This window comes from Notamacropus eugenii, chromosome 3, assembly GCF_028372415.1.
Source record: "Notamacropus eugenii isolate mMacEug1 chromosome 3, mMacEug1.pri_v2, whole genome shotgun sequence".
NCBI classification, from domain to species: Eukaryota; Metazoa; Chordata; class Mammalia; order Diprotodontia; family Macropodidae; genus Notamacropus; species Notamacropus eugenii.
The window spans coordinates 363,262,319-363,334,407 of NC_092874.1; the positions used below are offsets into that span (position 1 = coordinate 363,262,319).

The 72,089-nt window shown below is 36.8% G+C and overlaps 1 long non-coding RNA gene across 1 annotated transcript; it reads left to right on the top strand.

Moving 5' to 3' along the window:
- The first annotated feature begins 29,111 nt into the window (after nucleotides 1-29,111).
- LOC140531671 (uncharacterized) lies at nucleotides 29,112-31,165 on the top strand. The gene is made up of 3 exons (XR_011976395.1): nucleotides 29,112-29,523; nucleotides 29,784-29,931; nucleotides 30,932-31,165. It is a non-coding gene; the product is annotated as an uncharacterized lncRNA (long non-coding RNA).
- The last annotated feature ends 40,924 nt before the right edge of the window (nucleotides 31,166-72,089 follow it).

Consider the following 72,089-nt stretch of genomic DNA (forward strand, 5'->3'; position numbering starts at 1 on the left):
GTACATCTCACAGCACTGTTAGGACTACCCATGGGTGTACCACTTTATCTTTTCCCCTCACATGTGGCAGCTTCTCCTCCAGCTGTGACCTTAATGCAACCAGACTGTTTCAGTTAAAACACACACACACACACACACACCTTCCCTTTTATAACCTAGTACTGATTGCATTACTGCTATCTTGAGATCTCTTTCATCTCTCTTTTCAGCAGGTGTGACACACCTTCCAGATATTTCTATGCCATTGTTTCACTCTCTCTTAGCTCTAGGTTTCAGTTCTCTTATTTAACAAATGAGAACTTTGGAATAAATGAGTCCTAAGATCCCTTCTTGCAAGAACATTCTGGGATTTCATGAATCGTCCAACAAAACTATGGTCTTTTTTGAGAAGCTTATAATATGGACTTCAATGGTAAAGTCATCTTTGGAATGCTGTCAAAATAGCCCACATGAAACTCTGTTCTCTACTTGGTAGATTGCTTTTGCCATTAGTATGAAATTTTTCCATGATTTGTTTGAAAATTTCCAACGTATACCCTGCTAAACGAATCTATGGGAATATCAACTACTCACGCTTGAAAAATGGACTGCTTACTGAAGAGTAACTGGATGATTTATTACCAGTTGCTATTTGTAAGTGTTCTATTACACCATCTACGTTCTTCCTTCAGTTTATATGTAGCCAAATTTACCTCATATCCATATTTATACAACTATTTTATCTGTTACTCACTCCACCCAACACCATCATTCCACCCTTTAAGGTACAACTCAAAATATTACCTGAAGATCAGTCTTCTACAAAGAAAACATTTGAGTTTTTCCTCTTGGAGGAGAAAGGAAGGGATGATTGCATTGCAACTCTAACAACCATTTTTCATAGAGTATATATATCATTCATGACCAAATGCATAACACACTAAAATTCCTTTCCAGTGACTCTCCATCAGAAAAGTGTATCTCATCTCATTGTCTTGTTTTCTTCATTTCATATCTTGCAGACTTTTAGGAAGGTGTAGTGTTGAGAGAACTGCATGTATCAAAAACATAGATTGGTCAGGTCAGTGGCTTTACAAACCTAGTCCAGTCTCAGGTCCCAGGGATTCACATTTATTTGGATAATGAATGTTTTAATTTGGGAAATTCAGCTGAAAGGGGGTAAGTCCAAGTTGTGGTAAGCTTATTTGTGAAAATCCTTGGCAAATCTCCTAGCCTTTTCTCCCTCATTTTCCACATCTTTAAAATGGGAAAAAATCATGCAGATCCATTTCACAGATGGCACTGAGTAATAATTACAAAATACTAGAAAGCATAAAACTATTACCTAATGATGAGCATATGGAGCTTGAGAGCTAATGGAACTGCAAATGCCATTTAACAGAAAGACTACACAATGTAATGTTTTATTTGGACATATTCCAACAAAAAATTAGTGGTGGAGAATCCACATGAATATATTTAAATTTTTTTTCCAGAGTATTTCAAAAAGTCTTGCATGAAGCTTAAAAGTTGTAATATGTTCTCAAACTTGGCTTTTTCCCTACTTTGCCCTATGCTATGTTATGTTTTTCACTATTTGGATTCCAGTTTAAACTTTTCTAGAGTTTAGTGGAAATCAATTTGGGAATGTCTAGAAAAATAGTACATATTCTCTCAGTATATTTCCATGGGAAATACGCCTCATTTCTCTATTTGTCATCAAGAACTTTCTGAATGTGTTATTTTATGGAGTCTAGCCATTGATCTGTTGCTTCAGGATACTATGTGGTCTTCCAAACATTCTACTTTGCTTTTTTTCCCCCGAATTGATTTTGACTCTGTATCTCTTATTAGTAGAGTACCTGTTGGCATGTGGTTGGGAAAAGGAAAGAATGATAAAGGATGAAAATGTGAAACAGAGTTCGTATCAAGGTTATCATGAAGGCATTATTTGTAGCATCTTAAGATTGCCCCTCTGTGACTTCTCTGTGGACCTCACTTTTCTCATTTGAAAATGAAGATTTGAATTTAACTTTCTTTAAGATCCCTCCTAGCTCTTAATTTTATTATTAGAGTCACCCAGGAGAGTAGAAAGAACCCTGACTCTAGAGTTGGAGGACCTAGGTTCAAGCCTTAGTCCTGTTCTTTTGACTTTTAGTACCCAAATAACCTCAGGTGAGCTATGAAAACTCCCTAGGTCTCAATTCCTTCATCTGAAATATAAAAGGACCTTTATGTTCCCTTCCCACTCTAGATGTAAACTACAGCAAGAAAACAAACAAAAGAAATGCTTTGGTAGCAACTAATAGCTATTCTTCAGTCCATTTAAAACAATCCAATAGTTTAAAGCATCATGTGGAAATGTTACCAATTTCTTTTTCTACAAAGCACATATATATATGTATATTTATATATAATATATACGTATACATATAAATATACATATATATATATACACACACATTATATGTGTATATGTAGGCAGACAGACCAATAAGCTCTGTACTCTTATGGGGTTCCCTTGACTATACTTTCTGTACTTATCCTGCTAAGTTTGGGATCTTGGCAGCTTGATTTTGCAGAGGTGCCAAAAATCTAGTAAAACTGACTCAGGCTGCCCAGATCCATATGTCCAACCCTAGCCTTTCTCCTGAGCATCAGTTCTAAATCACTAACTTTGCCTTTGGGACATTTCAAAATGGACGTTCAATAGCATCTCCAATTCTACATGGTCAAATCACAGATCAATATCTCTCTCCTAATTGGCTCTGGAAACATACTGATAAATTTTATTCTCCTATAGCCTGTGCTGTTCATATGCTGACTTTTTATGTTTGTTATTAAAACTCTGACCATCCCATCTTTACTTCTTGATTTCAACATATTTCAATTTCCAAATTAATTTGTTTTACATTGATAACATTTTAGGTTATCTGATTCCTGATGCTATGTAGAGAGGTACATTAATTTTATTGGTAACATCTTCAAGTTACACTGCAAATTATTTCTGGGAAGTCTTTTGATAGTTAATCACTTTTATGGACTTTGCCTGGAAAGTTCCCTTTCTGAATTTGCCTCATGTCTTTTTCTAATTTCCAATTCTCAAGCTAGAGTCCATTTTATTCTGAGCCCCTCCAACCCTCGGAATACTAACATTTGCTTAGAGTTCCTAATGTTAGATTGCTATAGAAAAGAAGTGGAGGCTTGATATTAGCAAATGGGATAGTTAGATATTAGAAATCCCTTTTGGTGAAAATGCAACGGCAAACTTTGCCCTTGCAATTATAGGACCTAACTCCAATTTCTGATTTGACTACTTTCTAACTATGCTCATCTTGGGTAAATCATTTAACCTTTGAGGATCTCACTTACCTCATATATTAATTGAGAGGGGTGGAGTATTCAACTAGTTGATCTCTTTGGTTCCTTTCTGCTCTGAATCTATCTAAGCATAACAATGAAGAAATTTGAACTCATTTTCAGCAAAGGAACACACAGGTTGTTAATAGGGTAACTGACACAGTGGAAAAGAACAAGGATTAAGAGCCTCAGGACTTGGTTCAAATACCACCTTTACCACTTAGTAGCTATGTGACCTTAGGAACACCATGTAACCCTCAGTTTCCTCATCTGTAAAAAGAAGAGGCTTCTGAGTTGTGCAGCTGACCTTGCACCCATCATTAATGAGGAGCAAATGTGGGAAAGATAGTGAAAGTAGGTCCCTTTCAACTACTTTCATAAAAAATGGTTAAGAACAAATGGGATGTTTTCAAAGCTGAAGGACAATTGTGCACAAGCAGTCATCTTCACATAAACAAATGAAAGTGATTCAAATTTGAGACCTTAATTACTAGCCCACGGCTTTAAAATCTGATATATTCCACTGGTTTTCCTGAATCTTATGACCTTCAGATTGGGCTACATTTATATTTCACAGAGTTAGAGTGAATAGGTGATATAGGCAGCTGAGAACAATAAAAGCAGGACCCAAATTGTTCAGTATGCCCCTATGTGATAACAAATACTTCAGATTCTAATTACAGTGAAGGGGATATGAAATCTGCATGACTTTCTTGGCCTAAGAAATATATACTAATAAAAGTACTAAATTAACAAATTCTATTTTGCTTATTTTTAACTACAGGTAGATATTTGTTTTCTGGATCACTCTTTAATACTTAAAACAACAACAACCTGTGATTCCATTCTTATTGGCACTTTACCTATTGACCTAGACCACAATCCTTTTGTGATTTCATAGGTAGATACATGAGTTGTGGCCAAAAATATGAATTTCCTAATGGCCAGTCTTCTATTAAATCAGAATCATTTACAGAAATTTTGAATCCTGAACAAAATAACAATGATCTCTTAGGAATAAATATGTCCATCAGACTGGAACAATTTGAAGGTCATGGGCTCACATATGTGTATTCACAGTGGTCCTCACTATGACAATTCCATGGATAAAGAAGGCTTGTGAAGATCATCTGGTGGCAACTTGGAATTAAGCTGAATTTGTGACCTCTGATTGCGAGAAATTATTTTTTCTAGTCAAATTTAATATATCCTAAAGTAACCTAAATATCGTAACTTTTTGATTGGTCTCTCAGAAGAAGGCTTATGACTAATTTTAAGGTACTGGGGATATTTGGAGGTAGGAGTGACACACAAATAAGTACATACATGTTTTTTCCAGAATCTGAGATTGAGTAAGGGCAAGTATTTTCCAGATTCTTGAGAAAGATATGTAGGAAACCTCAGTATTGGGAGGCATATATTGTCCATAAAAACCATAGGTACTTAATGAACCCTGACTCTATTTCTTTTGTTTGAGTTGAAATCTACATTTTCAATTGCAGAACAACTAGATAAAAAGTTTCCATTAGGGATCTGGAATTATGACCCATGGATACAAGTAAAAACTCTTTCATTTAGCAGTTGTACTGCATCGGGCAAATCACAGTCTTTTTTATTTCAATTAGTTCATAAGGTTGTATTAGGTAATCAAGAACATCACTTTTAGCTCTTACCTTCTATGAGTCTGTTAAAATGATAAAAATGGCCATACTCAACTAACCAATATTCTATCCTGAACAGTATTCAGTATCTTACAGTGGTACCCATCACATACCAGTCTCATCATACCAAATGTTTTAACGATACTTTAGTTTTTTTCATCACAAGCATTTCCAGATGTATTGCCTTTATCCCCCTGCCCTCCCTTCTCCCCCAGAGTTCCTCATTGTAGCTAAGAACAATAGTTAAGGAAAACCCACAGCACAGTTACTAAGTCTGACAGTGTGTTCAGCATTCTATTCCCACAGTCACTTACCTCGGCTGAAAGAAGATCCATATGTTTCATTATTTGTTCAGTGAGACCATGACTGGTGTATTAACCATTAATTTTACTCAGAATCTGGCTTCTTTTTAGTGTTCTTTGATAATCATTTTTTGGTCATTTTACTTAATGGGTCTTCCAGTTTTGCTTACTTCATTCTATATCAATTCTTACAAGTTTTCCCTCTTATTTCTGTAGCTTCCTTGCATTCATAATTTCTTATTTCATAATAATATTCTAGTATATTCATATTCCAAAATTTATTCTGTTTTTCACTAGTCTTTGAGCTCCAGCTTTGTTTCTACTCCTTTGTTATGCCAAGTAAATGAACATTTTGTGGAAAGGCATAGTTGTCCTCCATATTTTCTTTTCTGTTCTTTTTCTAAATCTTAAAGCAATCACGTTACCAGGATACCAGGACAAGCCTGAGTCAACTATTTTCACTTCCCTCCTCCTAAACAAATGTCTTGTTTAGACCTTAAATTCCTTTTTCTTAGATACCAAGATAGGCAGGTCTTCAGCAAGTGCTTTCTGACTTTCTGAGGTGGGAGCCCCTCAGTATTATTGGACTATTAAAATGCATTTTCCTAAAGAAAAAATAAATTGAAAGCAGAGATTGACTCATTCCCCCAACATTCAGCACAAAAGATTTGTTGGAACCTTAGGTAATACATTTTTGCTATGTTCTGTTGGGAGTAAATTCAATAAAGGTAAACTGAAGTACATACTTTGAACAAAATCAGTTTATTAACAATGACATATATAACTGTTAATAAAGTAGGTCAGATTGGCCACCTCAATAAGACCAATGACCCCAATGAGAAGGGGAGGATTCTCTTTATTGAAATATAAGGAAAGAAAGGGTCTGGGTAGTTGGGAAACATTATAATTGACCATACTAAGAAAAATGAATTATCATTCAGGTGTGACTAATTATGCTTCTCTCTGGTAATTAAGGAATGTTAAGTTTTTGGGGGGACTCATCTGCCTCTTTAAATCATTCCCAGGAGATCAGTGCAACTAACTTCACTGTCCCCTTTGAGGAGATCAAATCTCCTCTAATTGCACAAGGACAGGCAAGAATAGATGACATCTTTTGGGGGATGACACCAGGTTAACCTGGTTAGGGTTCACAGACAACAAGAAAATATCCCAGGAACTAATGGTATGAGTGATAACAATAACACCTTTAAAATAACTGGGAGGGAAAACAGCATTCCTGAGTTTAACTCAGGGATGAAGAAACATAGCTTGAGCAATTATACCAAATGGGTCAGTAATACAGAATAGGGTCAATTGTAGAGTAGAAGCAGTTATTAAATGATACAGAATAATTTTCAGTTTGACACAAATGATCTTATGACATTCTTCTTATGGCTATTATCTGGCTTTTGTTTCTATTACTATTATTATATTCCATTATTATCATCTATTATATGATGGGAGAAAAAAAAGTCCATTAATAGCTTTTAGTATTGATAAAGATCAGGAACTTGGCCTATTTATCTGGATTAGTACACTACTGACTAGCTTACTCTAATGGGGGATTGACCAATTGGGGCCTATCCTTAGAATATGTGATTCTATCTCATTTCAGTCCAACACGTAGAACTTTGGAGAGTCATCTTCTGGCCATGAGTTACAGGGACTGGTTCCATGTGATGATTTTGATTGGCTTTAGAATCCCAAGGACCAAGGGAGGAAGAACAGATTTTGCATACAAAAGGGATTCAAATATTCTGTCTGAAGCCCCTTTTTTATTATTTTTCTGTGGGAAGGAGTAGTCATCACCATCTAGGAACACACTCACTCATTTCCAGGAGGAGTTAGAAGAATGAGCCAGGAGGTGGTACTACAGTAAAAAAGGAGACAAAGTATATGTGTCTGTGTATGTGTGTGTATATATGTGTGTATACATGTGCATATATGTATATACACACAAATATACACATGTGTGCATATATGCATTTACACATACACATATACATATATATATATGATTACATTTTGACTAGTCTGAAAGATGATGGAGAGAGAAAAAACACATTATTTGAAAGGAGGGAAAATTTTTATTGAACTATCTACTAGGGTGAATTGAGTAATGGAATACAGCACTTCAGTAGGTGAGATTATGAAAAAATAACCACACCCCTAGGGCACAAGGCACAGGTGCACAGATGCATGTGCCCTAGAATCCTAATCATCTCATAATAAAAATATAATTATGCCCTATTGTTGACTGATCTTTTGAAGTTTATACAGTACCTAAATATGATAGATAGTAAGGGATGGTGTGTTAGGGTACAAAGATCATTGGTTGATGTTTGAGTACACTGAAAAGTAATATTTTGATTGACTTTTTAGAAGTGTGATGGGAAAAGGCTCAAAAAATGGTGGGTGCTATTTTTAATGGCTAAATTGGTTCATTTAATCTTAGGATTTTTCATGAGAACAACATAAGACTAGTGAAAAAAACAAGAACTTAGCAAATAATTAATAAAAATATATTCCCACATTATAGTAGTTCTACTTTGATTCACATAAATTAATCTTATCCTAAAAGTTCAATTTTCCTTATTGATTATAAACTGTGTTTGGTACTTAACAGTGAAAACAAGAAGTGTTTAGCCATCTGTTGTCACAGCCTGGCTCATGCTCCATATTACCACTTCTCATTTGCTGTAGAAACCACGATGTGTCCTCTCCATTGCCAGCACCTTCTTCCTGGTGGTAATGATAAGAGACTTGCTAATAAGCACAGGAAACTTCATCCTTCAAATAGTCCCCCTCAACTTTCTAGTAATAATATTGAAGACACTTTGGGTCAAATCAAGTCCTTTATGAAGCTATTGCCCTCATGGCCTCTGTGGGAGTCTCATCTCAGCATCACATAATGCATCTTGACCTATAGTAACCCCATTTCTCTCCTCTGAAGTGTATTTTTTTCTTCTTGTTTTCAAAATAAATTTTAATTAAGAACTTTTGGTTTTTGTGCTATCCAGATTTCCCAATTAACTCATTCCCCTTCATCCACAGCCATAGTGGGGGAAATTGTCCAATGAGAGCCCACTTATGGGATCATGTGTAGTAGAATACAGAGGTGCTCCCCCATGTAGAGGCTTAAGTACATATTCCACCCCACTTAAATTTCCAGGGACAAACATGATTTACCCTGTCTATATCTTTTATCTGCGCTCAATTCCATCTGCATCCAGCTTAAAGCCTTTTCTTAACCACATACTAAGGACAGGAAACAGTTCTGCACTGCACATACATGTTTTAAATTTGGACAGGGACCTTCTATTCTGTATCACCAAAACTTCCAGAAGCAGGTTTACCCAGGAGATACATGCATCAGGCAGAACTGTTTGTACATGCTCTCAGTATTGGGACCACATTGGCCAGTCCTCCCATTATATTGCTAATACAGAATTTATTAAAATATAAAAGAGAAAAAGTTTAGCAAAATTAGCCAAAACATGAATTGGGGAAGGGAGATAAAGGAAGAAAGAGACAGAATGAAAGGAGTAAGAAAGGAATGAAGGAAGGAAAAAAGGGACAGGAGAAAGGGAAAAAAGGAAGGAAAGACAAATAGAAGGAAGGAAGGAAAGAGGGAAAGAAAAGAGCGAGAAGAGAAAGAAAAGAGCCTGACTATATAAACAGCGTTCTATAACCATAGTCTTCTACCTGTATAAAGAAAGCAGAGATCTTGGAATATACCTTCTGGCCAAACCTGAACATAAAATTCTACATCCTTCAGTTTTGATTATTTTATTGTTTGTTGGACTTTCCATTTATATTGTTTCAGTTGTTTTCCTGGTTCTTTGTACTTCATTTTTCATCAGTTCAGTCAAATCTTCCCAGAGACTGCATTTATCATTTCTTAGATTGAAATAAACATAATGCAAATTCACATACCACAGTTTATTTGCCTATTTCCCAGTCAATGAACATCTATTTGGTTTTTACCTCTGTATTAACATAAAAGTGCTGCTATAAATATTTTGGTGTTTATATGGTCTATATTTTATTGATCTTGATCTTGTTGTGGAGTATATGACTAGAAGTGTAATCTCTGGGTAAAAAGTGCTGCTATTTAAGTCAGTAGCACAGTTTCAAATTGTTTTCCATAATAGATGGATTGATTTGCAGCTCCACCTTTATTGTTTTAAAATGCCTGTTCTCCAATAGCCTCTCCAACAATCGTCATTTTCCATTTGCCATATATATTGATTTGCTAGGTACTGGGTAAAACCTCAGAACTGCTTAAATTTTCCTTTCTCTTATTCTTAGTGACTTTGATAAATTTTTCATGTTAATAATTTGTATTTCATCTTTTGATACCTGTTTCTTCTTCTGTCTTGATTATACATCTATTGGAGAATGGCTTATATCTAATATGGTTCTGTTAGCTATTTTTTTCTCAAAAGCTTTTCCCACAACTGTAGATATAATAGTGTATTTTGGTATTTAAAAATGATTATTTTTATTGTCCTCAGGTCACTGTTATAAATCCTTCTTGAACCTAGAGAATATATATACACATACACACATACACACATATTTTGGATATTGTTATACCCTTTTATAACAAGGATGTTTTTTTTAAATTTCAATCATTATTAATGATTTTAGACTTATAATTGGGTTTATAATTTCATTTTTATGCTCTATCCATACCTACTTTGAGCATTAGGACAATATTTGTATCATATAGGGTGTTTTGTTAAGACATTTTCTTTCTTAGTATTTCAATTTTTTCATTATAGGTATCAATTTTAAAAGTTTGAGTTAATTCCATCTGGGTTTTGTTTTCCCCCACCCTGTGGCACAGTAGAAGAACCCCAGAACCACAGTTATGCCAGGAATGCTGGCAGGCCAGTGTATTCCTTGCTTCTCAATGCCTGCACACCCCTATTCCATAGACTGAGAGGGAACTTTTCAGGTAAGGTCACTCCATCCCAATTTGAGCTAATATTTCATGTTGTTCTGGTGTCACAGCTCTCTCTACCTTATGTATTCTATTGCTTAATGTAATCTGTATAGCTTCCCTAATTACTATTTTGTTTTCTTGCTCTCATAAATATGTTTACTAGTTATCAACAATTATATTTTATGTATAAATCTTAAGGCAGAGAAGGAAAATTAGCTGCCTGAGATTAAACTAATTATTACCTTCCAAGTCTGGGGCCAAATAACATTTTTCTGCTCTCCTTCCCCAAACTAGTACATCTGGAAAAGAAGCTTTCGTCTTGAATTCTCCTATATCCTTTAGAGTACAAATATCTGATGTGGAATTGATAAATTTTCCAAGCTAGGAGATTGAAGAAGTGATTTATAAAGTCCATCCATGACTGTCTTACTCCTCCAAAATGTAAAGTTTCCGTAAGATGTGCAATAATACATTCGTGACCAGAATACTGAACATATTCATTACAAAAGTACGACAAAATTTGCATTTAATACATGGAATGCAAACAAAAGATATAAATCTAGATGGAGATTTATTAATGACATCTGGCACGATGAATAGGATAAAAAAAATCATAGAAACAGGAACAGCTCTGTGAATTGGCTTACCACTCTGGGAAAGAATTTGGAATTACAATAAAAATAAATAGTAACTAAATGTCTCTACCCATTGACCCAATGGTTCTATAATGTTCATATAGCCCACAGAATCGAAGATAGAAAGAAATCTCCTCTATACATCATAACGTACACAGCAATAGTTTTTGTTGCTTTTGTTTTAGTAGTAACAAAGAATTATAAAGAAAATAGGGGTTTCTTAATTGAGCAATGGTTAAATAAATGGAGGCACAGAAATATAATGGAACATGATTCCACCACAAGAAACAAAGAATAAGAAGAAGTAACAGAAACATGGGGAAATTTAAATGTACTGATTCATAATGAAAAAATCAGAATCAGAACAATAAGATAAAGTATGACTACAACAATATTAGCAGAAGAAATAATGCTATTATTTCCATGCCCCTATGCCCCAAATGGAACAGAGCATTTTAAAATTATAATGACAAATGTTGACTCAGCAGAAAAGATGACAAAATGGACCTTTGTCTCTTCAAAGCAGAGGTGAGAGGACTGCGATTGTTGTTTGATTTTGCTGAATTTATTTCCCTCCTCTTTCTGTTTAAATTTTGTTGCAAAGGAAATCTCATTTCAATGAGAGAGGTGGAAGAGATATATATTACAGATTGAATGATGTAAATGTTATTAAAAATAGCATCAGATTTAAACATTTAATAGAGAATTGGTCAGAAAACCAGTGTTTTGTGCTAGATGTTGCAATGTAACTTTGAAAATAAGCACTTGTTAGCTCAACTAAGGTGAATCAGAAATTTATGAGAATAGTAGTGGCATCTTTCCTGAAGAAAAACGGGGTGAGTGGTGAGGAGACTGATACAAATGTGAGAATGGGCAACATTTGACAATGGTATTTATGTCTGCCAAAATGATCAAACATATCCAGTATTTGAATAAAGACGCCCATTGGAAACCTCCATTTTAAAAGCAATCTCAAAGTAAAGACAGGAAGCTATCCCTTTATATATTTCCAGTTTCATCACCTGCCCATTACATGCTTGCCAGTGTTAATGTGAATGGAAAGGAGAAACTTGCAGGTCAGACAACACTCAAATATGCACTATTATGTTTTGATATATGTGTACGATAACAAAAATTCTGACACCTCATTGACTTGTTTAATTGGGTATTTTATAGAGCATGTACTAAAGTGTAGGTATTCAAAATCCGTCAACATTATCATCATTGTCTTTGTCATAATGTAAAATAAATGGGATGTCTCTTTGTCTTAGATTGAACCACATTTGTGGCTCAATCGCTTTCTGCCTCCATGGTTTAATTGTTGAGGTACAATAAAAATACTATTTGGTATCTCTGTGGTAATTTCCTACCAGCTCCCTGGAGAGTCAGCTATTCCCCCCCAATCCCCACCCTGAAATTACAAATGAAATTGAAATGCTCAGTGAAGTACTTGCATGAGATCAAAGCACATGGCTCAGTCATGCTTTCTTTTCCAAATACTTCTGTAAATCTAGAAATGAAATGTTTTCTCCTTATTAGATCCTGGTTGAGATCTTTATTTTTTTAAAAATTCTGAGGACTAAAGTGAGCTTCATTCGCACAAATTTATGATGTGCTTGCAATAAAAAGGCAACCTGACTGTAAATTGGGATGGGGAGGGAGGAGAGGTAATGTGGAGTAGCAAGTGTTGCATCTGAAATAGTGCATGTTAGTAGTCCCAGGTTTTCCTTTGAGCTATGTCTCTGTTGGTTGCTGGCCCAAGTTACCTATTCAAGTTTAAGGAGAACGGAAAATAACAGTCTAATCTGCAGCTGAAATTATATACTAACAGATCATGTGGTAGCTAGGGGTCACCCCCCTCACATGGGTTCTCAGAAAGCTACTCCGAGGTCAGAGCATTTTGTGAGTTGACATTCACTCAAAACCATAGTTCGTAAGTGCCACTTGGGACTGTAATAGGGAACCAATTAGAGGAGAATTAAAGGATTACTTTGTAACAGTGAGAATCCAGCTGTGATTAGATAACAGCAATGTGTAGTAAACACAATTGATAAGGTTTTGTCATTTTTTCCAGCAGCTTAGGAATGGGAGAGAAGGCATATAATGAAAGTAACTGAGAGGAGAGATCTGACAGAAAATAAATGAAAACAGGACAATGGTGGGAAGGGGGATGACCCAACACTGAATGACATTTTAAGATCAAACTGGTTAACTACTTGGTCAGAATTCTTAAAGGAAGAAAGTGAATGCAGAGGAGGGTAATGGCCTAGAAAGTGAGAACTGGGTAGAATGATTGACAGTCCCGATGAGGATGAAGAATAGGTTTATTATTAATTCTTTTTGCCCACTCTCCCTTACATCCTGTTCCCAAATGAGAATGAAAAAAAAAAAAGACAAAACCCCTATTCCAAACATGTATAGTCAAGCAATACAAATTTACACGTTGACCAAGTCTGAAATACAGGCGGCTAGGTGGCATGGTGGATAAAATGCTGGGCTAGGAGTCAGGAAGACCAGAATTCAAATCCAGCTTCAGACACTTGCAAGTTGTGTGATTCTGGACAATCCTGTTTGTCTCAGTTTCCTCATCTGCAAAATGAGTTGTAAAAGGAAATGGCAAATCACTCCAAGTCTTTGCCAAGTACACCCCAAATGAGGTCACTATGAGTTGGACACGACTGAAACAACTGAACAATAACAAAAGTGTATATAATAAAATATGTATCTATCTATTATATCTCTATAGATCATCCAATTATTATCTTCTTACGTATCATTATCTGCCTGCCTATCTATTTTTCTGTCTGATTCTGCATTCCTAGTCTCCCACTTTTTTATCAGCAAGTAGAAAATGTTTCCTCATTTATCCTCTGGAATCAAGGTCATGAAACTTTCATAGTTTTTCGAAGATGATTGTTTCTACAATATTTTTTTCAATATGCAAATCGTTCTCCTAATTCTCTTCACTCCACATTAATCCATATGTCTTCCTAGCTATTTCAGAAATCTACCCCTTTATCATTTCTAATACACAGTAGCTTTTCATTGCATCCCTATACTAACACCCATTCAGACATTTTCTAATTGATTGCATTCTTTGCCCCCTCCAAAAATGCTAAAAATGTATAGATTCTTTTATATCCTTAAAGATTATTTTACTTAGGAGTGTTCCCTCTTCTAATCTAATTCTCTAATTCTCCCTCCTCTCTTATTTCCTGCTGAATGAAATGCATTTCAATACTCAGCTCTGTGAGTGTGTATGTAAGGGGTGTGTGTGTGTGTGTGTGTGTGTGTGTGTGTGTGTGTGTGTGTGTGTGTGTGTGTGTGTGTGTGTGTGTATGTGTGAATGTGTTCTTCCCTCTTTCAACCAGTTCGGATGACAGTAGGGTTGAAGTATCAGTTGCTCCCTTCTCCCCTTCCTCCTTGTTTGTATAGGCTTTCTTTCCTTGAGCACAGAAATTTTGTGAGTTCATTTTTCCGAACCTTCCTTAACTTTCCCCTTTCCCCCTTTCCATTCTTCTTTTAAGATTATTAAGGCAAAGCAGAATTACTTTCAGGTCTTCTGCCTACTTAGAGTTACCTGATGGTGGTAGAGTTAGGAGGGAATACAAATATCATTTCTCACTTAAATATAACCAGTTTATCCTTAATTAGTCATTTATTTAGTTCATGTTTGCCTTTTTACTCCTGCTGTGGAACTTAAAAGTTTCTAAGCTTCAGTCTTTTCATCAGAAGTACATGGAGGTCTTTTATTTATTAAAGGTTATTTTCCCCCTGTAACAATAGCCTTGATTTTGCTGGGTAAGTTATTTTTTATTGTAAGCTTATATCCTTTGCCATTTGAATTAGCGTATTCCAAACTCTTTGCTACTTTGTAGTGGTGGCTACTAAATTATGTGCAATTCTGACTGACGTGTTGGTATGTAAATTCTTTCTGGCTGCTTGCAACATTCCTTCTTTAACCTAGAAACTAGATTTTTGATTATAGTGTTCTTAAGAGTTTTCATTTCCTTCAGGAAGTAACTAGTGGATTCTATTTCTACCCTGCCTTCTGGTTTTAAAAAATCTGGACAATTTTCTTTCATTATTTTTTGAAATACAATGTCTGGGTTGTTTTGTTAGTCATGGCTTCAGGGAGTCCAGTGATTTTTAATTTTCCCCCCTTGGATCTGATTTTCAGGTCATTGTTTTGCTGATATAATAAGATACATTTTTTTTGGGTCTTCTGACATCAGAAAAAATTTCTAGTTGTTTCATGGAGCTATTGACTTTTATTTGACCCATTTTAATTTTTAGGGAGTTTACTGCTTGGGCACATTTTTTTATAACTCTTGTTCATTCCAATTCTAATTCTTCCTTCCATAGCTGTCTTTACTTTTACTATTTTTTCCCCTCAATCATTCTCATTTTTTTAATAAAAAAATTTTTAAAAATCTTGCTTCATTTCCTCAAGGAATTCTACCTGAATTTATACCCAAGGTTTATTTTTCTTTGAGACTTTGCCTACAGATATTTTTGTAAACAGTCTCTTCTTCTGTACATCCCTTTCATTATAATAGCCTTTTATTGTGGGATTTTGTGTGTATGTGTGTGTGTGTGTGTGTGTGTGTGTATGTATGTGTGCTCATTTCTTTCAGCCTATTTTCTGACTTTGGATTTTGGACTGATGTTAGTGCTGTGCTCTGAATTCTCCTGAAGGAAATTCCTGGAGTGGCCCTGTTGCTGCTTTCTTGGGATACTGAGTGTTGTGTTATCCCAGGATCTCAGAAGCAAATCAAGCAAGGTATCTGCAAGCTTTCAGTACTCATGAAGTTTTCTGATCCAGGTTGAACTCTGGTTACTGCCTTGTCTTATCACAGTAAGTTCTTGATCTGATTTTGTGTCTGAGCCACAGCAGTAAACTGCTGATGGACTATCACTATCAGCCAGCCTGGGAGCTTCTGAGGGACAGAAAAGCAAATTTCCCTTTCCTTTGGAATTCCTGCTATAAGGATTCCTCTGTAAGCTTCAGGCTGTTCTGGAAGCTAGAATTGAGGCTCTGCTCTCCTCCTGGGATCCAAGCTAGGTGCTTTTTGCTTCTGCAATTGCCCTTCTGTCATGACACAGCCCAGGACCCAGGACTGCTCCTTCTTCTAGGATTACAGCCCTGCATCTAGTTCCCTTCCTCAGTCTGCCTAGGATTTGTGATCTGGGACAGAGGAGTGGGTGACAAACTTGCCAGCTGGCACTTGTTCCTTCAGCCTTCATGAGGTACCCAGCATGGATCTAGGTCCTCCTCTTATCCCAGTACCCAGTTTCTCCATGTGTTAGAGTATTTGGCAGGTCATAGTTCTAGTGTGACCCCATTCTAAGTATCCACAGACTTCTTAGTCTGTCTTCCTATGTTGACCAGGGATAGAGAAACGACTCATTGTGATTTTATTTCTCAGATTTTCACATCACACTTTGGTCTGGTGTGTTTTCCAGATGTGTTAGGAAGATTTTTGCGTGAGGTGAGGGGAGTTTGCTGCACTTATTCCTACTATGTTGCCATCTTGGTTTCATTCAAGCGTAGAGCAAGAACTGTTCCTGTTGAAATGAACAGGCAGTTTTCAAAAGATGAAATATAAGTTATCAAAAGTGATATAAATGTTCTAAATCATCAATAGTGAGGCAAATTAAAATCAAAACAACTCTTAAATATACTCATCAAAGTCTTTAAACTGCACATATCCTTTGATATATCAAGACCACTGCTAAATATATACACCAAAGAGGTTAAAGAGAAAAGGAAAGTATCATTTTATACAAAAATATTTATAGCGTCATTTTTGTTTGACCAAAGCTATAGAAACAAACTGAGCAGCCATTAAGAAATAGTTGAACAATTTATGGTATCTGAATAAAAAGGGGTATTATTATGACTTATTAAATTATGAAAGGGATAAATTCAGAGAATCATGAGAAGACATGAATTCATGAAGAGTAATGTAGGCAGAACTAAGAGAATACATTATATAATTCCTACAATCATGTAAAGGAAAATACCTGAAATACTTAAGAATTCTTGTCAATGCAATGAGCAACCTTGATTTTAAGAAGATTGATAATACAAATGTATATTCCTCCTAATGCCTTTGTGTCCTGATAGCATGCATGCATTGAGACACTCCCTCACAGTTAAATGTTGTTGTTACCACCATGTTTGTATTCTGAAAGAGATTTCAATCAATCAATGAAAATGAATAGCTAGTTATGACATAAAATATTTTCTCTTCTATTGGCTAAGAAGAAGCATTATATTGACTGATAAAGGTACTTAAACTTCAATTGCATATATGGCTTCATTTTAAGCATATATAAACTAGCCTCTGTAAAGAAAAGATCTTTCAACTAGACTTTATTTTCTTTTATCACTGGCAGATCAGCTATAGAGACTACTGAATGACAGATCAACATTGCCAGCCACTTCATTTGAAAGTCCACCAAAGGGAATAATAATAATATAAAAGGATAAACTCAAATTGGAAAACAGCTTTAATACTTCAATAAAAGGCAATAGAAGGCTTCTTTCTATAGAATAGTTATGATGATTTGTAATACACCCAGCAATTATGGTATGCAAATGGCCTGACCTTTGTGTAGCAAGAAAATATATGTTTTTCTCTGGGACAACAAACACGTGCATGCTTGGAACATCATAGATTGGTTTCAGAAGCAATTTATAACTGTAATGATCATACGCACAATGATTTTGGTGCTCATGCAGTGATTATATTGAATCCTGATTACTTTGAAGAGCAACGTATTCTTGCAGTTTCTCAACTTGTCATCAAATTGTTTCTAAACCACCACAGGCTTCAACATTTGAGTGAAAACTGATTCCCAATGCATGGTCAGACGCACATGCATGCCCTTAATAGTGGTCTGTATACTGCACTAATGCAGTTCCTGCATTCTTCCCTGTTACTTAGTAATTAAACTTTATCAGCTATGTAATCACAGACCAAATGTTTACTTTCTTGTAACATAGGAGAACACAAGGAAATGGGGTGGGGGTGGGGCATGGAGGGAAGGGCAAGATATTGACTTCAGAAGACTACTGTAGAATTCTGTGCCCTGGGAGCAGGAAATGGCAGCCTAAAACTCTGAATAACTGGGACTTGAAGAAATGAAGGAGTTATAAGGGAGGTGATTTCCACCCCCTCTTCCTGGAAGGCAACAGCATCTCCATCAAAGGACTGAGATATTGTCATTCCCCTTCTCCTCCTTTACTTTCCCTAAGGGCTGATGCTGTGATATTGAGCTAGGTGGGCCTAGGTGGCTATGTAAAATTTAAGAAGTGTTTGCTGTAAATATTTTATACTATTTGAGAAGGGAGGAAAGGGGAAACATTTAGAAAAGGTGTAAATTTAAAAAAATTAAATCTTGGTATTTAAAGGGGTAAATTATATTGGTATGGAGGGTACTTCATTATTTTGTGCTAGATGAATGAAATATCATTTTATATAGATTAAAAGAGGTTGCTTTGTCTTTTCTTTTATCTTCAGAGAGTTTTAAATTATCTTAGATAAGAATTTGCCTGTTATTAAAGGTTAAAAAGGAAGGGGATTACAGCCTGGTCTAATAAAACAATTCATGTTGGGAGGGTGTAGCTTACAGAACTAGTCTTTCCCTTTCTCTCCTGGGTTTCCATGTTCTATATGGCCCCAACTGCCTCTGGCCTTTCTGGACTCTTGAGCTGGACTCATGATTTCCACTACTGACTCATAAGGGGAAATCTCTCTTTTGCTCTTCATTCATTAAACAAGACTGAACTTTTTCACAAGAATCTTTTATTTAAAAAGAATAAATGGATAGACAGACAGACTGATAGACACAAAGACAGGCAGATAGATGATAGAATAGATGAAATAAAATTGAATCCTTAGAGAAAACACAAAGCAATCTTCATGCATGAAAGGATAAATTTAAATTATACAGAGTAGTATCAAAATATGTTTTTAAACTTTTGAAGATTATCATTATAGCTCAGCCACTTATATCCATGTTACCAATGTATAGCACTTACAGCAGAAGCCAAAAAAAAATACACAAAAAACCTTTATTCAATCTACTTTCTGTTGTGTTCCATAGAAAACTCCCTATAGCTTCCAGTCACGTCTGAATCTCCCTAACTGAAAAACCTCTATACCACCAGGGTCTTTCTGTTGTCAGCTACCACATGTAGCTATAACTCCTTTTTCTTCCAGATGTTGGCTAATCAATGGAGAAAGAAAGCCAAGCTGACTGAAGCAGGGAGAGAGGATTAAAAAGCAATATGAGACTAAGGGAGTTTTGCCTATGATTAAAAATATACAAACTGATTTTCTTGTGTGGTTTAAAAATTAACTCTCAAGGCAATTCCAAAAGAAGGCATTGAGAAATTATTGGAGAAGTGATAGCATCTCTAAAAGTGGATTCTTCCAAAGAGGATTACTTTGAATGACAGGGTAGAATTAATTATGTAGGTTATGTTGTGTTTTATTCATTTTATTTCTAAACAAATGCCAAAAAAGAAAAAAAGGGCACATTGCCATGCCTTTATACACAGTAGAATGACAACAAAAAAGGATTCTGTATACTCTATTTCATATTTTTTGTTTAAAATTTTTTTGAAAAGTATATGATTCTGACTTCTTCTGGGGTCACTCAATCTCTCTGTGTGTTCTAGTGCTAGCTACCCCAAAGGACCTGGGGTATTAGTTTTTAAAAACTATTAGCTTAAGAATGAATTGAATGTCTCCCAGTGTTAGGTGCCAGTGAATAATGCCCTCAGTTCCACTTAACCATTTACTATCAATTCATTTTTACTTTAAAGATCTAAGAACCTAATACAAATATGTTCACCCAATATTTGAGGGCCAGGCAGTTCCCTATATCATCCTAGTTTTGGGGTATAGTGGATTCACTCTTAGCATAACCTCTATAACATTGAGCTCACTCAACATTGAGTCTCATCTCTCAAGTCTAGATGAGACATGATTGCCAGGTTAGTACTCCTATCAACTATCACTGAATTTACTCCCAAAGGCAACTCTAAAGGGTTATTTCTTGCTTCTTTGAGTGGAATTCGAAACCTAGACTGGGACATGATGGGATACCGATAACATTTTCCTGACATTTTAAAACTCACAAAGTTGGAATCTCCAGTTCTTTCACCTAAAGTAAAAAAGAGCAAATGCAAAAGCCAAGGACCAAGACTGTTTTATAGGACATGTGGGCATAAGAAGGGAAAAGGACCTAGTCCTATTCTCTTTTTATAGTATTGTCTCTCACCATTAATGGAGTCAAAATAAGAAAGACCAGTTAAAGAGCAAAAGCAAAAGTTCTGGTTCCCAATGCCTTTTAAAGGTCTCCTTAATTCTGACTATGTAGGCAAAATGGTTTTTCATAATAAATAGACTGTAATCAGTTACAGAATGTCTATATATTCTCACATTTCTCTAGGGCAATTTCATTACATATCATCATGATTCTTCCAGAAACAGGCTCCTGAGAATGCCCCATATGGGGAGATGGTGTCATAGGTACTCTACATGTGCTAGCCCCTAAATAAGTAATTATTCAACATATTACTTTCACAGCTGTCCTGCTTGCCTCTGTTTCCTTGTATTATTTACTGTGCATTAAAAAAAAAAACTGTATCAGATCCTCCTTTTTTGATAACCACTATTCTTTGTTCTCACCTTGAGTCCTCTAGGTTCTTGGGCTGCTCTCCATCTCCCAAAATTAAGTACCATTGGAACTTGAAAGTTCAGAGCACTAGATCTTTACAGTTCTCTTTGACATCTCAGGACAGAGGTTTAAGGGTTTAAGAGCCCCTGGGCCTAGATTGTCCTAATTGGGGTTCCATCACACCATGTTGGTTGTCCTATAATCTTGGGATTTGTGACCTGCTTTGACCTATTTCAGTGGAGTCCTCTGCTTTAAATCCTCCATAACAAAACATTGTAGACAACACATTTTTTTTTTAATTTCTTATTGTGGTAACCCTCACTTTGCTTGAGAGTCTCCTTTTCCTCTTTCTGTGGATTTCAGTATGACTTTTTGCAAAGTTCTGGGGTAGAAGATATGATTTAATATAGCTTTTCAAAGGATTTCTAGATGTAGATCTATGTTATTTGGTCAATCATTAACTTTAGAGTTTTGTTGGAGTAGGTACAGGGGATTTGGGCTATCTATCTAGTTATATAATTAGATTGCAATAATGAAGTTCATTTGGAAGAAAACAAAAGGCCTAGATTCTTAAATGAAAATAGTGCAATAAAGCATGAATCATTTGAAAATCTTAATAGTTTTCAAAATATATTGCAAAACAGTAATCTTGAAAACAATTTGTTATTGACCAAAAAAGGAAATACAGATCAATGGAACACCTAGACAAGTTAGATTCAAAATGGTCAAAATAGTAGACAACTTTTCAGTAAATTCATGTATACAAATTACTTGGGGAAGAACTCATTATTTGACAAGTTCTGCTAGGAAAACTAGAAAGCTGCTTGAAAGAAAATAAATTTAGATGCATCATTGTATGCCATATGCTATATATGGATAAATAAACTGAATGCAAAAAGTACAAAACAAAAAAAAAAGAACAGGAGAAACCTTTAACAGTTACAACTAGTATGGAAGGTAGCAATGGCATATGTTATAACTGAACAAGGAACACAGAATTTCACAACTTTTGAAGTAGAAAATTTTGATTATGTAAAGTGAAAATGGTTTTTTTTTTTAAGTTTTCAAGAAATATTTAACGAATACAAGAAAATAGTCAAGAACAAAATGTCAACAAGCATTTATTAAATGTGGGGCTTGATGTTAACTGTCGGATCTAGTGTTTGTCAATCATTATGTTAAGTGATGGTTAATTGATAAATTCAAGTTTTCTCTTTAAAAAAATTAGGACATATTATCAAAAAGCTTTTAAAAGTCTTTTTTGGCTTTCATACATCATGAGATAGATAAGTAATATAGCAGTTGCCATAGCATATTTATGGAGTTTGATAATTTAATCAATGGGTCATTTTAGTTAAAAAACTAAACTAGAACTAAAAATTTTAAATGACTATATTCAAAGTCATCTCATGTTATTTCCATATAATGTAACATCATTTTTATAATCTTAATAAATCTTGAAGCCTGAGGTCATAAACATCTACTTAAGAGGTAATAAAAGTTCTTTTAAAAGTAAATTATACAGATTTAATTTAAAAATATATTGTCAAAATTATTATTTATACATTGTAATGTAAACTAGGAAACATGTAAACTTTGAGAAACAATCAGCAGAAGAACAACCCTTTCCTTGATGAGCTTGTAGTTTTTTAGGGACATACATGTCTTTTTTTTTTTATTTATTTAACTTTTAACATTTATTTTCACAAAATTTTGGGTTACAAATTTTCTCCCCTTTTATCCCCTCCTCCCCCCCCCCAAAATCCAAGCATTCTAGTTGCCCCTGTGACCACTCTGCTCTCTCCTCTATCCTCTCTCCCTGCCCTTGTCTCCGTCTTCTCTTTTGTCCTGTAGGGCCGGATAGCTTTCTTGACCCCTTAACCTGTATTTCTTGTTACCCAGTGGTAAGAACATTACATTTGGTCCTAACACTTTGAGTTCCAACTTCTTTAGCTCCCTCCCTCTCCACCCCTTCCCCTTGGAAGACAGGCAGTTCAATATAGGCCAAATCTGTTTAGTTTTGCAAATGATTTCCATACTAGTTGTGTTGTACAGGACTAACTATATTTCCCTCCATCCTATCCTGTCCCCCATTACTTCTATTCTCTTATGGTCCTTTCCCTCCCCATGAGTGTCGACCTCGTATTGCATTCTCCTCCCCATGCCCTCCCCTCCATCCTCTCCCCCACCCTGCTTGTGCCCCTGTCCCCCACTCTCCTGTATTATGAGATAGGTTTTCCTATCAAAATGAGTGTGCATTATATTCTTTCCTTTAGTGGAATGTGATGAGAGTAGACCTCATGTTTTTCTCTTGCCTCCCCTCTTTATCCCACCACTAATAAGTCTTTTGCTTGCCTCTTTTATGAGAGATAATTTGCCCCATATAACTTCTCCCTTTCTCCTCCCAATATTTCTCTCTCACTGCTTGATTTCATTTTTTTTTTAAGATATGATCCCATCCTCTTCAATTCACTCTGTGCACTCTGTCTCTATGTATGTGTGCGTGTGTACATGTGTGTGTGTGTGTACTCCCACCCAGTACCCAGATATTGAAATGTTTCAAGAGTTACAAATATTGTCTTTCCATGTAGGAATGTAAACAGTTCAACTTTAGTAAGTCCCTTATGACTTCTCTTTGCTGTTCACCTTTTCATGGTTCTCTTCATTCTTGTGTTAGAAAGTCAAATTTTCTTTCTAGCTCTGGTCTTTTCATCAGGAAAATTTGAAAATCCTCTATTTCATTGAAAGACCATTTTTTCTCCTGAAGTATTATACTCAGTTTTGCTGGGTAGGTGATTCTTGGTTTTAGCCCTAGTTGCTTTGACTTCTGGAATATCCTATTCCATTCCCTTCGATCCCTTAATGTAGAGGGAGCTAGATCTTGTGTTATCCTGATTGTATTTCCACAATACTTGAATTGTTTCTTTCTAGCTGCTTGCAATATTTTCTCTTCCACCTGGGAATTCTGGAATTTGGCCACAATGCTCCTAGGAGTTTCTCTTTTTGGATCTCTTTCATGCGGTGTTCTGCGGATTCCTTGAATATTTGTTTTGCCCTCTGGTTCTAGAATCTCAGGGCAGTTTTCCTTGATAATTTCATGGAAGATGATGTCTAGGCTCTTCTTTTGATCATGGTTTTCAGGTAGTCCCAGAATTTTTACATTGTCTCTCCTGATTCTATTTTCCAGGTCAGTTGTTTTTCCAATAAGATATTTCACATTATCTTCCATTTTTTGAATCTGCACGCTATGTTCTGTGATATCTGTCTTTCTCATAAAGTCCTTAGCGTCCATCTGTACCAATCCAGTTTTGAAAGATCTATTTTCTTCAGTGAGCTTTTGAATCTCCTTTTCCATTTGGCTAATTCTGCTTTTGAAAGCATTCTTCTCCTTATTGGCCCCTTGCACCTCTCTTGCCAACTGAGTTAGGCTAGTTCTCAAGGTGCCAATTTCTTCAAGATTTTTTTGGTTCTCCTTTAGCAGGGAGCTGATCTGCTTTTCATGCTTCTCCCTCATCCCTCTCATTTCTCTTCCCAGTCTTTCCTCCACCTCTCTAACTTGATTTTCAAAATTCCTCTTGAGCTCTTCCATGGCCCGAGCCCATCGGGTGGGGTGGGACACAGAATCCTTGATTTCTGTGTCTTTGCCTGATGGCAAGCATTGTTCCTCCCCATCAGAAAGGAAGGGAGGAAGTTTTTTTTCTCCAATAAAGTACCCTTCAATAGTTTTATTTCTTTTCCCTTTTCTTGGCATTCTCCCCAGCCAGTGGCTTGACCTTTGAATATTCTCCTCACACCCACCTCGCCTCCTGGTCCTCCCAGCCAGCGTTTGGGGACTGAGATTCAAATGCTGCTTCCCGCCTTAGGATTTTTGGCAGGGGCAGGGCTGCTATTCAGTGTGAGAATTAAGTTCAGGTGGTCAGGGGTAGGGCCGCCTCTCTGGCTCAGTTCCCTCTGGGGGTTTATGCACAGACTTTCCACAATGGATCCCCCGCCCGTTTGGGGAGCCCCTGTCTGTAGCCGCCTCTCAGCTTCTATCTCCTAGGGGGGCCCGAGCCATGGGGGCACCCCACTCCCCTCTCGACCCGCCAAAGACACTCTCTCACCTACCCCCATCAGTCATCTGTTGGTGGGGGGCCTTGTGCCACTGCTGGAGATCCCGTCTCTGGAGGCTTCTCCGATCTGTACCTCTCAGAGCGCTGCCGCAGGTCCGGGCTGGGTTCCGCGTCTGCAGCGCGACGGACCTTTTGCGAGAGGTTTGCAGGTCCCTCTGTGGGTGGAGGGATCCGCGTGGCTGCTGTAAATCCCCTCCCCGTAGCCCGTTTGGATCTTTTCCTCACAGCGTCCCTGCCGCGGCAGGGCTGCCCTCTGCTCCCCGTCCCAGCGCCCAGTCCACGGCGTGAAGGACCCCCCGCGAGAGGTTTGCAGGTCTTTCCGGAACAGAAATCTCCCTCGCTCCAATATTCCGTGGTCTCTGGGTGCAGAATTCGCCCTGGGTTGGTCCCCTCTAGCCGTTCTGTGGTTTGTGTGTTCGGAGCTGTGTGTATGTGCGTCTTTCTACTTCGCCATCTTGGCTCTGCCCTGAAAATTGTTTTGCATGAACAAAACCAATGCAACTATACTAATAGGAGAAATGGTCGAGCTGAAAAAAAATCTTCATATTAAATAGTTCTGATAATACTCAAAAGATTAAGGAATAGATGAAATGTATAAGACCAGAAACTCATCCTCAACAAATAAGTGATCAAAGGGCATGAATAATTTTCAAAAGGAGAAATGTGAGCTATCCATAAAATTGAAAAAATTTCCAACTCCCCAATAATAATAGAAATACACATTTAGGGAGGTGAAGCCAAGATGGTGGAGTAGAAAGAGGCACATACACTAGCTCTTACTTGACAGCCCATAAAATATCTGTAAAGAAGAACTCTCAACAAATTCTAGAGCAGCAGAAGCAACAGAACAATGGAGTGGAGGAGATTTCTAGACCAAAGTGATCTGAAAGACTGATGGGAAAAGGTTTGTCCCACTCAACGTGGAGCAGAGCCCAGCCCAGCCTTGGCCACACAGCACTGAAAGGAGGAGATCCTAGCAGGCTTCAGGGACAGAATCTACAGTGGCAGTGCAGATCGCTCAACCCACAGGCGCCAAAGGTCAGTGAGAGGATCTTTTCAGCTGGCCGAGAAGGTAGCAGGGTGTCTCCATAACTCGGGCCTCCTCAGGTGGCAGCAGTGGAGGCAGCAGCAGATGGGGCTCCCAAAGCAATCAGCAGCCCTCATCCATTGTAGAAGGTCTCAAGGTAAAGCTCTTGAGGGATCTGAGCTCTATGTGGTGGCCCTGCCCCCTTCTGAGCAGCTGATCTTAATCTCACACTGAATAGAGGCCTTGCCCCTGCCTAAAGCCCCTGAGGGTTTGGAGCAGCTTATCTGAATCTCAGCCCCAAGTGTGAGGTAGTTGTGGAGAGGAAACTCAGAAATCAAGTAACTGGCTGGGAAAATGCCCAAAAAAGGGAAAAAAAATAAGACCATAGAAGGTTGCTTTCTTGGGGAACAGGTGTCTCCCCCCATCCTTTCAGATGAGGAAGAACAAGGCATACTGTCAGAAGAAGTCAAGGCCTTTGCCTCCAGGGCCTCCAAAGGGAACTTAAATTGGACTCAGGCAATAGAAAATCTTTAAAAAAAATGAGTTAGCAGTTTACTAAAGGAGAACCAAAAAAATACTGAGGAAAATAACAGCTTTAAAAAAAAGGCTAACTCAATTGGAAAAAGAGGTCCAAAAAGCCAATGAGGAGAAGGAAGTTTTAAAAAGCAGAAGTAGCCAAATGGAGGAGAAGGTCCGAAAGCTCACCGAACAAAATAATTCGTTGAAAGAGAGAATTGAGTTCAGGCAAATGAATGGCCATGAGATAAACCAAGCAATTAGAAAATAAAACCAAAAGTGTGAAAAAACAGAAGAAAATGTAAAACATCTCATTGGAAAAATAACTGCCCTGGAAAATAGATCCAGGAGAAACAACTTAAAAATTATGGGAATACCTGAAAGCCATGATCAAAAAAAGAGCCTAGACATTATCTTCCATGAAATTATCAAGGAAATCTGCCCTGATATTCTAGAACCAGAGGGCAAATTAAATATTGAAAGAATCCATCGATCACCTTCTGAAAGAGACCTGAACAGAGAAACTCTTAGGAATATTGTGACCAAATTTCAAAGTTCCCAGATCAAGGAGAAAATACTGCAAGCAGCTAGAAAGCAACAATTTGAGCATTGTAGAAATACAACCAGGATGACATAGGATCTGGCAGCTTCAACATTAAGGGATTGAAGGGCTTGGAATGAGATATTCTAGAGGTCAAAGGAACTAGGATTGAAACTAAGAATCACCTACCCAGCAAATCTGAGTATAATACTTCAAGGGAATAAATGGTCATTCAATGATATAGAGGACTTTCAATCATTCATACTGAGGAAAAGACCAGATCTGTATAGAAAATTTGACTTCCCAAGACAAGAATCAAGAGAAGCATGAAAAAGTAGACAGGAAAGAAAAGCTATAAAAGACTCTCTAAAGCTGAAAAATATTTTTAACTCTTGAATATTTTCTCAGTATTTGGGTAGATGGAGAGATTGTACATACACACACACACACATCCACATATATAGACAGAGAGTACAGGGTGTGTTGAATCAAAAAAGATGATATCCACACAAAAAATAAAATAAAATAACATAACATAAAATAAAATAAAATAAAAATTAAGGGGTGATGGAGGAAAATACCAGGAAGAGAAAGGGAGAAATGGAACAGGGCAGCCTATAACTCATAAAAGAGATAAGAAAAATCTTGTTCAATGGAGGAGAAAAGGGAAAAGGGAAGAGGGGGATAAATGAACCTACTCTTTCCACATGTGGCTGAAGGAGGGAATAACATGCTCACTAAATTTGATATGAAAATTTATATCACACTACAGGAAAGTAGGGGAGGAGGTGACAAGTGAGGTGAGGGGAATGACAGAAGGGAGGGCAAATGGGAGAAGGGAGTTACTAAAAATAAGCACTTTCGAGAAGGGACAAAGTCAATTGTGGGGGGAAAAATAAAGGGGGATAGAGTAGGATAGAGAGCAATATAATTAGTATTACACAACATGATTACTATGGAAGTCTTTTGCAAAACAACGCATATTTAGTCTGTATTGCATTGCTTGCCTTCTCAGTGGGGCTGGGGAGGGAGAGGGGAGGAAGAGAAGTTGGAATTCAAAGTATTAGCAATAAATGTTGAGAATTTTTAACTAATTTTTTAATCGGGAAATAAGAAATACAGGAAATAGGGTATAGAAATTTATCTTGTCCTACAAGAAAAGAGAGAAGATGGGGATAAGGGAAGGGTGGGGTGTGATAGAAGGGAGGGTACATTGCAGGAAGGAGTAATCAGAATGCAAGGTATTAGGAAGTGGGGGGAGGGGAGTGATGGGGAGAAAAATTGGACATGGTACAAAGTGAAGTAAAAGCAATTAGTATTAAAACATTTGACTGAATTAATTACTGAGAATAAATCAATGATATCTTTAGTTTGGAGAAAAGAATTTTAGTCTAAATTTCCTAGAGGAAGGTAACCTAGGGTAAAATTTGTCATTGATGGAAAAGTTAAGGTTTAATAGTAAATTTGATTTTATGATTGCTATTTAATCAGGAACTAGAACATGTATAGAAAGGCGTGAAAGCCACTTAAGACTTGACGCAAAAGATGTTCCTTAGCCAAAGTGAAACTATAATCATATTTGAAACCTGGTTATTGGAACCTGCCATTTTTAGATCCTATGGGACTATTAAGTGACTGTTCTTCTGAGTCTAACTCCAGGTGTGGATAGCAAGAAAGGCAGTCTGAGCCTCCAGTCCATGATGCCAGTAAGCCGGTGAGATGCTGGTATGAACTGCAAAAGGTGATCTCATGGGAAGGGTGGGAGAGAGGCTGTTCATCCTGGGCTGAGGTAGGATTCTCCTCACTCAATTTCCCCATTGACACCTGGCAGATTTTAAGCCTGATTGAAAGCAAGTGGATAATCTAATCCTGCCTGGAACTGTCATGAAGTTGGGGAGATATTGTATCCCTGCAATGTCCCTACTCTTGGTGGCAATTTCCTATAGTCAAAAGGTTTGTAAGCTTAATACCAGATCTATTAAATTACAGATTATTGGTAGGGGAACATCCGAGGTTAAGTCTAAAATTAAGCTATTAGGCTTAGGTCTTTAGACCAACAGCAGTAAGTTAGGGTCCTTTAATTCTTAGTAATATTGTGGAGACAAGGTCAAGAGGTCAAGAGCTTGTGAAGTTAGCAACATAAATATTATTTATGTCTCAGCTGGTTAATGTTTTTTAAAAAATTGTTTTGTGGTCCATATAGTAAATAATTTAAAAAGAAGTATCATCTGACTAAAATTTGAATTGTTTTATCTGTTACAAGCTGTGTTAAAAATGAAAAATAAAATTTAAAACAAAACAAAAAAAAAACAACTTTACTTTTCATGTAAAGCTCACCATAATGCTTTGTATATATTGGTTGCTTAATAAATACTTTTAACTAAGGAAAAGAAAGAAATACACATTTATCAAATTAGAAAAAGATGATGAAAGAAATACACAAAGTTGGAAATATCTTTGCCCTGCACCACACACTGTATTAAATGGTGGCACACTGAAACGATTCAGGTAGTCTAGAAAATAATCAGAAGTATGCCAAAGAAAAAGAAAAGTCACTAAACTATTTTTCTTGATTACTTATTCCAGGATAATATGCTCTTGTGTCTTCACATTGGAAAGATAACTTATGGAAAGTATTATTCCTTACATGGAAAAAGGTGCTAGATCATCATGGGAAGCAGAAGTTGTTAAGGATAGAAGAATTCTTGAAATGTTTGATCCATATTGAGAGAAGGAGGGCAAGGTACATACATGTCCCAGGATCAACAGCTAACTCATTGCATATGAAAGGTACCCCTAAGTTAACATGACCATGAAACATTAAATTCTTATCTGACTAAATGACCCAATGGGGTCAGTTATCTTCCTGGATGTGTCAGTTTCCCACATTGAAGAGCACTGAGATATCCCTTCTCCAACATCTCTCCCCACGTGCTGCCTAGGCAAATATCAGCATCACTAGATGTTGGTTTTTAAACCCTTGCTTATTTGCTCTTTCATAAGAAGAGAAGAGGATGGCTGTGAGCATCATAGGCAACTACAAGGACAAGTGAAGTGGGCGAGAGTGATCAGCCAAGAATGAAACATCTTCTTAGTGGAAACATAGAGCAATATTTCAGCATTCAAAATTATGGAGGTTGTCAAGTAGCAGGTGAGAACTACAATATGACTTTCCTATTCAACAGATGAGGTGGGGCAAAGATGTACATTGTTAGAGCTGAGGAAGTCGATAAATTGAGAGCACAAGGTGTTTAAAGGAACATCAAACTGTATATTGATTTTGAAGACATGGGTTGGGCAAAAAGGAAGCTACCTATCAAACTCTTTAAGAATATTGGGAGAATGATCAATGATTTACATCAATAATGTTCTAGGCTGGATAGAATAAGCTTCAAAAGTTGCTGAATGTTAGAGATAAGGGGATGATCTGTAAATGGAGGACTTGAACTTCGTAACAATACAGTAAGAATCCGAAGATCATGGTGGAAAAGGGAAGGCAGAGAAGCAGAGGAACTGGGAAAGGGTAGGGTTGAATTCGATAAGAATGGCAAGCAGATAGAAAGTAAAGGAAGGTTTTTATTTTCCTTTGAGAGATAGTTACTCTGATCACAAAGACTAGAGTTGTAAGAGGTGTATTTGCTAACCTAGGACTTATGTGGGAAGCTCTAACTGACTGGGGCCATCAGCCTTTCCAGACACCATAGAACTGAAGGAAAAGTTGGGCTATTGTTCTGAACTAATGACTAAACTCAATTGGCAACAGCCATGTAAGTTATATGCAAAAATATAAAGGGATAAGGCAACTCCAGATATTTTATCTGTGAAGTGTTCACTCAGGTAAAAGAAAAACCAGTACTAGAGACTCTAGTTAGTCCTTGGGTGTTGTGTCCTGAGGTACTGACCCCAAGGATACACTAGATTTTTATATTAAATCCAAGATTTCCATACATGCTATTAAGCTCTTAATTCATTTCTTTAGATATCTGAACCTCTTAATTCATTAAATTCAACTTTCAAGATTAACTGCTTCATCCTAATTCAATGATTATTACTTAGATTTCAACAAACCCCAAAATTTATCACCTCCATGATTCTGAAGTCAGAAATTGCCTTCTAAAATTGAAGTCTACAGTCTTTCTATCTCTTTCCAGGGCAGCATTAGCCTTTTGTCAGAAAGACTAGAGAAGAAAGAATGAAGCAAAGAGAAAGAAGAAGAAATGTGGGATAAAGGGAAGGAAGAAAGAAAGGAAACAAAGGAAAAAGGAAAAGGGAGAATGGAGACATAAGAAAAAGGGAGAGAACAAAATGAAAAGGATGACAGATATTGAATTGCAACTGAGCTACGCAATGTATGTATGTCTCTAATAAATCAAAATACTGAAAATAAGAACCTATATAATTTTCAATAAATACTGCCAACTAAACCATTGGCCTGTGATGCCAAGAAATAATGCTGATAATGTTACAGCCCTGCTCAGACTATGGGTGCATCAATGATGTGAATTCTATTGTTTTAATATAACCTTTAAATGAACAAGAGGCAATTTTGATGTGCAAAGCCATCAACTTTGGTTAATTGCTACCACAGAGAATATTCAAGTAATCCAAAGCAACAATAATATTCTCTGAGTGAAGCTAGTTAAACAAAAAGAATATTGAGAGTGTGTTATAAATGAGATCTGCTTGATGGTGTTCAAGGTTGGAAGGCCTTTCCAAATGTAATTATGGTTGAAATGGTATATAAGCTCACAGTTTATTTGTTTCTTCCATCACTGAATAGAGATAACATAATTGCCTTTGTTAGCAGATGATCCGTCATGCCTAATGATGCAAAGCCAAACAGGATGATTCAATAATGTGCATGCTATTGTTCATAGAATAGAAGAAAGGATGTTATTTTCCCCGCAAAACAGAACAAATTTCTTGTAGATAATACTATTTATCTCTTTTTAATTATAACAGCTTAGCTGTGTTAAATATCTGTGATTCCAGTGATGCCAGTTTTCTTTGTGATATTATACTTTCCCTACAGGTAAAGTCCTTTACAAACTTGTCAATGACTTACGATGAACTAATGTGTAGCCCTAATCCAACCTCTTTCACTTAGAGGCTTTGTGACTTTGGACAAGGCTCTCAATCTCTTTGGGTTTTAAAAATCTTCATTTTATAAAATGAAAGGCTTGGGCTAGATAGTCTCTGAGTTTCCTTCTACAGTCAGCTAAGTGGTGCAGTGTTGGGCCTGGAGTAAGGAAAACTTAAGTTCAAATCCGACCTCAGACACTTACGAGCTGTGTGACTAGACACTTAATCCAATTTACCTCAGTTCCTCATCTGAAAAATGATCTGGAGAGGGAAAGGACAAACCACTCTAGTATTTTTTTTTTTTTTTGCCAAGAAAAGTCCAAAGAGGGTCATGAAGTGTCAGATACAAGTGAATAATAAGAACAGCAAGTTCATTTCTAGCTCTAAATTTATGATCTTATGAAACCCTGTATATGGCAGAAATCAACAATTTGGTTATTTAGAGCTGATGTAATTTTTTTCTCTAAAATCTTGAAAGTCACTAATTGGATGATAAATAATTATTTTAAAGCAGATTTTTGTTGTCATATTTGTTAAATTTCAAATGAGGTATGTGCAGTCCTTGTTATCACCTCTGACAGACACATACAGAGGGAAACATAAGCTCTGCTGCTTCAGACAGAAGTTTTGCAGTCTATTATGGCCCACAAACTAAAGAGGGCTTGTGCCTTTTCATTACAGACTATTTCATGAACCCCTTTCCAACTGCCCAGTTTCATATTGGTTATCAATTTTTCACAGTTCAATTATTCGTTCATTACTATAAGACTCTTGATGAGGGAACGAGTAGGAGTCAAGATAGCAGAGTGATTGGAACCTGTGTGGTCCTGACTATAAAACTCCTGCCAGATCTAAAAAGCATACTAGATCAAATCCTGGTGGGTAAGCCCAGAAAAAAAAGCCTCAGGTAGCCTTTATTTTTTTCAGCCTAGGTAGGCATATGGAGAGAGACAGGAACTGCAGAGAATGGGAGCAGGTCAATCCAGGAGCACTATGAGAAACAATCCAGTCCCCAGGGAGAGGCTGTACACCAGGAAAAAAGAAGATCCCAGACCATCCCTGCCTTGCCACTTCCTGGCTCTTATAGGGTGCTACCACTGGGATGGGTGCAGACTGGCAGCTTTTACCTCCTACCTTGTTCTAAGTCACAAATTCAGAGTAGATTGAGAAGAGAATTTGTAGTGGACAAGGAAATAGGGAAGTGTCCAAGGAGGGAGACTCAGAACTGTGTATGCAAAAAGGAAGAAATTCAGAAGACAGCAGTAGTAGCAAAAATGATGTAGCTCAGAACTCAGGGGAAGCAAAGTCCCGCTTCCAACATGTAATCCAGCCTACAGAAAACAACAAGGCAGAAATCCCAGACAAAGTAGTCTTTGTCTGTGACTCTGAACCAATAGAACTTTCCAGTTGGCTTAGAGAGGTGGAGTCTAGAGGCAGTCTACCCTAACAGAATGAAACGCAGGCCAGCAACTTTCAGGGCTCAGACCAAGGGGCTTCAATCAAACTTTTCCCTAAATCAGACCACTTTGGGAACAAATAAGAATAAACAGTGATAAATAACTAAGCAAGGATAAATAGCTTACATTCAAATATGGGGAGATGACATGTACCTCCAATCACCCCTATCATCATCTGGTTCACAGGAGTACAATTAGACAAGACTGAGCAGTAATTGTGCTATGTCTTAATGATCTTGAAAGGAGAATAGAAAAAGTAGAGAAGTGGGGATGGGGGAGAGAAAGGAAGATTAGGGATAAGTATTTTACTAATCATGGTGCACAAGTATGCATAGGTCAAGGAGGAGTGTTGAACTTCACTCTCATTTGAAGAATACACACAATTGAGTACAGAAAAACATCTCACTCAACTGGAAAACTGGAGGAAAAGGGGAGACTGCAGGGAGGTAAATTAGAAGGAAAGTAACTAAAGGAAGGGATTGGTCCTAAGCAAAACAAATTCTAAGAATATACAAAAATATTTTTAGTTCTTTTTGAGATAGACAAGAATGGAAATCTAGGAGGGTGTTCATAAATTGGGGAATGGATGAACAAGTGTATATATATATGTATATGTGTGTGTGTGTGTGTGTATGTGTGTATAAAACTTGAGAACTCTGATGAATTAGAAAAATGACCAAACAAAAATCCTGAGGACACATGATGAAATACCCTACCCACCTACTGATAGAGCGGTGATGGACTCAGAGTGCACACTTTGAGATTTTCTTTTAGACAAGGCCAATGTAAAAATTTGCTTTTCTTGACTACACATGTTGTAATTGGGGTTTTGCTTTTCTTTTTTCCTTCATAAGGGAAGGGAAGTGGGAGGGAGATCATTGAAAATGAAACAAAATCAACCTCTTTAGGAAGATCTTTAAGGTTTGTCTAGTCCATTGCCTTTTGGCTGCTAAGAGCACTCATCTCTCCATTTTCAGAGATTATCACTCCTCTTGCCAAGAGTCTGGATAAGTGGTTATCTATTTGTGACAGAAATGTGGATGGCTATTCTGCTTCGTAGTCAACAGAATCTTGTCAGGCCAGAGCTGTAGAACCAGTTGAGGTTCTGCATGCATTTTTGATGTTTAAAGATTCTTTTCTTTAAACCCTGAAGGTATTCAAATCCAGATATTTTAATACTTTCCATCTGATAATTCATCTTGTCGCTTCCAGAAGCCCACTAGTTGTGTAAGAGGTATGTTGCACTCCCCTCCCAGAACTCTATAGTCTTCCCAAGTAGGATAAGGATCCTTTTCTAGAAATCCCTACCATCAGCTTATCTTTGTTATCTGTCACAAAACGTCTTACCTGGAGTGCAGTTACTAGTGTGCTTTTCTTTACAATTCAGAGGATCTAACTGCTGCCTGATATACAAGTAAATGATTTTTTTGCAACGTAGTGGGCCCCAGATTTAGCCTTTCTCCCAGGTGACATTGCTCTATCTAATTTAAGGGAACCAACCTTCAGTCTGGGCACAGATAAATGATACCTGTATGACCTTAAACAAATCATTTGACCTATCCATTACCTTATCTGCAAAATGAGAGTTGGATTAGATCAGGGTAGGGAACCTGTGACCTTGAGATTACATGTAGTTTTCTAGGTCCTTTGATTTAAGTGAGGCAGGGTTGTGCAAAAACACCATCCTCACTCTCTCCTCTAGAGTTATTTGGGTCCAGTGACAAAACAGATCAGATGACTCAATATGGCACCCTGTTGATGTGGTAATCAAATGACATACCATATATTCAGTGTTTTGCAAATCTTAAGGCACCATGTAAATATGTTATTATGCAGTTGTTTTAAGCATTGCTGACTCAGTTACTCAAATGGTTATGAAAATCATTTATCAGAATTTGCAGCTCAGAAACTATGTCCACTATATCTATAGCTCTTGACTGCAGCATAATTTTATAAATGAATTAAGAAATGAACAAACAAACAATTATTAATTGCCTGTTATGTGACAGGTAATGCACTTAACTCAGGATATGGAATAAAAAAATCAGAGAAATTCAGCCCTCAAGGAGCTTATATTCTAATGGGGGATACAGTACATGTAGGAGAATGATCTGGGGAATCATAGGTATGGTGAATAGAATTATAGGACTTCAAGTAGTTTTCAACCATTGCCAAAGGTCTAGTTGTTGTGTTTTCCTTTGTTCTCAAAGAGATATCAAGATGATGACATGACTTGCAGTTGATTTTGATTTGAGTGAGGGAGGGTTGTGCAAAGTCAACAACCTCACTTTCTTCCCCTGAGCCATCTGGGTCCAATGGCCTGATATTCATCAGGATGAATGGCCCAGGATGCAATGTGAGACCCTGGCCCTTTCAGGCTAAGGTCCTATAGCATTTTCACTTTTGAGTGAGATATACCCATTCAAAGAATAGGCTTCTTTAAGTAGTTGCTCAAAGGATGGCCCCTTTAATCAAAAAAACAGTCAAACTGGGAGGGGAAGATATTCAGGGTTTCTGCCAAAGGTCAGATCCAACATTCAAGAACAAAGATTTACCACCACTAAGAATGTGAAGAGTATTATACTTCAAAGTATGCAGGCAATCTCAAGAGGGGAGAGAATACTTCCAAAAATATTTTGAGCAGTGACAGTATTGTTGGATAACATAGACTATAGCACCTCCATTTCTGCCCTATTTTGAAGAAGCCAGCACATATTTGGGAAAATGTCAATCATGCGAAGTGATTTTTTTTTTTTGGTATGAAAATATTCTTCCTCTAAGCAGTTTTAATCTGTAAGGTAAAGTTACAACTTAAAATCTATCATCTAAATAGCTATGGAAGCTCAGAGAAGATAAGGAATCTGCCCATAGTCATACAGCTAATAGGTATCAAGAAGTAGAATCTAAATATAAATTTTCCTGACTCCAAGTAGAGTATATTGCCCACTCTACTCTGCTGCCTCATTATAAATTTAGGTGTATTTTCAAAAAAAGATGTGTATTATTACATTATAGCCATAACTTATACTTTAATTCAGAAGGTGAGAATGCAGAGCAACGTGATGTGATGTAAAGGGTACTGTTCTTAGATTTAGATGAACTCTGTGTGAGTTATGGTTCTCATACGTCTTGTGTAAGTGTAGATGCTGTTCCATGACTTAATTTGATAATATCCATATTATCCTAATATATGTAACGTAATATATGCACAAACACTGACTGGATTTGTGATTTTTCGTCAGTTTAGGAAGGCCCAAAGTTTGAGAATTCCCTCCTCTGATGACAATTAAATTTATCAGACTGAGAATATAAGTCCTAAGGAGCAGTGGAAGGATTATAGAGGTGGTGACTTGCCTAGGATCACAAAGCTGGTACGAGACAGAAGTTTCTGTACACAGGTCTTCCCAACCTCAGAGACATACTCCATCCATTATTTTATATGTGTGTACATACACATTGACATATAATCACATGCATACAACATATGTGCATAGATCTGTATCTGTGTGCACGTACTCTCACCTATGTCTATGCAAACATGTATGTCTGTGTCTTTGTATATGATATAAAAATATTTTTACCACCTGTCTGTCTCTCATTAAAAAATGAGATACTTGTGAACCATAAGTTCATAAAAATCCTCTTAGAATGACGTTTTTTAAAGTTGCTATGAAGAGTTTTTATTCAGAATAATTAAGAAATATATCAAATTAAGAAATGTACATGTGTATATAACATATACTAAAATATCTAGAAAAATAAGCCCAACAGCTTCATTTAGGAAGAATAATGCCTGTGATTTATTCTTTCTTGCTTTGTGTGTATGTGATTTAACTCCCCTGGAGATCATGAAATTCAACTAAATACAGTCATAGACTTTTGAATATAAATTCTCATTTTGTATAGAATTGCAAAAAATAACAATCTCTTTATAGTGCCAACTAAATAATTCAGTAAAGCAATTGGGACAATGAACCAGCAGTGACTAAGTGCTATTTTAAAATGCATAGAAAATGTAGGAGACGTCACACTTATTCAAAGCAGATATTTGTGATCTTGTTATATTGAAAACTAGAGAACCAAAGCAAAATGGGTAGCAAAGCAACAGGGAAAAATATTCCATGGATTAACTCCCAAGTCACCACAACACCTTATTTTTCTGGCAATTAGAGTGCATAGTAACTTAATTCATTTTCATTCAATCTGTCATCTAATGGTCACACGTGGTTAAGACTGAGACAGTGTGGGGAGAGGGAGAGGGAGTGGAGACACAGTGGGAGACAAAGGGAAACACAGACAGATAAAGTACTGATGATAATCACAGCTGACATAGATTTTTAAAGTCATTTATATGAATTAATATTTGATCCTCCCAATAATCCTATGATGCTTTTATTACCCCCGTTTTATAGATGAAGAAACTGAGGATCAGTAAAACTAAGTTACTTGTCCCTTATCACACAGTGTGAATTTATTTATTCTTCTATACGTTTTTAATTTTTTCTCTTACTTTTCAAATCATAGACAAATTGAAAGCAACAATATGTCTTACTGAAATGAAAGTCATAAAACTAGTCATAAAACAGAGATAATAGCCTAGTAATCAAGAATAAAAGACTTCTAAATTATACTGAATCTCATTTGATGCCCAAAGTTGAGCAAACAGTGTGAATTTCCTTTTCTTCTCATGTAAGATGGAGTGGGGAGGTCAAAGAGGAAGAACAAAGATTTTCTCAATCCAAGAAATGATTTCCCAAGGAATCAGATCTTTAAGGACAGTTGATTAAGGAGGAAATTTGTTTCTGACTTTGTTTAAATATTTAATAGGATATTGGTTATAGTAGTCCTAGAATTATGGAAGCCTTTTTTTAAGATAGGCTTTTAGATGAATTTTTTAGATATTCTTTATATGTTTGGAAATAAACATATGTATATACATATACATTATATAGATATATGTACACATATGTATATATACATACCCACACATGTATGTATATGTACACACATCTATACACACAAACACATATAATACACATACACATACATCTATACATGCATACACCCACATGTATACATGCATATATACACACATACACACATGAATGCATATATATATTTGAACTGGATAATGTTCCTGTCCGGATTGCATTTTGTTGTGCCATGCATATTTACAGTAAATATATGCACAGAGCTTGCTTTAATTTGATTTAATTCATAGGCTCATAAGAACTCCTGATGTGGCAATTCCTTCCCTTGAAGTTGTTCTCTCCAATATGTCTAAGATTTAGCAGATAAATTCTAAGGAGTTATTGGAGGAAAATGGAAGTTAGGGGAGTTGCCCTATTGTCAGAATTTGAACCCAGATTTTGAACTCCCTGACTTCAAACCAAGAATATTATCCACAATGCCAACCTGCCTTTATCTTAGAATTCTAGGCTGTAAATTTAGAATAGGAAGATCAGTTTAGTTCAGCCCTGATGTTTTGCTGATCACCATAAAAACTGTAGGTGATTTGTGCAAGGTTATACAGACAATCTCTGACTTCAAATCCAATATTCTTGCCATGGCATCATCCTTCAGCATGCCTAAGTGAGTTTACACTGCCCTAACCATCACTAGTTTAGAGGACCTTTGCTGCTTCAAGTCTTAAAAGAAAAGGGACACATAGGTATTACTGAAAGTTTATTGAGCCTGGTTTAGCTCCTGAAATGATCTTGACACCTGGAGAGAGTAAATCTTTGACTTTTAAGCTGCTCCTACATGCTAAGTAAGGTAAAAATGTGCCCTTGGCATGTAGTCTATGGCTTTATACTATAAATGTAGAAATTACTCACTCAACAATAATTGACATCGTTGGTATTGTTGGTTTGAGAATTCTTCAGTGCTGATAGCAGAGTGTCATAGAAACTTAATATGATGAGACTGATAAGTTCCAGAGCTGGAAGGAATTTACACTAAGTCAAATACTTAATAAGCTAGTAAATTGCAGGGCTAGGTTTGGAACCCTTGTCTTCTGATATCCAAACCACTACACCATGCTACTTCTCCTACTATGAACAGTGATTCAGAAGAATTGTTCATTATCTTAAACAGCTAAAGACCAGACATTGTGTAATGTCTACAGTGAGAAAATTATTTGTTGTTCTTCACTGTTTTTCAGTCATTTGCATTCATATCTGACTCTTTGTGATCCCATTTGGGGTTTTCTTGGCAAAGATACTGGAATGGTTTGACATTTTCTTCTCTAGTTCATTTTACAGATGAGGAAACTGAGGCAACTGGGATTAAGTTATTTGCATAGGGTCACATAGTAAGTGTCTGAGGCCAGATCTGATCTCTGGTCAGTTTTTATAATTCCAGGTCTGGTGCTCTATCCATTGTACCACCTAGCTGTCCCAGCAACTCAAGAAAGAGCAACCAGAAAATGGACTCAATGGTGTTCTAGTGGTACTGAGGCAGAATCCTCTTGCTTTGCCTGTGCCTGGATCTGAGTTGCAGTCCTGGGTGGTGGTTCTGGTATGAGGAGGCACTCTGGTGTGGCAGAGTTTTTCGTGGCAGTGGAGAGGGAATCCTCTACCTAGTTTCAAAGCAGAAAAAAGTGCTTGTGGTCACTCACAGACTAGAACACAGACTAGGAAAGAAGAAAACACCTCCCCTTTGATCATACCACCTTGGAAGAGCTGAAAATTTATAAGCTCCTAGAAGTATCTCTGAAAATATCTGCACAAAACCCCTGAAGTTTGGGTCAGTACACCTCCACACTGGAAGCAGAGTCCTATCTTAACAAAGAGTTAAAAAGTCAGATATTTGTCTGGGAAAATGAACAAACACTGGGAAAAAATCAGACTATGGAATCTTACTTTGATGACAAGGATGATCAAAACACACAGCCAGAAGACAGTAAAGTTCAAGTTCCTACATCAAAAGCCTCCAAGAAAAATGTGAATTGATCTTAGGCCACGGAAGAACTCAATAAGGATTTTGAAAATCAAGTAAGAGAAGCAGAGGAAAAATTGGTAAGAGAAATGAAAGTGATGCAAGAAAATCATGAAAAAAGAGTCAAGAGCTTGCTAAAGGAGAGTGTCTCAAAAATACTGAAGAAAATAACACCCTAAAAATAGACTAACCCAAATGGCAAAATAGGTCCAAAAAGCTAATGGGGAGAAGAATGCTTTAAAAAACTGAATTAGTCAAATGAAAAAGGAGGTCCAAAAGCTCACTGAAGAAAATAATTCCTTAAAAATTAGAATGGAGTAAATGGAAACTAATGACTGTATGAGAAATCAAGAAATTGTAAAACAAAACCAAAAGAATGAAATACATAGAAGATGTGAAATATCTCACTGAAAAATTCACTGACCTAGAAAGTAGATCCAGGAGATACAATTTAAAACTTATTGGACTACCTGAAATCCACAATCAAAAAAGAGCCTAGACATTATCTTTCAAGGAATTAGCAAAGAAAACTGTCCTGATATTCTAGAACAAGATGGTAAAATAGAAATGGTAAGAATCCACTGATGACCTCCTGAAAGAGATCCAAAAAGGAAAACTCCTAGAAATATTGTAGCCAAATTCCAGAATTCCTAGGTCAAGGAGAAAATAATACAATCAATCAGTGAGAAATAATCAAAGTATTGTGGAAACACAATCAAGATAACGCACGATTTAGTAGTTTCTACATTAAGGGATCAGAGGGCTTGGAAGGATTCTCTGGAGGTGAAAATAACTAGGATTAAAACTAAGATCACCTAGCCAGCAAAACTGAGTATAATCCTTGGGGAAAAATGGACATTCAATGAAACAGAGGAATTTCAAGCATTCTTGATGAAAAGATCAGAGTTGAATAGAAAATTTGACTTTCAAATACAATACTCAAGAGAAGCATGAAAAGGTAAACAGGAAAGAGAAATCATAAGGGACTTAAGAAGTTGAACTGCTTATATTCCTACATGGAAACATAATATTTGTAACTCATGAGACCTTTCTCAGTATTAGTGTAGTTGGAGGGAAATATATATATATGACACAGGGTGAACTGAACATGAAAGAATTCTATCTAAAACATAAAACTAAGGGTGAGAGATATATTGGGAAAAGGAGAAAGGAGAAAATAGAATGGTTTAAATTATCTCACATAAAAAGGCAATAAAAAGTTTTTACATTAGAGGGAAAGGAGGGAGAATGAGAGTGAATGAGTAAATCTTACTCTCATTGAATTTGGCTTAAGGAGGGATACATACTCAATTGAGTATGGAAATCTATCTTTCCCTACAGGAAAGCAGAATGGAAGGGGATAAGAAAGGGTGAGGAGGTGATAGAAGGGATGGTAGATTGGGGGAAGGGTACTCAGAAGCAAACACTTTTGAAAAAGGACAGGGTCAAAGGAGAGAATAGAATAAATGGAAGGTGGGATAAGATGGAGGGAAATAGAGTTAGTCTTTCACAACATGACTTATTTTGTGTTTTGCGTTAACTACACGTGTATAACCTATATCAAATTGCTTGCCTTCTCAGTTGGGTAGGGAGGAGAAAAAGAAGAGAATTTGAAATTCAAAGTTTTAAAAACTAATGTTAAAAATTGTTTTTACGAGCAACAATTTGAGATACCTCACACCTATTAGACTGGCCAAAATGATAGAAGGGGAAAATTACAAAAATTGGAGGGGATTTGGAAAAATTAGGACACTAATCCACTGCTGGTGGAACTATGAACTGATCCAACCATTTTGGAGATCAATATGGAAATATGCCCTAAGAGTTTTAAAACTGTGTATATCCTTTGATCTACTAATACCGCTACTAGTTTCCCAAGGGGAACAGGAGAAAATGAAAAGAATCTGTATGTTCTAAAATAGTTAGAATATTTTATCTTTAGCAATTCTCTTTGTAATGGCAAAGAACTGTCCATTGATTGCCAGCCAAGAATATTGGTAAAATTCTGAATTGCAAGATGCAACAGACTCTCCACATGGAAGACACAACCAAAACATTTGTTCAGACACCATAAAGTGAAATCCCAACACTAGAAAACCAAATCCATCATAGAAACAAAAAAATCTATACACAATTACAGTGCAAGGGGCAACACCATCCTCGTCTTCCCTCTGGTAGGCTTCCCACAAACTAGATCCCTTAAACAAATCACAAACAAGCTCTCTCACTCATGCTAGCCAGCTGTCTGCTTTTCTTTCTCTCCCTCAGTTCTGATTGCTCTGACCAATTTCTTGTCAACTCTGCTCCAGCTCCACCTCTTTCTGTTTCACCTTTCCTTCTCCACCCATTCCTGTTCCACCCATTCAGTAAACTCCTCCCACCATGGGCTCTAAGTGACACAAACTTCCATGTGACCCAGGGGGGTCACATGGGCCTCTTAATGAATGGGAAAGATCTTCCCATTTAAATTACCATTACACTGTTGTGTAGATAATCTTGAGCATTCCATTTCTGAAAAGCCCTGACTATTTGACTCATTTGAACAAAGCAATTAATGGCAGGGGTACAGAGGCAGCACAGAGTGTAAAATGTCAGGTCTGGAGTAAGGAAGACTCAAATCTTCCTCCAGATACTGACAGTTGTGTGACCCTGGGCAAGTCATTCAATCTTCTTTTTCACCTCAGTTACCTCATTTGTAAAATGGGCATAATAATATCATCTAACCTCCTGGGGTTGTCATGTGGACCAAATGAGATAATAATTGTATAATGTTTAGAGCAGTGCCTGGTATATAGTAAGCATCATATAAAAGTTAAATTTTATTATTTTTATATATGTACATATTGTTATTTATACAAATACATATTTATGTATATATATGCATGGTATACATATAAAAATACACACATGTACACATATGTGCATTTACATACATACATACATATATATCTACTTAGATAGATAGGTAGATAGATAGATAGATAGATAGATAGATAGATAGATAGATAGATAGATAGATATAGATATATCTCAGGAGCCCTGGTTATATTTTTTTGACATGGTCTTTGGTCTTTGTAAAAAATTAAAGGCTACGTGTACTAATCCTATTATTAAATGGAAAACTATTTTCATTCATTTTTTGACCAGAGTAAAAGAACAGAAATTAAATCTCTGAAGATGGCACATATTTGAATGAAGTATTTTTAGACATTTTTACAAAATGATGAATGTTGCTGATAAAATAGATGACATATTAAGAAGCAAGAAATTGGCATGTATTTGATAACCTTACATTTTCTCCGCACAGTTATCCACTTTGCAGATTAAAACGAAATAATTGATTATGTGATTACCTCAGTTGTAGAACTCAAAGACCTCTTTGTATCCTGACATGCAAATTCAGCATCTCAAATTGAAGACCCTGCAGAACTGTCAGGAAAAACAACTGTCCCAGATTGGTCACATGGATCAGTGGTTCAATCTCCTACCCTGGAACATTTATAAAATACTCAGTTAGATATAAATAGAAAATACAGATATAATCAGACTGTGTATTATGCCATGAATTGGGAATCTATGAAATACGTTATGGACACTTAGAAGAACACAGGTGGAGGCCACATGTGGTAATGAAGAGGAACTACTGTTTAGGGAAGGGAATATAGGCAGTTTATGAAATTCATAGTAAGTAATCTAAGCCAGAATTTTTTTTTTTTGATTTAAGAATGTTTTAGGCTCATTTATCCAAGGAATCTTGTATATACAGGACATAAAAATTAAAGATACTTTACATATTAATATCAATGTGTGTGCAAATGTTGATAAATAGATCAAAAAGAAGTAGATTTGACATACGTACAATAGGCCCCTGCTCCGGTTCTATGTCCTTTTTGCTCGTAGCCTTAGTTTCACTGGGCCTTACTTTATTAGGTTCTTAGATTTAGGACTGTCTGTGTTCATCCTTCATTTTCAAAGAAGACCATGACATCACAGAAATGATGACATGACTTGCACTTGACTTTGTTTTGAGTGAGGGAGGACTGTGCAGGTCACCAGCCTCACTTTCGCCTCCTTGACCATCTGGATCCAGTGTCCAGATATTCTTCAGGATGACTGGAGAAGGCCCAGGATGGCCTATTCAGGTATTGTGAGGTAATGCCCGTTCAGTGAATAGGCCTCTTTAAGAAGTAAACCCTTTCTTCCTTCCTTCCTTCCTTCCTCCCTTCCTTCCTTCCTTCCTTCCTTCCTTCCTTCCTTCCTTCCTTCCTTCCTTCCTTCCTTCCTTCCTTCCTTCTTTTTTTCCTTCCTTCCTTCTATTGCACAACAATAGGTCCTTGCCCAAATTCCCCTTGAGGGCTCTTTTCAACACACTTCTGGATTCTGAATGATTATCAATAGTAACTGTTGCTCTTTCCCTCCCAGCTCCATTTACTTATTTTTTTTTCTTTCTTTTGCTTATTAAAGGTCCATTCCTTGTTTACTTCTTAGATTTAGAACTGAGAAAAACCCATAATGACTACTCAGTCCTAATGTATGTGTAACAGATAAGGAAACATATAAGTTGATAAACACCTATTAAGCACTTATTATGTGCCATGTTGTTTGTCAGTCATGTCATTCATGTCCTACTCTTCATGATCTCATTGGGGATTTTCTTGACAAAGATGGATACAATGAACATGATCTTGGACAGACTTCAAGAGTTAATGAAGGATAGAAAGACCTTGCATGTTGTGGTCCATGGGGTCAGGAAGAGCAGGACATAACTGAATGACTCAACAACAACAACAAAATGTGCCATGTTAGGGCAGCTAGGTGGCTCATTGGATAGAGTGACAGGCCTGGAGTCAGGAAAACTTATCTTGCTGAATTCAAATCTGGCCTAAGATATTTACTAGCTGTGTGACCCTGGACAAGTCACTTAATCCTATTTGCTTCAGTTTCCTCATCAGTAAAAAGGAAATAAAAAGAGCTAGAAAAGGAAATGGCAAGCCACTTCAGTGTCTTTGCCAAAAGATAAAAACAGAAACAAAATCAAAATGGGGTCACAAAGAGTCAGACACAACTGAAAAATGACTGAACATATGCCATGTTATATGCACTTTCAGATGGAATTACCCTACTATTAGTTTTACTCAATTGTTTTACTTTGTTATGAGAACTCTCTGGAAGTGGAGGTAATCTGTAAATGCGATGTAAAACCAAAATCCACCACAGGCATCCTAAAATCTTGTGTCATGGGTTCATGGAACCAATTATGCTGAAATACATAATAAAAGTATCAAAAAAACATGAGTTCATGAACCCCAAATTAAGGAACCTTTGTAATAGACCATTTTGCTTTCCCATTGAATTTTGTTCTAGTTCTTAATTTTCACCCTGTCCTTATTTTAAAAATCTGGTTATTCATTTATTTTTTCTCCATTTATTTTTATTCAGTGTTTTAGTTTTCCCTTATTTTTAAAACAAAATCTGTTTAAAAATACACAGAAATGGTTATCTTTTGTTTGCTTCTTAATTCTATAATTTGCTTTAATTTTATTAGTTTATTTTATATCCACATTTAAGATATAACTTTTAAGTCCATGTTTTCCTCCTTTTAGTTCTTTAATATCGATTTGTTTTTCTTTCTCTTTTAAGTCCACAATAGTCCCTGCTACTTGCTGGGGATTTGTGAAGGGGATTCTTATTGAACTCTAAATTTAATTGATTAGCTTTTTTGGTTCTTTCCAACACTGAGATTTTTTTGTGACATATATGGGGAAGGGAACAAGGCACTATGTGCAGAACAAACTGTCCTAAGTACTAAGTGTTTTACAAATATTATCTCATTTGATTCTCACAATAATCCTGGGAGGTAGGGGCTATTATCCCTATTTTACAGTTAAGAAAACTGAGACTGAGAAAGGTTATGTGACTTTCCCAGGGTCACACAGCTAGTAAATGTCTGACGCTTAATTTGAATTCAGGTTTTCCTGACTCTAGGCCCAGTGATCTATTTACTCTGCCATGTAGCTGCCTTCCTTATTAAAATATAACACCAAATAATAACATGCTTATTCATAGATATGAATAAATAGTTTATAACATATATCATCTATATAAATACAAAATGTATGTTTTTGTATAAGCATACACATGTATTTGTAAATCCTTTACTCCTAATTTGTTTGGTTGATTTTTCTCTGAGTGGGATTCAATGATTTTATATCTACAATCCTGTTTTCTGATTTATAATCCAAATATATTTGACCTATAAAATAGATTTGTATTTGTGCTTGGATTTGGTTGTTAATCAGTTGTATGCTCATGGATTCCATCACTTTTGCTCCATTTTTAATTGATACAGGTGATTTTGGTTGATTTTTCTTGAGTTCCATCAAAGTGTGTGACCTTTGATAGGTAAATGTATAATGATTGATAGAGATCTGCAGTGTATTTTACAAAATAAAATGTGGAGTGTTTTATGATTGTTTATGCTTTGATATATTTTATCTTGTTTGAACCTCACAGTTACATTTTGAGGTTAGTACTGTAACTATTATTGCCATTTTACAGATGAGGAGACTGAGGCTTGAAGAGATTAAATAACTTGCTCAGTCACACATTCAATAAATGCCAGAGGCAGTGTTTGAATACACTCTTAGCTTTAGGTTCAACACTCCATCCCCACTTTCTTCTTAAACAGGTGAGAATCAATCTTTCATTAGCCCACCTCCCTGCTTTTGTAGAAAACTTTCTAGAAGAGGTAAGCTTTTCTTCTGTCTAGTCTGAATTTAATAAATGCTTTCTCAGACAGCATGATCCCTCAGCATTGTGAACACTAAATCAACTAGTCAACTAGAATTTTAAGCACCTACTATGTGACAGACACCACTAAGTGCTGGAGATACAAAGCAAGGTAAATAAAAAAACAAAAAGCAATCCCTGCTTTCAAGCATCTCAGAATAATAGGGGATAAAATGTGCAAACAACTCTATAAAAAAGACATATACAGAAGGCGCTAATATTAAGGAAATTTGGGAAAGGCAATGTGTCTCATGAACTGTCATACTCAAGAGTTAGTGGGTTCCACTCCCTTGAGGTCTTTTAAAAGATAGATGACCACTTCCGGTTTGATACTTTGTATCAGAAATTCTCTCTCTCTCTCTCTCTCTCTCTCTCTCTCTCTCTCTCTCTCTCTCTCTCTCTCCCCCTTCATCTCTCCCTCCCTCCCTCCTTTCCTCCTTCCTTCCTTCCTTCCTTCCTTCCTTCCTTCCTTCCTTCCTTCCTTCCTTCCTTCCTTCCTTCCTTCCTTCCTTCCTTCCTTCTAGTGCCTTAGTGACTAACTTACTTTTGCCTAGTAGATGTGCATCAGTAGTTGTTGAGTTCAATTGATTTAAAGTAGAAGGGGAAAGAAAATGCTTCAGTTCCAATTTAAAGTGTGTGAGTTGATTAAAATGTTGATGACTTCTGTGTTATCAATATCCTTTTTTAAAACATCCTTTTAGCAACAAAAAGACCGTAAGACTTTTTATCAGGAAATCCTGAATTCAAATCCTGGCTGTAATAATGAGTAGTTAATTTTATTGCCATGTGTGAGTCATTTTCACTTCTCTGAGCCTCAGTTTCCTCATTTGTTAAATAAAGAACCTTATAATTCTATTTCCAGTCCCCAGCTTACAGGATTGGTGTTGTGTGTGTTTTGTAAACCTTCAACCATTTTCAAAGGTGTAAAGGTTCTGTGATTTTCCTAGTGTAGGGAATTTCTACTAACACAGACATCAGAGGTGATAAATTCTAGTGAAGTCTCAAGTACTTATTAAAGATTGAGTCCCTTATTCAGTATCACACATCTAGAAAGTATATGATTCAAGATTAGAATTCAAATCGTTGTGGCTCCAAACCTGGCATATTATTCACTTGTGCTACTCTCCAGGATCTACAAGTGCAGCAGGCAAGATTGCCAGAGCAAGGAAGACCTGAGTTCAGATCTAGTCTCAAACACTTAATAGCTACATGATTCTGAAAAAAGGGATTTAACCTCTGTCTGTCTCAGTTTCTTCCACTGTAAAATCAAGGTAATAGTAGCATGAATCTTATGAGATTTTTGTAAGGACTAAATGACGTAAGTTATGTACATTGCTTCACAAACCTTCAAATATTATGTAAATGCTACTTGTAATAATAATTATCATTGTTCTTACTGCAGAAGTTATTATTATTGTCACTTGTTATTTTATCATGCATCTCCTATATCTCAGTGGAATAGCAAGTAAGATGACCTGGAAAAAAGTGGTGTGGATATGGATGTGGTTCAAGGACCTACCTGCTCTGTGCCCAGTAGACAGCTGCTGTAGATTTTATGTATCATTAAAAATGCTCTGCCTACTTACTGAATTCAATTGTTCATTTTTTATGCCTAAAGTGTCAAATATTAGAGCAGCAGAAATGGACTTTCATAGCGCTAGAGTCAATTTTCCTTTCATGACAAACTCTAGTGAGTTTTGACTGGAGCAGGGTAGAATTTTTACTTTGATTTATGTAAGAAACAAAGAATAATTTAGTTTTATTTTTTTCAAATGCCAGCTTTTTCCATCTCTTTTTTTTCCTGAGGCAAGACAGTTCAAGGAACTGCAGCTGCACATAGGTGAGTGAGAATGGAATATTAAGCACGCAGTTTTCTTCCTCTTCTATTCCTCAGACTTTATCCCCATAGTAATGAGTGACTGCATACTTTGAAGCAGCTTTCTGCATTTTATTATTTTCTTTTCAATTTGGCAGTTTTATGTCAGTCCCAATTTTTTTGCCTTTGTACTTTGTATTTTGTCCAACCCCGAGAAATGGTTTAAAGATAAGAAAACAGAGGCAAGGTAAAGTTGAATAATTGTCCTGTGGTCATAGACCAAGTCATTTTACGTGATAGAAGAAATTTTTTAACTGTTGTGAGCCATGATGAAGTCTGATGTGGGACTATGTTTGTGGATCAATAAAGCAGTGGAGATTCATCATTTGGAATCAATTTGGAAACAAAACAGTCTGACTGTCAGCACTACTATTGCAGTCAAAGATGATGATGACAGTATTGGGGAGTAAGAGTATAACCCAATGTCATCTTTAAAAATACATCTTTTGCAACCAGTGCCCTTTTTAAAAAAAAGGAAGAGGCTTTTGGGAGGGATTAGAAAATTTGAATGAAAAAAAATTGAGTAAAAAAATTTAATACACATGTTTCAGCATCTACTTAGTGTTAAAAGATGTTCAAGACTCTTGGGGAGATAACCATTTTAGGTAAGACAAAGTCCCCAACCTGATGGAGTTTGTGTTCTTTCAGTGAATACGATACAGGATCAAATGGATATAATAAATATAATCCCAGCTTCCTTGGCCATGTTCAGTTCTAATATGAAGATACCCCTGAGGGGTCTTTTGAGCATGCCCGATTTGCTTATCATGGATCCCGCTGCATCCACTAACATGTAGGTAGTGGGGAGTAGCTGCTTTTTTCAGCTACTTGCATCTTTCAAACTGATAAGACATAGTTTTTACACAATCTGAACATGGTGTTCTTAGAGTAGAGGCATCCAAGACTAGAGTAAACATGGCTGGAACACACGGAGGACTGAACTAGAAATGCTTGAAAGGGTCCCCGACCATTCACTATCTTTACCACTACCTCTTTCTGAACAACCCTTGTCTGTTATGTGCAGAAGGCAATAACACTGAACTGAACTGGTGAGAGGTGAACGATCTTCCTTCTCCTCCTCCCTATCTTTTGATCTAGCCCCAAGAAATGGATCTGAGTCTATGTTGTTTTCTTCAATTCCAGGTGCCAGAGGTGATCTCCATGGGCCTGGGAATTTGAGCAAGGCTATGTTGGAGCCAGGATTACAGGTGGGGTGATGCAGCTAGCTAGAACAGCATAGAAGCCTTGAGAAACCAGAATGCCTGGTACTTGAAGCCCAGGTAGATTTTGGACTTGGAAATGGGATTATGCTCTACTCAGCTAAACTCTGAATTTATTTCTTTTCCCCTCCGCAGAGAGTGAGTTGGTACAAAGTAGGAGGGGGATTGTGCTTGTCACTTTGTGGGGAAGTAGATTTTTATACTTGTGATTGTACCTTCTGAAGTAAATATTTCTGTGTAAAAGCTAATCTGATTATATTTGCCTAAATGGAACTGGAGTTCAGGAGACCATCCTCTTCAATTGAGGGAACACAGTTGGTGGGGAGAGGGGCTGGATCCATTTGTAGAGTCCCTAGAGACCTCCACATCATACTAAAGGTAGCAGATAACTTGGAAGAAGAGGTAAATGTAAACAAGCAGGGCGGGGCTTGGATAACTTGTTTTGCATACATAATAACAAACTCTGACTGTGTTTGAGAAGTATGAACACATTGCTATGTGAGAGGGGATATCATCAACTGGAGGAGACTGTGGAATACTTCCTGGAGATGGGCTTTAAGGAATGGATAGAAATTAGACATATTGGAGAAGAAATCAGGAGAGAAATGCTTTCCAAATTCCCTCCAAATATTCTGTGACAGGGCTGGCAAACTTTAGCCACTGGGCTTAATTTGGTTAGCTCCTGTTCTGGTAGAAGCAAAGTGTTTTGTACACTTTTTATGTTTTGTATTTTAAAATGTAAAGAGATTTCTTTCTTTCTTTAAAGATCTCTTTAATTAATTAATTTAGTTTTAGCTTAGAACATTGAGTTCTGCAAACTTTTGAGTTTTGAATTTTCTCCCTCTTCCTGCCCTCTCCAGGAAAGCAGTTTATTTAAAAGGTTAAAAAAAATCCCTATCTCAAGGACCCCTCCAGAACAAAAGGATGGGCTGGATGTGGCCCTTTCGAAATACTTGACTGATCACTGTTCTAGAATCCAATAACAATGTGCTCCTTGCTGTTGGTTTTACCAGACACCCTATCTCCTTACCCTGTGCAGTTTCATTGGTTGTCCTCCATGCTTGGAATGCTCTCCCTCCTCATCTCCATCTCCTTGCCTCTCTGGCTTTGGCTTCAAATCTCAGCTAAAATTCCACTTCCTGTAAGAAGCCATGCCTAGTTCTTCTTAATCTTAATGCCTTCCTTCCAAGACTATCTTTAATTTTTTCTGTATATATCTTTTTGGCACATAGGTGTTTGCATGTTATCTTCCTTGTTAGATTGTAAGCTCAAACGCAGGGATTATTTTTGCTTTCTTTGCATCCCCAGAGCTGACTTGACTAATGACCTCTAGTCAGGCTTTGGCTGGCCACATCAGCTCTGGGAGTTAGGATTCTTCCCATCTTGGAAAGAAAGGAAGCTAACCCAAGACAGAACATTGGGGTTTTTTCCACACACTGTAGGAGTTTTCAGGGACTCTCCAGAAAGAACCAGGGAGGGAAAAGCGAGGGCTGGAGGTGATCCAGTAACATGACCCACTGCCATGATACTCCATATTTCTTTGAGTTCAAAGGAGAGATGATCTCAAAATGGACAGAGAAGTGTATTACTATGTTTTTATTGTAGGTCCTCACCCTGGAAGCAGGTATGTTGAGAGAAAAAAAAGACATCGTTTCCACTGTATTGTGTTTTTATTCAATTAAATAATATAGTTGAGGGATTTAATATTAGTCAATGCAACAGCTAAATACTTATTGACCCTGTTTTTATCTTCCCTCATGTAAGGCATGAAGGAGACATAGGAGATGGTGACCTTTCCATATAGAGCTGGGATTCCAAACCCAAGCCCCTTGTTAAAAGAGTTGCACGTTCTAACTAGGGATGTATGTGAAAGCCATTTCATAACTATACTTTGAAGCACAGAATTACAATAAATTTCAGGGGCATTTAAAAAAATAAATTTTTCCTAATGTCACTTGCTTAATAGTAAATGAAGGTTACACTGGAAGAGGAAAAATACAGGAAATGCATTGAGGCAGGAAAGCATAGAGATGTATTACCAGGACCCAATGGTAAGTAGTTAACTTTGGCAGGATAGAATAACATGTGAAGGAAATGGTGTACTATAAATTTGGGGAAAAGAGATTAATGCTAGAAATTAGAAAGAATAGAAAGCCAAATTTCAAAATACTTTGAAATTTGGCCAGCAAATATTATGGTACCATTAAAGATGTTGTTTTTTAAAAAGAATTTATTAATGCCTATTTGTTTACTTGATATGACCTTCTCACTCCATTAAGCCATCCCTTGTAATGAAGAAAAAGAGAGAAATAGAACCAATTAGTACAGATCATACATCTGAAAGAGTGGCAACATTCTTCACTTCAAGTTCCCCACCCCGCTACTAAGAGGAATGTTTTTACCATCTCTTCTCTGGGTCAGGGACTGGTCGTTAAAATCAATTACTGTAAATTAGCATTGTTTCCATTTACAATACATTGTAGTTATTGTTCCTTTTCTATTTCTTTCTGCAATAGCTCATATGTCTTTCTATGCCGCTCTGAATTCTTTGTATTCATTGTTTCTTGTGGGAAAATAGTATTCTATAATATTTACATACTTGAATTTATTTAGTTATTTCCCAATTAATGGGTGCAGGATTTGTTTTCAGTTCTTGCTAACCTCAAAAAATGGTATCAGTATTAAATATATGGAGCTCTTTTCTTCCCTCCTTTCTCTTTTCTCCCTTCTCTTCCTTCTTTCTTCCTTCCTTCTCTCCTTCCTTCCTTCCTTGTCTTTCTCTCCTTTTCTGTCTTCTCTCTTTCCTTCTCTCCCTCTTTTTCTTTCTACTTTCTTCCCCCTTTCCTTTCTTTCTCCTTCCTTTTGTCCTTCTTTTCTTCCTTCATTCTTTTCTTTGTCTTCCTTAGGATAGATGCATAGAGCTGGGATTTCTGGATCAAAGAATTTAAATAGTTAAGTAACATTCTCATATAATTCCAAACTATTTTTCATAATGGTTAGACCATTTCTGTATTGGTTCATTGATGTTATTGTTTTCTTTCAGTCCCTCTAAAATTTCTTTATCAATCAGATGGGTTTGAGGTAAAATTCAGAATTGTTTTAATGAACATTTGCTACTCGAAGTACTGGAACTATTTTTAAAACTGTGGATAATTTGAATTTTTCTTCTTTTGAAAACTGTTCTTGTGCTTTCACCTTTTATCCAGGAATGGTCTTGTTCATATATCTGTGTTAAATCCCTCTAGTTATGGGATATCAACTTCTTGATTATAAATTACTTTTTGGTACCACATGCCTTGAATAGCAGGTTAAAAAAATTATGAAATAATTGTATGAAACACATTCATATAGAAATCCATGCTTCAGACAATGTTTTCCCCTGCTTCCATCAGAAAATATACAAGAATCTTGTGGTTCCCATAGGGAGTTTATAAAGTTACTTTTATTTATTAATGTTAATGATATGTAAGATGTGAAAGGCTTATGAGCTTAATCTTCCCCAAAAGTACAAAAAAATAAGACTCATTATTTTAGTCACATATCATGTAATGTTTCCAATGAACTGCATCATCTTTTAGGGGCAGCCAAGTAGTATAGTGGATAGAACACTGGCGCTTGGAATCAGTAAGACATCTTCCTGAATTCAAATTCAGCTTCAGACACATACTAGCTTTGTGACCCTGGGCAAGAAGTTAACCCTTTCTGCTTCAATTCCTTATCTATAAAACGAGATGGAGAAGGAAATGGCAAACTACTCCAGTATTCTTGCCAAGAAACCCCCAAATGAGGTCACAAAGAGTTGTACATGACTAAAACAATTGAACAAAAACAGTAGCACACCCTCTTTTTTTGCATACAGAAAGGCAGGCTCTTTTTCCTTGTATAGGAGAGAATCTGTACCTCCTTATTCCTGAGAAACTGAACATCATAGGCATTTTACATTTTAACTGGACTCTACAGAGACAGAAAGAACCATTCAGGTCTATTAAGTTCAATAAATTCTCATCTTCCAATTTTCCTTGATTCCAAGGAGAAATATAAAAATACAAATAGTGAAATCCTTCTCTCTTTGTCCCAAAAGTATTTTAAAAATTCAGTAACTTTTTTGGGTCATATAATCCAAACATTTACTAAAATATGAAAAAGAGAGAGGAAAAATAGTTACATATTGAGTATAGATGTGTATAAGGAACCATAGACTAAGAACAAAATCCAAATCCAAACAAACAATCTCACTCTTTCTCTAGGTCCTATTGGTATGTATCCCTGAATTTGGTCAAGTAGGAATGGAATGTCTTTAGACTACAGTGATAGAAACATTATAAAATGTGTGCCGCAATGCAAGATGATGTTGGTATTCAGGAAAATCTTTGATTAAGGGGAGAAGAAGTAGGGAGAAATATGGTTGGGAAATATAAATCACTTGCTATATATAAGTATAAATCATTTGCTGGGGGACAAAGGGAGGTATTCTAGTTAATATTTTGTTGATATGACGACATTGGTATTTTTTAAAAATTTTGAGAGATCGTATGGTATAATGATATTATGTGTACTGGACTTAGAATTGGAAGATCAAGGTTGGAGACGCTGCAGACCAGACAAAAGGAAGTCCAAGATTCATACTGAGATGCCCCTAGACCCACAGAGTGGGGACTATGATGGGGACACACAACAGGCAACTTTGTTACTCACTATCCAGGACCAATTTACAGATGGATCCTGGGCAAAGTGAGAAGGGGACCTATGCACAGTACAGGGAGGGTTTAAGCTACGTATGGAGAAAGGAGAATGTACAGAAGTTAGTAGCAGCATCAACAGAAATGTGGCTCAGACCTCAGGTGCAAAGCAGAATCTCACAATATCTAGCCCAGATTGCAGAAGAATAACAGGCAGAAAACCCATACTAAAGGGAAGACTAGAATTCTATCACTTTGAACCAACAGAGATTTCCATTTGTCAGATAGGGAATGAGTACAGCAGTAGGCTACTTTTATACCAAAGCAAATCCATATTGGGAACTTGCAGAACTTAGCCCAAGAGGGCAGCAAACTTTGCCCTCCTGGATCAGACAATTTTTAGAACACTGAAAGCTTCCAAGTGCCCAGTCTCTGAGATCTGATCAGTCCAGGACTTTTCTACAGAAGTTGGGCAGAGCCCAGTCCTAAAATCAAGTTTAAAGTCAGGAAGTAAGCTAGAAGAATGGTCAAACAAAAAGAGAACCACATCATAATGAACTATTATGATGGTTCGGATTCTCAAAACACAAAAGTAGAAGAAAATGATTCCAAAATATCTATAAAAACATTCTCAGATAAAAATCCATTCTGGACACAAATTCAACTAGAATTTCTGAAGGAGATGATGCAAGAGTTTAAAAAAAAGAGTTGGAACTTGTTTTTATAAATAGAATGAGAGTTCTTGAGGATGGTATTAGGAAAGAAATGAGAGCTATTAAAGAAAGAGTTGGAAAGGGAATTAACAGCTTATCACAAAAGATACAGAAATCTTGCCAAAGCAAAAAAATTCCCTGAGAATCTCAATGGATCAAATAGAAGCAATAACTTCATAAGTCAATAAGAAAAGTTAAAGCAAATGTAAAAGACTGAAAAATGCAAGAAAATGTAAAGTATTTCATAGCAAAAAACAACTGACTTGGAAAACAAAGTTGAGGAATAAAAAATGATGAATAATTGGGCTATTTTAATGTTAGGACCAAAAAGAGAACATAGATATCTTATTCAAGAAATTCTTATATCTCTTAGAATCAAAGGCAAAGGCAAAATAGAAAGAATCCACAAGTCACCCAAAACTCCAAAAATGAAAATTCTCAGGGCTATCAAAGTCAAAACCTAGAGCTTCTAGGTAAAATTATAAATATTTCAAGCAGCCAAAAAGAAAAAAAGTCAAATACCAGGAGCCACAGTCAGGCTTACACATGATTTTACAGTTATCATTATAAAGCAGAGCACAGCTTGTAATATAATCTTCTAGTGGGCAAAGAACACAAGTTTATACTTAAGAATAACCCAGTAAAACTGGTAGAATGCTGCAGGGGGAAAACAGATCATTGATGAAATAGAACTTCCAAGCATTCCTGATAAAAAGACTACAACAAGAGAAATTGGAAATTAGAGCCCAGGAGTAAAAAAGAGCATAAAAAGGTAAATACAAATGAGCAATGATATAGAACTAAACTAGCATGAACTGCTTTTATTCAGATATGGGGAGATAATACATGTGTCCCCTCTGATCCCTATCATCATTAGGATTCATAGAATCTAATTAAACAAGGCTTAGGTATGATTCTTTTATGTCTTGATGGTCTTAAGTAAAGAATGGAAAATGAAGAGGAGAGGAACACCATCAGAAGTAGAGATGAGGTGAAGAGAAATGAAGATTAGGGAAAATTATCTCACATAATCAGGGTAAATAGATAGACATCAATGATATCTAAACAAGAGTGTCAAGGGGAATGGCTGACACTTGAACTTCCTTCTCATCTAAACTGTTCAAAAGAAAAGAAGAAGAATACACATACACATGAAGTTGGGTACAAAAATCTATTTCACTCAATAGGAAAATAGGAAGGAAAGAGAAAAAAGGTAAAGGGGGAATTAAAGGATACATTAAGAGAAGGATGAGTCTTAAGTAAAATAAACTCTAAGGATATACAAAAATATTTTTATCTCTTTTTGAGGTGGCAAAGAATGGTTATCTGAGGGGGTGCCCAAAATTAGGGAATATAAAGGTAATAGAGGGTAAGTAGGTGGCACAGTAGATAGAATGCCAGCCTCATGTTCTTGAGTTCAAATCTGGCCTCAGACACTTACTAGCTACAAGTCACTTAACCTTGTTTGTCTCAGTTTCCTCATCTGTAAAATGAGCTGGAAAAGGAAATGGCAAACGACTCCATTATTTTGCTAAGAAAACCTTAAATGAGGTCAGGAAGTATCAGATGCAACTGTAAAGATTGAATCACTCCAAAGATGATGGAATGTTAAAATCATTTCAGTGTATTGAGCAATCAGGATTCCAGAAGACTAATGATGAAATATACTACATAACTCTTGATAGGAAGGTGAAGGACTCAGAATGAAAAATGAGACTTAAACAAACAATATCAAATATGGAAATTTGTTTTGATCGACTACATATATATATATATATATATATAAATGTATATATATGTATGTTTGTGATGGGTTTTGTTTCTCTTACATTCTCAGAAGGAAGAGGTTTGAGTGTGAATGTGAGAAGGTGAATCTTAGCTGTTATAAAACAAATTTATACACATGCACACATACATGTTGTGTGTGTGCATGTGTATATGTATATATATATGTATCTAGATACACACATATATACATACGTATACACAATTTTAAAAGTAAGCCTGGGAACTTGGGGAGGGTTCAAGTTATCCAGGCTTTAAATGATAAACAGAAGATTCGCTTGATTTCATCTTAGTGGGTGTAGGGAGCCACTGAAAATTTTGAGTAGGGGAGTGTCATTGTTAGACTTCTGCTTTAGGAATATCAATGTGGCAGCTGTAAGAAGGATGGATTGGAGAGGGGGGGGAATTGAGGGTAGCAAGGAGGTCATTTAGGAAGAGGCTACTCTAGTAATTCAGGTGAAATGCTATGAAAGCTACAGCTAGCATGCTGGCAGTGGGAATAGAGAGAAAGGGATGAGTGTAGAAAAAATTGACAAGATTTGACAATTGATTGTATATGTGAAGGAGACTGGAGAGTGTGGGTAAATTTAAAGTTGCAGACATGAATGACTGGAAGCATAATGATGTCCTAAATAGGAAAAGGGAGCTTAAAAGGTAAGATGGGCTTTTGATAAAAGACAATGTGTTCTGTTTTGTTCATGTTAAGCTTAAAACGCCAGTATTATATTTAGATGGCATAATGTATGTAGCAGGCCTGGAGTCAGGAAGATTTGTCTTCCTGATTCCAAATCTAGCCTCACACACTTACAAGGCATGTGACCCTGGAAAATCACTCAAGCTGTTTGCCTCAGTTTCTTCATCTGTAAAATGAGCTGGAGAAGGAAATGGCAAACTAGGTCATTATCTCTGCCAAGAAAACTCCACCCAACTGTGGTCATTAAGAGTTGGACGCAAGTGAGATGACTGAACAAGTACAAAAGCAGATGTTGATGCAGAATTACGACTCGGGAAGGAAGTTAGGGCTGCATATATAGATGAGTGCCTATTTTCTTTGGGAAAAAAAATAGAGTGTGAAGTCTGGCAAATACTCAATGAATTTTGCTAAACTGATTCAAATGGAAAAGCCTGCTCTCAACACCTAAGTCTCCCTCAACCTATCTTTTATCACAGGAAGGGGAAGAAAAGAAATGAAAAGGGGTAGCCTGGAGCATCTCACCTTACAGAGGTGCATTGGGGAACTTTGTCTGTTAAATTGTGCCTGCCCAATGTGTTTACTCAAGGCACCAACTGTAGTTCAAATTGTCAAGGATATCTTTTCTTTCCCAAATATGAAGAAAATAGACTCGGACCACAACAGTAGCAGCTTTTAATGTAGACAAGAAGTGTGATAAAACTTCATTTTAAGGAGTAAAATCTAATAACCAGGCACAGCATTTGGAGGGGGCAAGGAAGAAGGCTCAGGAAAGCAAAAGCTCAAGGGAGTAGGGAATAATTTGCCACCACTCTGGTAAAAAATATTTCCAGTGCTTCCCTCATTACCTCTGTGTACTTCTGTGACGTGGCTCTGCTTAGGGGATTGGAGTATTTTTTTCATATCAGCTTTACAAAGGAAGAATATTAGTTCATGAAAGAACAATTTTGTTTGTGTCATTTTCTCAGAAATCCCTCCCTTCTCTTCTTCCTAAAGACTTGAGGTTCTGTATTGATTGGCCATTTTTGTTTACTATCTAGTGAACTCCAGGAGTGCTCTGATAGTGCTGCAAATGACTTTTATTGTTTCTAATATCTATGCTCAGAAGATCCAGGCCTGAGCATGTTAGTGCTGATGCATGTAGCCAGTTTAGGCACTGTTTTAGTCATGAATGCAACCTCTCTCTCTCTCTCCCCCTTCCTCCCTCCCTCTCTGTTTTCCTCCCTCTCTCCCTCTCTCTCTCCCTTTCTTTCTCTCTCTCTTTTTCCCCTTTAGCATTTGACTCAGACTAAGCGTGGAAAAGAACATCTTTCATGATTTATACAGCTATTTGCATGGCCCAGAAACTTGTAAAAGGTGTCCTGGTGGCATTTCTTCACTTCAACATTGCCTGGCTGAGGGAAAGCTAAACATTTTCTTTCCTGCAGAGTTAGTATATAAAGATCTTTTTCAAGATTGGCTGTAAGACAGTTAAAAAAAGAAAGAAATGAATGAATAACAAAAGGAAAAACAAGAAAGAAAGAAACTTTCCAGACACCAAGCTGCATCACAGGCATGAAACAAAGGAGCCAGTTCTGTATCATCATTTATATCCAGCAGTTAAGCAGCTGCAGGAGAAAAAGATCCTTCCTGACCTTCTAAATCAACCCCCAGTACAGTCAGCCAGATTTGGCTGAGAAATTTCACAATGGTCATTTTCTCTCAGCTCATCCAAACAGATGTTAAACATCATTAAATACATTTTTCTTAATGACAACAGCACTTAAAGGGCTGAGATATTTGTGTACGCTTCGCCTGTCCTGGTGGTATGTCTCAGTTTAGAAGTATGTGAACAAATTTCAGAGTGGGGAGGGTACAAGACTAGGAACTTTATATAGAGAATGTTTTCATGTTAAATGAGACCTGTGTGTAAGGAGTGGAAGTTTCTCAAGGACCCAACATCATCACTGAGATTTTGCACTTAGAGTATACATTTAACCCACACTTTTCTTTGTTCATGGTTTTCCTTACATTTTTCAGTGCACTTCAGTTACTCATTGGCAAGCAGTTCTGCAAGAAGTAAGTAGGCAATGTCTGTATGCAGGGGAGGGAAGGAGGCTAATATAACAGAAGTTGGGGATATGAGCATGAGTGAAAAAACATAAGCCTCCTGTGGATTGTGGGAAGACAGAAAGCTATTTTTTTTACACTATTACTCAAACTTCTTTTAATCCAAAAATAATCTCATTTTCCAAAAGAAGAATATTGCTATGGTTCTGACTGATAACATACTTACACTTTTTCCCACAGACTAAATGTTTGATATTGTTTCAAGTTTTGTGGTTGCAGTTTATCCATTTCTTGTCAATCTTGGAAAGCCCTATAACTTCAAACTTAGTGGGTGAGAATTTAGTTTAGAATCACTAGATATATTCTCTCTCTCTCTCTCTCTCTCTCTCTCTCTCTCTCTCTCTCTCTCTCTCACACACACACACACACACACACATACACACACATACAACACATTTTTTTTTCATTGAAGCTCCCCATCCTCTGCCTCTTCTTTTGAAGTGTTTGATAATTTTTCACAAGCCCCTTAATTTCTTCAGGCTCTTTATTCTTCTATTACAGTGACAATGTCAGAGTCTGAAGCATGGCTCTAGAAGTGCTGATATAGCCCAATCTCCCACCTGAATAAGGAATACCCTCTATGCCAGTATTCTTAATCATTTTTGTGTATCATGCACCCCATTGGTAGTCTTAGGAAATCTCTAGATACTTTCTCAGAATAATGCTTTGAATGCATAAAACATATAGTTTTTTAATAGAAAACCAATAATATCAAAATGTAACTTCCTCTATAACATTCCTGAAAGTTGATCACCCGGTTTCTACTTGAACATTTGAATGATGGGAAATGCAATACCTGTAAAACAATCCATTCTATTTCTTAGAAAGTGTATTGTTAATGTGTTTTTGTTTGCGTAATGGGAATATCTTTCCTATCCATTAATAGGCCCATGCAACCTGCCTGAGTCAAGTGGAAGCCTGAGTTACATGAGTCTGTGGTGGGAGGAGCGTGCTGAATGAGTAGAACAGGAAGGAGAGGAACAGAGCTGAGAGTTGGACAAAGCAGTTAGAGCTGAGGGAAAGGGAGGAAGCAAGCAGCAAGCTGTGACAGAGTGTTCATTTATGGAAAGGCCCTAGCAGGGCTAGGGGATGGTGGTGCCCCCTGCATCGTTATTGTTTATAGATTTCTTTGTTGCTATGATGGATTTGGCTTTCTGGTGCTGGGATTCAGCTTTCTGGAGGGTAAATCAATGTTTTTTTCTCTCTTACATGTGGAGAATCTGTTTTATTTTGTGATTCAGAATTATTCTGGCATATTCAAAGTTGCCCTATGCACTGTGAATATTGTCTTGGCACTACAGAAGGTAATTTTCAGAATATTCCTCCTTATTTTGAACTACCTCCCTTTAGTTCAGATTAATTATAGTCATCATAAGCCCAGTTTTATCCTTATTGGACATCATTGCTAGTATTTATGTAGGATAATATCATCATTTTATTTATGTAGGATTTTCAAGTTTACAAAGTGATTTGCAAATATTTCATTTTATCCTCACAACAAGCCTAAGATGTAAGATGGTATCATTATCCATATTTTATAAATGAGGAATCTAATGGAGAGTGAAGTACAGTAATTCTTGCCTTCTCAAGAAGCAGGAGGGATAGAATTTGGAACTGAAAATTAAAATAAAAAAAGAAGAAAATTCATGGAATTAAGAGATGGCGAATCTGGTTTGGGGAATAGTAAGTAGACTAGTGTCACAGTTTGGCAGAATACATGGGGGAGGTGGAGCATAAGGTCTAAAAAATAAAAATAAAAAAAGGAAAGGAGGGGCAGGTTATGGAGGGCTTTGAATACCAGAGGATTTTATATGATCCCAGAGGTAATGGAGAAGCAATTGGAATTTACTGAGTAGAAAGGTAACATAGTCAGATTTGTACTTTAGAAAGACCACTTTGCTATCTGAGTGGAGGGTTTACTAGAGTGGGGAACGATTTCTGGCAGAGAGACCAATAAGCAGACTATTACAGTAGTCCAGGTGTGAGGTAAGAAGGTAGCAGGATGGCAGCAATGTCAGAGGAAAGAAAGAATGTGAGAGATGGTTGTGAGGGCAAAATCAATAAGCCTTGGCAACAAATTAGATACTAGGTGTGGGGGTGAGAAAAAATGAGGAATCAAATATGACACCTAGCTTGGTGCTTCTGAGTGACTGGGTGGTTGATAATACTCAGAAAAGGATCGTGTAACTTAGAAAGTTGGCCCTTGATGGATTGAATAAATGTCGATTTTGCATTGACTAATCTTTGTACATCTTCCCCTTTCCCCCATGCCTGCCTCCCCTCTACTCAGTGAAATATATTGTGCTCCTTAAGGACAGGTACTGTTTTACACTGTATCTCTAGGGCCTATTATATAAGTGTAATAATCCTTTAGCATACACTTAGCTAACCTAAGATGGAGGCACCCATGTCTGAAATGCCGAGGATGTGCTTTTAAGAGAAGACATTCTGCATTTCATCCATCATGTGGTTGGAGCAGTCTCTTTCCCTTGACTGTGTAGCCAGAACTGACCATCTTTAAATCTCTCCAGGAGTACGCGAGGATAAAGGTCTTGTTTACTTGCAGTCTGGGCATGAAGCTGGCTGAGGGGAAGATCCACCTGTCCCTTCTCCTTAAGCCCTCTGAAACTGGTTTGGGGTTTAGGCTTTTTTTCAGTTCTAGGTCAAGGTAGTAAAGTGACCAGCCCTGGAACTAGCCAAGATTATAGAGAGGATATTACTGCTAGCCCAGCAAGGGAGCCATGAGAAGGTTAGGTACTGAGATGGTAAAGGGTGGGGGTACAGGGAGGTGAAGTTGGAGTTCACAAGGATTGTGCTACATTGGAACTCAGATTAAACTGTGGACCTATTCCCCCTCCCCTTCCCAGAGATTAAGGGAACATAGGGTAGATTATGCTCCCAAGTAGTAGGAGTATGTGTGAGAAATGTTTATTTTTGCTATACCTTTGAAATAAATATTTCTTCGTAAAAGCTAATCTGATTGTGAAATGGTTAAATGACACTAGGGTGCTGTGGGCTCCATAAAATTGGGTTACCACAATCAATCAAGACTTGGGACAATAGCTGAGACTAGATACCCTACCCACAACCTCCTAGAGAACCCTGGGGGAAGGGAAAAATCTAACACACAGTTCTTTAGGCAATGGTGGCCAGAGTAGTCGCTGTTATATAAGCAAGGAAAGATATGATGTAAGTTTGGTTGAACTAATAGTATACACACACATACATACATATATACAGACATACACATGCATACATAAATGTAAACATGTATATATACACAGGCACACATACATGTATGTATGTATATGTTGGATTTTCCCATTCTCAGGAATTTTTGCTCATATAATATTTTGTTGTAATATATCAATTATATATAATACATATATGATTAGACAAATACTATATATGTACATATATAGACAATTTCCACTGCCTTTACACAAATAAATCAATGAAGATAGAAGAGAAGCCATGTAGCATCAAGTGTAATTTATGAAGACTAAGGCAACATAATGTGGTACCTCCAAGAGCTGTTCTAAGAACTAAAAATTCTTGGGAATGTTCCACCTCTGATACATACTAGCCATATATAACTAACCATATATAACCATATCACGGAACCTCTCAGTGCTCTTGACACCTCTCTATGACCATGAGTTGAAGAGAAGGTTCCCATTGGCATTTGTGGAGTGATATGCTTACACCAATTAAATTATAGGAAATCATAGTCTGCTCCTTTCCTTATCACCAATAGATATGTGTATGTATATGTACATACCAATATGTGTATATGTATGTATATGTGTATTGTTGTGGTGGTGGTTGTGGTGATATCTTGATTTGGATTTAAGTGAGGTAGAGCTGTACAAATTGTCAGCCTCACTCTCTCTTCCAGAGTTAGCAAAGTCCAGTGGCAAGACATAAGTCAAGATGACTGTGTATGTGTGTGTGTGTGTGTGTGTGTGTGTGTGTGTGTGTGTGTGGTGAGAGTGTGAGTACACACATACATATATGTATGTATGTACACATGTTTGTGTGATAAAATTTATAGCATCTAGCTTACAATAGGAGTTAGAAAGTACTCAGAATGAGCTTTTGAGAGGAATATAGTAGAATGAGATCTATCTGTATGTATATCTTTGATACTAATGTGCTTTCCAAACTTTGATGTCATGTTGCCTTCATTATTATTGTTCAATAATTCTTAATTTAATAAATATTTTCAAAGCACTTACTGTGTATTGAGCTCAAGGTAGATACAATGATGAATAAGTGTTTAACATTATGAAATTTGTAATATAGTAAAGATTAGGTACATGCAAAGGGAAGTGTAATAGAAAATGGAATGTGTCAGTGTATGAGATGTGCAAAGTGTCAGTAGGACTTTGTTTCTTGGTTCACAATGGGAATCTGAAATAGAAAGATCCCTCTTGAAGCTTTCCTGTTCTAGCTCTGAGTTTTATGCTGTTTCCATATGACATCATTTAAATATTCATGTATCACATTTTCCCTTTGGCCTGTATTTATGTATGCCAAACTGTCACCTTTTCAAAAGACTGAGTGTTTTCTATGTGCATTTATGCAATCTGACTGCAAAGATACCCTAGAGCAAGCAAAAGACTTGACCTAATTTTGTGCCTGTCACTCTGTAGATTCCCAAACCACAACCCAGAAAGTGAAACACATAAACTTGCCTCATCTTGACCTTATGAACAAGGGCTGGATGGGAACATTTATTATGAAGGCAATCTGCAATTGGACAAATTCAAGTTGCCAGCCCTGCTGTTCTTTATGATAGTCCAAATGGTTCATAAATTAGACATTAAGGTTTCCAACAGGAAGCAGAGGTCTTGAAGACCTGCTAGCTGTCTAGTTAGTGTATCTTGCTTGACAAACATACCTGAATTTAAAATGCAAGATATGCTTAACATAGTTAAAATGAAATGGTTGTCTAAAGAAAAAAAAATAAATGGATGCTGGATTCAGGAAAGTAATTTACAGCTTTAAATCCCATACACCCTCCTCCTCCCTCCCCTTACCTTCCCTTAGAACTCAGTTAATTCATCTATTGCTGACATTAGTCAAGCTTATAGGCAGACTTTTTTGCCTAATTAAAAAAACATCACTGAATTTCACATGTATTAGCAGCATGGCTATCAAGAATGATAGAAAATGTTGTTCGATTTTTGCAAACTCAGCAATCAGCATTTTTACTGAATCTTCAGGAGTTTTCATTATCTCTAACTCAATTTGATTAGAATGAGGTTTCAGAGAAATCTCAGGTTGGTGGAATTTAATGAAGAACTTTCCAGAGACGCTCTAAATTAGGAAATATAAAAGGGACAAAAGAGAGATAAGTGTGGTATGTATTCCCTCCAACATAGAACTCTATTTTTAAATTAATGTATTATAATTGTAATGCTTTTCTACTCCAGTGTAGGGCTAACTATGCTAAAATTAATATACATATATTGTGCAGCCCTTATAAGTACCTCCTCCCCCCTCCCCCCCCCCCCCCACAGGTAGGATTCCCAGAGTAAGGCTGCTATCCAATCTCTCCTCAGGGTTCTAGGCATACCCCCTACAAAGCTACAAGATTTTTCTAATGTTGTTTCTCTAGACTTCTCCCAATATCAGTCACTAGTTACCGATACTTCACTCCTTTGCCGTTGCCATTCTGTATCTCTACAGTATTATTTAACTGGTTGATATTTCCTCAATATCTTCTGTAAGCATTTAACATCAATTAGTTTTTTACAAAGGGACATTTACTGAAAACTAGCAAAAGAGAAGTACAAATCTATCTTCCTTTAGCACAGGACAGTCTCCACACAACTACCTTTGTTCCAAAAAAAGTGTAATTCAAACTCAAAATAGGTGCTATAGACACTCCTCTCATCAAGTTTAGCACCAAAGGCAAGCATAACCAATGTACAAATTATTTTGTTCTTGCAGGACATGGTGGCTCAGCTGCAGGACTGATTCTGTCCTGGGCTGGATCACACAGATTGCTCCCCAGGGTGGCGTCGACTCCATAGTGGGCTCAGCTGTTACTGTTGCTGCAGGCTGAGGTTTGGCTGGGGATTCCAGCTTCAGGACCTTTTGAAGCTCATAAGGTCATGACCTAGTCCTCTCTGTCTCCAACACCAATTCACCTAATATTAGGAAAGAACAAATAAAAAGGCAAAGAAACGGAGATGCCACATGATGCCACAATATTTGGTGAAAATATTTCTGTGAACTTTTCTGATCATACTGCTATCCTAACTGGGGTTTGGACAGAATTTCTGAACAGAGGACACATTAACATTTCTCTAGTAGTGTTTGAACCATAAATAATCTCTTTGGAGGTTCAGGCAAGTTTCCTCTGGGTCCATACGATAAAGGGCACTTGAAATTCCCCTAGAGGATCCTTTTTCATTACAAAGGCAAATCCAGTGAAATTTCAAACTCAGTCAACAATGGTACAATCCCAATATGAACAGAGCGAAAATAGACTCAGGAAAACCCTGGGTGAGTATGACACTTCAAAAGAAAAAGCACTTTGGATTGATTATTTGGGATTTGCAGGTAAACGGACAAATCTTAGACCATGTGCCTGCAGTTCATAAAGATCTCACAGTAAAACTGGCTATCTAGATTTATTATTTTCTTATTGATTGATTGATTGATTGATTCATTCATTCATTCATACTTTCAAAAATTATTTATTTATTTTTAGTTTTCAGCATTCATTTCCACAAGATTTAGAGTTCTAAACTGCCTCCCCATTTCTCCCCTCCCCTACTCCAAGACACCATGCATTCTGATTGATTATCTGTTCTCCCAATCTGCCCTCTCTTCTATCACACCCCTTCCTTCCCTTATCCCCATCAGCTCTATTTTCTTGTAGGGTAAGATAGATTTTTGTACTCCATTACCTGTATTTCTTATGTCCCAGTTGCATGTAAAAACAATTTTAATATTTATTTTTAAAACTTTGATTTCCAACTTTTCTCCTTTCTTCTCTCCCCACCCATCTCCACTGCAAAGGCAAACAATTCAATATAGGTTATACATGTGTAGTTATACAAAAGACTTCCATAAAAGTTATGTTGTGAAAGTCTAACTATATTTCTCTCCATCCTATCCTGCCCCCCATTTATTCTATTCTCTTTTTTGACCTTGTCCTTTCCCAAAGGTATTTACTTCTAATTACCCTCTCCTCCCATTTGCCCTCCCTTCTATCATTCCCCCACTCCCCACTTATCCCCTTCTACCCTACTTTCCTGCAATGTAAGATAGATTTTCATACCAAATTAAATGCACATGTTTTTCCCTCCTTAAGCCAAATGTGATGAGAGTAAGCTTCACTTTTTTCGTCTCACTTCCCCTCTATTGAAAAAGCATTTTGTTGCCTCTTTTATGAGAGATAATTTGCCCCATTCCATTTCTCCCTTTCTCCTCCCAATATATTCCTCTTTTACCCTTCAATTTTATTTTTTTTAGATATCATCCTTTTCTATTCAACTCACCACGTGCCCTCTGTCTACATGTACAAGATCCCTCCAACTTCCCAAACACTGAGAAAAGTCTCAAGTGTTACAAATATTATCTTTCTATATAGGAATGTAAACAGTTGAACTTTAGTAAGTCCCTTATGACTTCTCTTTGCTGTATACCTTTTCATGCTTCTCTTGATTCTTGTGTTTGAAAGTCAAATTTTCTTTTCAGCTCTGGTCTTTTCATCAAGAATGCTTGAAAGTCCTCTATTTCATTGAATGACTATTCTTTTCCCCTGAAGTATTACACTTAGTTTTGCTAGGCAGGTGATTTTTGGTTTCAGTCCTAGTTCCTTTGACTTCTGGAATATCATATTCCAAGCCCTGTGATCCCTTAATGTAGAAGCTGCTAGATCTTGTGTTATCCTGATTGTATTTCCACAATACTTGAATTGTTTCTTTCTGGATGCTTGCAATGTTTTTTTCTTTGACCCCGAGAACTCTGGAATTTGGCTACAATATTCTTAGGAGTTATTCTTTTTGTATCACTTTCAGGAGGTGATTGGTGGTGAATGAATAAATATTGAATGAATATATTTCAATATTTATTTTACCCTCTGGTTCTAGAATATCAGGGCAGTTTTCCTCGATAATTTCATTAAAGATGATGTCTAGGCTCTTTTTTTGATCGTGACTTTCAGGTAGTCCAATAATTTTTAAATTATTTTCCTGGATCTATTTTCCAGGTCAGTTGCTCTTCCAATGAGTTGTTTCACATTATCTTCTATTTTCCAGGTCAGTTTTTTTCAATGAGATATTTCATTTTGTCTTCTATTTTTTCATTCATTTTGTTTTATTCAATAATTTCTTGATGTCTCATAAAGTCATTAGCTTCCATCTGCTCCATTTTAATCTTAAGGAATTATTTCTTTGGTGAGTTTTTGGATCTCCTTTTCCATCTGGTCAATTCTGCTTTTTAGGTCATTCTTCTCCACATTGGCTTTTTGAGTCTCTTTTGCCATTTGGGTTAGTCTATTTTTTTAGAGTGTTATTTTTTTCAGCTTTTTTTTGGGTCTCCTGTAGCAAGCAGTTGACTCATTTTGCATGATTTTCTTGCATCATTCTCTTTTCTCTTCCCAATTTTTGCTCTGCTTCTCTTACATGATTTTCAAAATCCCTCTTGAGCCTGAGACCAATTCATTTTTTTCTTGGAAGCTCTGGATGGAGAAACTTGGACTTTTCTTCTCTTTGCATGTTTTAGTGTTCCTTGTCAACAAAGTAGCATTCTATAGTCTGATTCTTTTTCAGGTGTTTGCTTATTTTTCTAATAACTATTTACTTGATTTTTGAGCTCTTTGTCAATGTAGTTCTCGGCTTCCAGTGGGGGTACGGTGAGTGTGCTATCAGCCACTCAATCCACCCACAATCTGTGGGCCTCGAATTCCAGAAATAGTGGCTACAGGTGCCCCTGATGCTGCTGTGGCTCCCGAGGGTCCCTCCATCCCCTACCCCCTCTGCCACCCTTGGGCTGGGCCAGATCACTCCACTCTCCTTCACTGGTTCCACAGGCTTTTTCCACTGACCTTCCAATTTATCTTCAGCATTTTGGGGTCATGAAGTCTGGAAACCACCACAGGTGTGAGAGATTCAGGCCTGTTCTGGCACTGTCCATGCTGGACTGTGCTCTGCTCCCAGCATGATGTGATACATACTTCCCAGAAACCTTCCAGGCTGGAGACTTTCTTCACTCTGCCATTCTGTGTGTTCTGCAGCTCCAGAATTTGTTTAGAGTTATTTTTTAAAGGTATTTGGCTGGGCTCGGAGGCAGGGCTCTAGAAAGTGTGCATGCTGTTACTCTACCATCTTGGCTCCACCTCCTGTCTAGGTTTATTTAAAAGAAAAAAGCAAAGAACATTTCTAGAGTTGAATGGCAGCCAAAAAATATAATAATATTTTATTTTCCCACAATCATATCTTAATACAATTTTTAACATTTTAAAAAGGTTTGCATTCCAAATTCTATTTTTCACTCCCTTTATCACCTCCCACATCCCTGAGATGGCTAGAAATCCCATACTGGTTATACATATGCAATCATTTAAAACATTTCCATACTAGTCATTCTGTACAATAAGACTCAAAAGAAAGAGAGAAGGAAAGAAAGAAATCAAGAAATAAGGGAAAGAAGGAAGAAGAAAAGGGAGAAATAAAGAAAAATACTATGCTTCAGTCTATATTTAGATAATTTCAATTATTTCTCTAGAAATGGATAGCATATTTCATCATGAGACTTTTGGGATTGTCTTGAATCATTATATTGCTGAGAATATCTAAGTCATTCACAGTTCTTCATTATGCAACCTTGTTTTTACTACATAAAATGTTCTCCTGCTTCTGCTCACTTTGCTTTGCATCAGTTCATGTAAGCCTTTCTAGGTTTTTATGAAATCATCCAGCTTGTCATTTCTTAAAGCACAATAATATTCCATTACAATCATATACTACAGCTTGTTGAGTCCTTCACTAATTGATGGGCATGCCCTTGATTTTCAATTCTTTGCCACCACAAAAACAGTTACTATAAATACTGTTGTACAAACTGGATCCCTTCCTGCATTTTTTTAAACTCTGGGATATAGACCTTGCTGTGGTACTGCTGGATACATAGTTTTATACAGCTTTGGTCATAATTCCAAATTGTTCTCCAAAATGGTTGAATCAGTTCACAACTCTACCAACAGAATGTTAGTGTCCCAGTTTTCCTATATCCCCTTCAGCATTTATCTCTTTCCTTTTTGTCATATTAGCCAATCTGATAGGTTTGAGTGCTACCTCAGAATTGTTTGAATTTGTATTTCTCTAAACAATAATGATTTAGAGCATTTTTATATGACTATAGATAGCTTTGATCTTTTTTTTGTCTGAAAACTGCCTGTTTCTATTCTTCAATCATTTGTCAATTGGGGAATGATTTGTATTCTTATAAATTTGACTCAGTTCTCTAGGTATTTGAAAAATGAGAAGTTCATCATAGTTATTGTTGCAAAACTTTTCCCCACCTTTTTGCTTTCCCTCTATTTTTGGCTGCATTGGTTTTGTTTGTGCAAATACTTTTTAATTTAATATAATCTAAATTATCTATTTTACATTTTGTAATGTTCTTTATGTCTTGTTCAGTACTAACTTCTTCTCTTATCCATCCAATAGGTAAATTATTCCACACTTTGCTAATTTACTTATGGTATGACCCTTTATGTGTAAACCATGTACCCATTTTGACCTTATTTTGGTATATGACATGAGGTGTTGATCTATAATTAGTTTCTACCAGACTGTTTTTTTTTTCAGTTTTCTCAGCAGTTGTCAAATGATGAACTTTTGTCCCAAAAGTTTGTATTCTTGGGGTCATTATATACTAGATTACTATGATCATTTATTTTATTGCATTGTGCACCTATTTCACTAATTACAATTCTGTTTCTTAGTATCAGATTGCTTTGATAATTATTGTTTTATAATACAGTTTGAAATCTGGGATATCAGAATTTTAATGATATACTTTTCATTGATTACTATAAAAGATTCAGTAATACAGCAGGCATTCCTGAAGATCTGTTTTTGTCAGTCTTTCTTTGGGAACTTTTGGCTTTCAGCTTCTAGAGAGAAGATAGACAACACGAAACTCAATGCTGTGAGGCTCTGAAAGAATGTGATGTCATGTGATTCCTGGTCAGGGAATGAAGGCAGATCTTAGAAGTGTACTTTCAGAGTTCCTTCCCCAAGAAAAAGTAAAAAACTAACTTTTTTTTTATAACCCACCCTGACCACAGTATAGCCAAGGTAATATTTAAAGCACTGATAGTGACTGAATACGCTAGAGTAGTTCTCAGTTGCAAAGTATAGAAGACTCTCTATTTAGAAGGCAGAAGAAAAACATTTATTTAGACTCCAGAAAGCCAAATCTCAGAAGCAGAAAGTTAAATTTGTCATGGTGACCAAGAAGTTACTACACATGATCACTGCAGGGAGCAAAGCCATTCCCAATCCTTCCCTCCTCAGCCAGGGCCTTCTCACAAACAAACACTAGGAGCCTGAGCATGCCTGCCTGCCTGCCTGCCTGGGTCCTCTGTCCTCTACCCCAACCATGCTCACTCACTTACCTCCTGTTCTCCTCCACCCTTCCTGTTCTGCCTGTTCAGCAAACTCCTCCCACCACATGTGACTTAGACTTCCAGGTGATTTAAGCAGATCATATGGGCCTATTAAAGAATGAGAAAGATTTTTCCATTTAAATTACTATTACAGCCACAAACATGGGGCTTCCTTGGTACCTCACAGGACTAGTACCATGAGAATGCATTTTGACTCCCTTAAAAGTTTCCTAGCTTTATTCTTGGCTTTTCCAGTTAGCTGAAGATATCTGAAATATTTGACTAGACTGGGACGAATGCAGAGAGATATCTCAATAGTGACATTCACCTTATG